We start from the raw sequence: 72,089 nt of genomic DNA, 5'->3' as shown, positions 1-72,089 counted from the left end.
ATATTTTTAGATTCAAAATCCCTAATCCTCCTAATCTCTTTGGAATGGTGGGTTTTTCCAATTTGATGAGGTGGAATTTGTAACTTTTACCAAAGCTTGCCCATTTGATATTTTACATAATCCCTTTTATTTTTCTTATAATCATGGTAGGGAGACAGAAAATATGTCCCCAATTGTTATGCAACCAGCTCACAAAATAGAATAAGGAAATATCAACGACTTCAAAAGTAGCCTCTTTGAGGGGGAAACCTCCTTTACATTACACAAATGAACAATTCTTGGATCATAAAAATGACAAGACCTGCTTTCTATATATAGGAGTATAAGGGGTCAAAATATAATCAAATCCTACATAACAGTAATATTGTAAGTGCACAACAATAAAAATAGTGGGTTTCTATGGGGCACACTAATAACAATATGGGGACTACATGGGCACAACGATACAATAAGGGGTTGCACTAATAACAATAAGGGGCTACACTAGTAGTATAGGGATGTAACATGCACCTCTCCTTCAAAAATGTATTGTCCTCAATGCTTGTGTAGTTATGGATGCTTCTAAATAAAATTCTCATCCTCCCATGTGGAATATTCAGTGGGTAGTTTGTTCCACTTGATGAGATGGTCTGAAATTGATCGATTTCATAGTCGTCGGTTCTTATTTCCATGAATCCTTTAGGTTCCAATATGATTTTTCCTTCCTTTTCAAGTTCCAACAATATTGTTTGAACTGGGAGCTTGTAACCTATAACCTTCTTTAAGCATGAAACATGGAAAACTATGTGCACTCAAGAAGATGCAGGAAGCTCCAATTTTTATGCCATAGTACCAATCTTTTGCAACACCTTGTGAGGACCATAGTACATTGGTGATAATTTATTATCCTTCTTAGCTTGCTTGAGGGACATTTGTTTGTATGGTTGTAGCCATAAAAATACCCACTCGCCTACATGAAAACTTCTTTCATTGTGATGTTGATCTTCCTGTTGTTTCATTTGATTCTGTGCCAAAGTGAGGTTATCCTTTAAAAGTTGGAGAACTTGTTGTTAATGTTCGATGTGATCTTCCACTGCTTGAACCAAGAATTTTATCTTAAATATGATGTGATGGATGGTGGATGATATCCATAAAGTGCCATAAATGGGGTCATTTTTGTTGTAGTATGGAAGGAAGTGTTATACCACCATTCAGCCAAAGGTAACCACTTGAACCATTATGTTTATTTATCAGATACAAAGCAAGGAAGATATCCTTCAAAACATGTGTTCACTATCTTCAATGGTCCATTAGATTGAGGATGATAAGATGAGCTATGAGCTAATTGAGTACCCAAACAAGAAAATAATTTTGTGAAAACATTTCAAGTTAAAATGGTATCTTTGTCACTTACAACAATCTTTTGGTTTCCATGTATATTTTTTATTGTTTCCATAAATGCAATAGAAATTTTACTAGTCTTTAAATGGATAAGATAATGCAAAAAATATCCATACTTGGTAAGTCTATCAAATACCACCATGATGACACTCTTTCCTTCGGACTTGGATAAACCTATGATAAAATCCATTGAAACCTCCTCCTAATGTTGAATTAAAATGGCTAAATGTTGTAATAGACCTGGGGTCTTCATTGTCTCAACTTTATTTTGTTGGAAAACCAAACATTCTGCCACAAACATTTTAACATAATATTTAAGATCTTCCCAAAAAAATTCCTTCTTGACCCTATGGTAAGTTTTTAAAAGTCCTGAGTTCCCTCCTAAGGGAGATGTGTGCAATTCCAACGGAATATTTTGTTTGATTTGGGAATTATTAAAAATATATAAGCGATTTTTGTACCATAATGAATCATTTTTCCAGCATCCACACTTCATCATTTTTCCATTCATCCCTTGCTTCATTTATCTAATATGGTTGGATAATATAGATGGCACAAAGAAATCCTTCCACATCCTCATCATTTCTTGAGAGTGCGTCAACAACAACATTTTGCTTCCCTTTTTTGTGGATGCTTTAAAATTCATAACCCAAAATCTCTGTGACCCATTTTTGTTTCTCTTCTAGAGATAATCATTGTTCCAAAACATATTTAAGACTATCATGATCTATTTTTACCTTGAAGTGTTGTCCCATTAGGTAAGGTCACCATTGCTTTAGTGCATGTAGTATTTCCAACATTTCCTTCTCATAAAAAGGTTTGTGTAAATAATTTCCTTTGATTTGACAACTTTCAAAAGAAATGGGTCTTCCTTCTTGCATTAAAACAACACAAATTCCATTCCTTGAGGAATAACATTCCACAATAAAGGTTTTTGTGAAGTCTAGCGTAGCTAAGACCAGTGCTTGGCATATTGCCTCTTTAAGATGTTAAAGGCCTTAGTTTCTCCTGGATTCCAAGAAAATACACCTTTATTCAATAATGATGTTAGAGGTGTCGATGTTCTCCCATAATTCTTATTAAACTTGTGATAATACCCTGTCAACCCAAGAAATCCTCGAAGATGCTTTATGCTTTTGGGGATTTTCCATTCCTTAATGGATTTAATTTTGTTAGGGTCTACCTTAACACCCTCATGAGATACAATATGACCCAAATATTCCACCTCCTGTACTCTAAAGAAACATTTGGTGGTTTTTTCATATAACTGTTTGTCCTCCAACAGTTTGAACAACCTGTCAACATGTTGAACATGATCCTTCCAAGACTTGATGTAGATTAGTATATCATCAAAAAATATTAACACAAATTTTCTAAGGAAGGATTTCAAAATGGAATTCATCAAATCTTGAAATGTTGAAGGTGCATTAGTAAGGCCAAAAGGCATGACCAAAAATTCATAATGACCCTCAAGAGTTATGAATGTTGTTTTCAGAATGTCTTCATTCTTCATTCTAGTTTAATGATATCTTGAATGAAGATCCAACTTGGTGAAGTAAATTTCTCCATGTAATTCATCTAACAATTCATCAATAATAGGAATGGGAAATTAATATTTAATACTGATATTATTGATCTCCCTATAATCCGGACACATGCGCTATTATCCATCTTTCTTGTGCACCAATACTACTAGAGTAGAGAAAGAACTTTGAGTAGGTTGAATTATACCACACATTCAATTTCACTCTTTTCGGCATACAGATATATGTAAGGCCTGATGTTTGGGGGAACACTTCCTTGAATCAAATTAATAGAATGGCCATGATCATGAATAGCTGAGAGACATTTGGGAGTCTCAAATACCTTGGAATGATTGTCTAGGACATTTTGGAGATATGGAGAAATAGATGATTTCGATGTTTGAACATCTAGTGATCATAATTATGCAATTACACCTCATTTTTATTTCTCAAGAAGATTTGTCATGCCATTAGAGTTGATTCTCTTTCCTGGTTTCCTTATGATACCCATTAAATCAACTTCCTTTCCTTCCCAAAAAAATGTCAAGAAAAGTTCTTGAAAATTAAAAGCTATCATCCCCAAAGATTGTAATCATTGGACTTCTAGTACAAAGTCAACACCACCCATTGGAATGGAAAGCATTGGACTATTCAATACATATTCCCCCATGGATAGATTGATATTATGAAACTTTCCAGAGAAATTTATAGTTCCTCTATTTGCGACCATTACTTGACACTCTGGTGTTGAATATAGGAAGAAATTCAATTCCTTGGTTATCTTATAATCAATAAAATTATGGGTACTACCCGAATCAATCAATACTATTACCCTTTTCTTCTTGATATGTCCTTTTACCTTGAGAGTTTGAGTAGTGGTAATTCCTGCCAATGCATTGCAAGATATGATCAAATTCATTTATTATTTCTCTAGGGTTGGTTCCTGGTGTATATCCTCCTTGTTTGATGTTTCTTGTTCCTTTTCTTCGTCCTCTTCACAATATATGTAGAATAATTTCATCTCAGCACACTTATGACCTTTAGTCTATTTTCTATCACAACTGTAACAAAGCCATTTTTAATTTTTTCCTCTAATCGTTGTGGTGTCAACCTTGTAGGTTGTGGAAGACTAGGAGCAACACATCCATCTTTATAGTTGTGAGTTTTAGACTTCCTTATTGCCATAATTTTTCTTTCAAGTTTTCTTATCACCCTAAATTCCTTCTCCTATGAATCAGGTTCCTAAAGGAAAACCTCATGTTGGATGTTATCTTTTAAATTCCATATAAAGACATCAATCATATGCTCCTCTGGAATATCGATTACCCTAATATTCAATTTTTGGAAGTCTTTAATGTGCTCTGCCATTGAACCGTTTTGTTTGAGATTTATCAATTGACTAAAGAAGATGTTTCTCTTTCTATATTCATAATGTGTTATCATTTTCTTTATAAATTTGACTAGGTGAAAATTGGTTTATGAAAACAAATCCATATATGCCATACAAATTGATGAGGTTCTAAATACAAAGATGCAATATGTTCTTTTTGTGAGGGTTGCACATCATGTAGATCTAAATATTGCTCCATCTGTAGTATCCAAGTTATTGGATCCTTACCATCAAACTTCCTCATATCTATCTTTGGAATGTGGTGGTTCTTAAACCCCACATTGGAGTGTTTAAAATTGTAATTGATATTCCTTTTGTCTTCATCATGATTTTCATGGATTGCCTTGTCGCCATTGGGACTCTTTTCTTCTAGAAACTTTGCCAAACCTTCCTTCAACCCCTCTATCTGGATATTCATCATTGATTCCATGCCTAATTTTAAATAACCATTCGAAACTCCCATGTCCCTTTTTATATCATCTACCTTATGTTCCATGCCATTCTTCAAACCATCCATCTTAGATTCTGTTAATTTTTGTGAGAGAGAAATTTGTTGCACTTGGTCATGTAATTTTGATATATCGTGTGGCATTTCTTCCTATCCTTCATGTGTCATAGTAGAGATTTCGTGTTGCTTACTAGGTGTTTCAATTTTATTTCTCCGACTCATCAATTAATCATATTTATGCTCCACTAGTACTTTTGATTCACTTCAAACTACTTTTTCAAACAAAACTTATGCAAATTTTAGAAAATAAACACCTTCTTCTTTCTTTGTATGAGATCGATATTGAATATGTTGTATCTCTGTAATTTTGGATCCCCAATGTGTGAAATTTCGTCTGGTGGTAGCCCTTTGAGTCCTCTTTACAACCCCACAAGTCTGATCGAGATTGGATTCTTCAAGAAAGAGTTTCCCAATCTATCACAATGACCTAATAATAGACTCGTTCAGTAGATCGACCTTTTATGAAGTGAAACATGTAAGTGTTTTGACCTTTAGCCATAAAAACGATACTCAAAATATTATAGTCCGCCCTATTTTTGTCACTTTTTAAGAAATTTAAATCTGATGCTCATAGAGAAAGTTATGATGATTTTCCCAAGGTCACCTATTTGAGTCTAAATTCTGGATCATGTGAAAACCATAACTTCATTGGATCATATCTCCAAAAATATAGCGAACCAAGATCTGAAAATCCAGCTTTCTAACCTTCGTAGAAATTTTTTTATAACGAAAATGTCACAATGACCTATTTACAGTAGCGAAACCCTAGAATCCAAAGCTCGAATATCAAATTTTATATAACCAACTCACAAAATCGAAGAAGAGATAGATCAACGACTTCAAAATTAGCCTCTTCAAGGGGGAGGTCCCCTTTACATTACACAAAATAAATAAATTTGGATCATACAAATGACAAGACCTCAGTTCTATATATAGGACTCTAAGGGGTCACAATATAATAAGAGCCTACATAACAATAATATTGCAAGGGAACAATAATAAAAATAGTGGGCTTCTATAGGGAAAAATAACAACAATATGGGGACTACATGGGCACAACAATAAAATAAGGGGGTTGCACTAATAACAATAAGGGGCTACACTAGTAGTATAGGGACCTAACAACAATATAACAACAATACAACACTAATTTCTGCAATACAAACTGCATGATTGTGAATCTGCCTCCGAGGGTCAGACACCAATGTTCCCATCTAGAAATAATTTAGTGGAAACTATCAGTGATCCATAACCAATCGTTGACCTTGTAATTATTTGGTTCAATGTTGAAACCCAAATATTTTAAACCGGAATAAATTTGTTGCATTTCCACTTCAAATAGATTTGATATATAATCAATATCCTCCTGCTACCCCTCCACAAATAATAAAAGGGATTTTCCTTTATTTATAATGAAACTTGATGCGATTCCATACCTAAAAATGATGTAATGGAGAGTAGTCCACTTTGTCCATGATGGCATTCTAAATAACAATATGTCATCCACCAAAAAGCTATGTGATTTCCTTATGCCATGACCCACAGTGATTCCTTGCAATCATTCCTCCAAACATGCAGCGTTGATTTTATTGCTGAGTCTATCCATGACGAGAATAAAAAGCAAAGGTGATAATGAGGATCCTTGACAGAGTCCCCTTCCAACACTAAAGAATTTTGTGGGATATCCATTAATAATAACTTCATATTGAACTGATGAAACACATGCCATAATCCATTCGATGTTTTGCACCTCGAGTCTGATCCTATGTAGAATGATGCAGAGGAAAGCCTAGTCTACACAATCATAAGATTTTTTAAGATCCACCTTCATGACAAGAACTTCCATTTTCTTAGTGTGAATTTAATGTAGGCATTCTTGTGTTATAACAACAACATCATGGATCAATCCGTCATGTCAAAAACCATATTGCTCTGAAGAAATGTAGGTGGATAGGGTAGACTTAATTATAAGTGCAATGATCTTAGAAATAAGTTTGTATACCACATTACACAATGCAATAGGTTTGTAGTCTGTGAAAGACCCCAATTCACTATGTTTTGGAATTAGACCTATGAAAGCGGAGTTGATAGCTCATGTGATGTGTCCCCCAATTTTAGTTTCTTCAACCATCTGCACTAAGTTTAGTCCAATTAGATCAAAAAAATGTATGTAAATTCGACTGTCCATCCATCTGGTCTAGGACATTTATCTTTCGCAAAAAAATTTAGAACTGTGTGCACTTCGTCCAGATTAATCGGCTTGTATAATTCTCCATTTTTTTCCTAGTCAAACATGGTGGGGTAGGATTCTGACCCCCAAATCTGGTCCTCAAGACTTGTTCCCCCAATGTGCTCTGTAGGCATCTCCAAAAAATGTTACTTCTGCCTTCTAAATCTCCGAGTATGAATGAACCATGTTACCAAGTGAATCTTTAATACTCCAGATGGTGTTGACATTCCTCCTATAATTTGCGTACTTGTTGTTATTGGGAAAACTAGTGTCCATTCGGAGCTGCTAGTCCCACTAAGATAGGTAGCTATCTTAGAAAAAAACAATTTAAAGTCACTTGTGCTTTCCTTTATGAGATATAGACGAGAGAGAAGCAGAGAGTACCAACCTCAGTGTTTTCCTAGTCTCTTTGCTTGTTTCCTCTCTCCTTTGATAGAGATTTCGCCACTACTTTTCTCACTTTTCCCGCTTCAAAGAACACCTATAGAGCCAAAGCAGAAAAATACCATCAAAGCATAGAGATCTATAACCATAAACAATATAGGGTCAGATATACATTAACCATACAAATGCATACACAAATACAAGATTTAGAGATATACAAGTATATGGAGGAAAACTCAAATAGCTTTATTGATAGAAGTAGTAGAAGAGAGGATTACAACCAAGCTTTCTAATCCAGCACCATCCTCCCAGAATGAAAGCCCTTTTCACCTCATGAAAAGCTAGATCACCGAACAATACAATGTTTCACAGAGAAACCAATAGCACTTCCCTACAAAATACCAAATTCCAGCATTTGGATCTCTAGGATGAGGGATCCATATATAGATATTTGTAGGTGGGTGAGTCAGCTTCTAGGATTTTGATTAGTTTCATTTCACTGATAGTTCTTGGTTCCACTTGGAGATTTCATGATATCTTACTCATCCCTGGGCGAATTCAGAGAGGCAAGTGTCACAGGGGAAGTTTCTAGAAGATTCCCCGGGTTTCCACTTAGCAAACTGCCTCTGCCATTCGTCTATTCTCACTCATCGCACCCTACAAAAGGGATTTTTAGTATGCATCGCACCCTTTGTGTGCTTCAAGTGAGATGCATCGCACCCTTAGCATGGAGCAGTCTGTATGGTCCAGTTTTGAGCAATTTTGAGCAATTTTTCATGGAGCACTTCTGGGAAATGATGTAATCAACTGACCTTGTTCCTTTAGGGTACGAAACAACACATTTAGGGGTTTAGAAGCCCTTGGTTTATGGACATATGTTATTGGGGTTGCAGTGCCCAAATATGTCTATAACAGTTTCCCCCTAAAGCATGAGGTCGTAAATATTCTCATGTTGGGTGAAATGCTTTATCATGAGGATCCGAGGTTTTTCGAACTGGAAGATGACTAGTAATAAGATACAATACAATACATTATCTTCATAATATTTTCATGATCTAGCTGAGGTAGAAATTCCCATGCTGAGCTTTATAAATTCATTTTCATGTACATAGGATAGACAACCGTCTGCGTGGCAGACTGATGATTCTGATAGAGCCATCATCCCTTGGCTTGGATGATTATCTGTGCAGCTATGATGTACATTTGATGTCTTTATTTTCCTGAATATATCGTAGCCCGGATGGATGAAACTAGATCCGGGGACTTCAAACTCGTACAATCTTCACCCGGAGTACAAGTCGATCCATGTGAAAAGATGTTCTAGTGCCGAACATGGAAAGACATTGCCTGATTACCAACCAATGATGTAAGCTATTAACAGGCATGAGAGGAATCACCAATAATGATAATGACCCTCAAGGTAATGCAGTACAATTCACTTGGAGTGAATACATGAGTCGATGTTGAACACCACGTAAAATATTTCGGTCAAAGGCCATTGATGTAAACCTGTTGCTAGAAGTGAGAAACTTGCCATTGAGGCATGCAAGCTTCAAAGTACTGAAAGGGTTGTTCCTAAGTCGACTTCTTGGATAATGAGCTGATGTCAACAAGAAGTGACCTGTCGTAGGAGTGTCTTAATGAATCCCACATCTACGACACAGAACGGAGCAAATGATTTTGTGGAGGTGAAAATGATTTGATGGTACAAGGTTCAAGGTGGCAGTCATGAAAAATGGAGAGCGAAGGTATTACAGAAGATGAGGTGTAAGCTGGGTTGGTGAATTCTCTGAGTGACTTCTCTTGAACATATTGGTGACACTGAAATGGATTGGTAGCGTTAACCCCAAAAATGGATGGTACGGAGGACCAATGGTGATATGACCGGTGAATGGAATAACCCAACCCGACTCAATCATGGTGATGGAGTGAAAGTGTCATGTTCAAGAGTGACCTGCTACCAATGAAGTTATTCAAGTTTTCTTCCCTTTTTCCCCAGTCATTGCTAACCAATACCTCTTTATTTTTGTCAAGCTTGAGGAGGATAACATATGCTTGCCCTTCAAGCAAACCTATCGCTATGTTTTAGCAAGCCTAGCGATAGTGAAACTCGCTCTTGTCTGTAATGGACAAGTTTGTCGCTATTGTTTTAACAGGCTTAACAACAAAAATAACTCAGTCCTTTTTAGTTTTATAGAGTCTGAAAAGAGACAGAAAGGAAACTCCAGTAATCCTTTTTCGTAGTATAATCCCTTAAGTCCGAAAAAGTATAAAATAATATGAAAGGGATGACTTTTCTGATCACTTTAATGAGTCGAAAAAGACAAGTGCTCGATCTTTTTGTGTAATGATCCCTAAGGTCCAAAAAGATTAAAATCTAGAGGAGGGATGGCACTTCCAATCACTTTAACGAGCTGGAGAGGCTAATTGCTCAGCAATCTTTTTATATTTTACGAGTCTAAAAAGAGCTTAAAAGAGACTCGTCTTTGAGGAACGAGTGATATTTTCGGGTAGCAGCTGGTTCCAGGTAAGGTTTGGAACTTTTCAATCACGGCAATGTAAAGAAGGTGGCTAACAGAATCACTCGTCACATCTGTTCCTCAAAAGGGTAAACAATCAAGTGGAGGCGTATGATCAACTAAAAAGTGAAGGTGATGGTAAGAACATGACCAAGGCTTAAAATCTGATATCAATGCTATCACAAAGGTTATTTACCGAAGGTGGGTTCATTTTTTAATGAGATTGAACTCTAGGGGAACATATGCTCATAGCTAGGTTTATTTTTTAATGAGCTTGAACTTTGAGTAAACGTACTCATGCCAGTCGTATAATAAGGATGTCTCTCATTAGTAGGTTCATTTCTGAGGGAGCTTTCCCCATGCACAACTTTGCTCTAGATCCTTTTGTATGCAAGCTAGGAACGACCGAGATACGAGGTTAAAGGGTTGAAAACCTACAAACTAATAAAATAAAAGTCGCTTTTCACTTGCATACAAAAGGTTTGCATGCCCTCAGGTATAAAGAAAAACAAAGTTTCTATGTTACCATATGGAAGTTCTTGCATTTAAGCAAGGTTTTTCCATCTGCATCTGCGGACAAAACACTTCCTTGGCTCTGTCCATCGAAATAGACAAAGGTGAATGGTGGGAGTTTCCACTCACATAACGTTTGAGGAGGGAATCCTTTTCCAGACTAATTCTATTTTCCTAAATGGACGGGTGTGTCAGACTAGTCATATATCCTACGTGGAAACCTACCTCATACTTGGGGTTTTCCTGCCGAAGCAGACCAGGGCGCATGCCCCCTGGGTTTAGTCACATTCACCGAATCACTCACGCTCATCAGGTGGACAAACTAGAGGTTAACGAGACATTCCTTGTGCAAAAAGACCAGTTAGGGATGGCATTTGACTAGTAGCCGTGTTTGAACTGGAGAATGAAAGCTGGTCTATGGGCTGGACCATTCTTCCTTCATACGAGAAACACATCACTCGAAAGAGTGAGGAAACAATAGCTCCCATGCTGTAAATGTAGTCACGCCCAAGGAGTAGATTGTAATCTAGAGGCCCTTGGACTATTATCACGTTCAAATAAACAATTTTCCTTCTCAAAGTTATAGGAAAATTTGGAAGGATCCCTAATGGTCAATTGGTTCCTTTGTTGAAGCCTGACAGATTTCGAATCTCAGGCAGAAACCATGGTGAACCAAGTGCTTTCCAAGCAGTTGAGGAAAGGATACTCACAGAAGCCCCTTCATCTATGATAGTATCAGTCATGATCATTCTGTAAGATTGTACTATGATCAGGAATGGCAAATTAGACGGTAGGCAGGGTCTCCCTAATGTAGGTTTTAACCCTGCATAGAAATTACATGCATACGAATTCTTAAACAAAGAAAATAAACAATGCGAGAGCATAACCCATAAAACACATATGCATAGAGATTTTTCCCTGGATCCCAAAATCGGGACTACCAGCTTGATTTTTCCTTATGTTCCCTTCAATGTTACAATACATATTTATACATGCCGAAGCATCCAATACCATGGACCGAAAAACCATCGTGTCCAATACCATGGACCGAAAACCATCGCGTCCAAAAGACATGTGCGAAAATCATGCACAAAACCATAGGTGGGTTCGCGCAACCTAACATATGGTCCAAAACCAAAAATTTTCCAGGGCGCTGCCCCGAACCCCATAAAGTGGGGTTACGGGTGCCCTTCAAACCCCCTATTAACTACGTGGAAAGAATGTAACACACCCCAACAGTCTCCCACTTGTTGTTTTCTTTCCACAAGGGGCCACAGGAGAGTTTAGTCATTTTTCCAGCCCTGAGATTCCCATTGCTTCTCTACACCAAGAGAACTTCTCAGAGCTCACAGATTTTGTCAATGCATCTGCAGTATTCTTCAAAGTGTCCACCTTTACCAGCAACACCTTTCTGTCTTCTATCATATCCCTCACAAAGTGATACTGAACATCAATGTGCTTTGTCTTTGAATGATAAGCAGGGTTCTTTGCCAAGAAAATTTCACTTTGGCTGTTAGAGTCTATTCTTATAGCTCCCAGTACTAACCCCATACTTGAACACAATCTCTGCAACCAAACTGCTTCCTTTCTTGCATGAGTGGCTGCCATGTATTCTGCCTCTGTAGTTGATAGTGCTACTACAGATTGTTTCTTACTCATCCAACTGACTTCACCTCCAAATAGGTTAAACACACACCCACTTGTAGATCTTCTCTGATCCAGATCTCCAGCCCAATCTGCATCAACAAAGCCATGAATATCCAACACTCTGTCCAATCTTGGTCTTCCTTGGTAGCACAAACCATAATCACTAGTGCCACGCAAATACCTGAAAACCCGCTTCACTGCTGTCCAGTGCTCCTTCCCAGGTTTTGACATAAACCTGCTCAATACTCCCACTGCATGTGCAATGTCTGGTCTAGTATAGACCATTGCATACATCAGGCTACCCATTGCACTTGCATATGGAACATGAGACATGTCCTCTTCCTCTTCTTGTGTCTTGGGGCACTGTTCAGCAGATAACCTCACACCTACAGGAATAGGAACATTCACCGGTTTACTATCCTGCATATTAAACCTCTTCAGTATTGTCTCGAAATACTTCCTCTGGTTTAACCAGAGCTTCCTCTTTGACCGATCTCTTTTAATTTCCATGCCCAAAATATAGTTTGCAGAACCAAGATCTTTCATGTCAAATTTGGAGGACAATTGGGTCTTCAAATCCTGGATAAATTCTTTGTCATTTCTAACCAGCAACATATCATCCACATAAAAGACCAGATAAATAACACGGTCACCAATTAATTTAAAATACACACAATGATCTGCTTTGCTTCTAGTGAAGCCAAGTCCCAGTATAAATGTATCAAATTTATGATACCACATCCTTGGTGACTGTTTTAACCCATACAGAGACTTCTTTAACTTGCATACCAGTTCTTTCTTACCCTTCACCGCAAAGCCTTCAGGTTGCTTCATGTAGATTTCCTCTTCCAAATCCTCGTGAAGAAATGTTGTCTTCACATCCATCCGTTCTACCTCAAAATCAAAAGCAGCAACAACAGATAAAAGTAATCTAATAGAAGTTACCTTGGCAACAGGAGAAAAAATATCACCAAAATCAATTCCCGGCACCTGGGAATAACCTTTTGCTACCAACCGAGCTTTGTATTTCTCCACCTTTCCTTCTACATTTGTCTTCTTCTTGAACACCCATTTGCTGCCAATGGGTTTCCTTCCAGCCGGCAACTCCACCAGATCCCAAGCCTCATTTTTGTGCAAAGATGCCATTTCATCGACCATGGCCTCTTTCCAGAGTTTTCCATCCTCTGAATCCACTGCTTTCTTCACAGTTCTGGGATCATCATCAGTAACAGACAAAGCAAAGTTTGAACTGAAAGCAGATGGACTATACCTTTCTGGCTGCCTTCTTTCTCGAACTGATCTTCTCACAGCCGGAGTTTGTGGCTCTTCATCTTCTGATTCCTCCTCTGTTGCAGAGTCTGATTCTTCCTCCTTTGGCTCAAACTCTATCTTCTCAGGTTCCTTTGGTTGGACCTCATGTTGAATAACATCTTTTACCTCTCTGAACAACACATCTCGGCTGTACGCAACCTTCCGTGTGACTGGGTTCCAAAGCTTATAACCCTTTAAACCATCCTTATATGCAATAAAGATGCACATTTCAGATTTACTATCCAACTTGGTTCGTTTCTCCTTTGGAACATGTACATATGCATCACATCCAAATACCCTTAGATGTGAAAGAGAGGGTTTCTTACCAGTCCATACTTCTTGTGGAGTCTTATCCTCCAACGCTGATGAAGGTGATCTGTTGATCAGGTAACATGCAATATCCATCGGCTCTGCCCGGAATTCCTCTCCTAACCCGGCACCACTGAGCATGCTTCTTGCCCTTTCCATCAACGTCTTGTTCATTCTTTCTGCGACTCCATTTTGCTGAGGTGTATATGGAGTAGTCTTCTGCCGTGCTATACCACACTTCTTACAAAATTCTTCAAATTCCTTGCTGCAAAATTCTCCACCATTATCTGTCCTCAGCACCTTTATCTTCTTCTCTGTCTAATTTCCACCAGAGCCTTAAATTCTTTAAACCTGTAAAAGACTTCAGATTTCTTCTTAAGGAAATATATCCATGTATTCCTTGAGAAGTCATCTATGAATGATACATAGTACACAGACTTACCCAGTGATGGAACCTTCACAGGTCCAAACACATCACTGTGCACAAGCTCTAATATATGTTTCGTCCTCTTACCACCAGAGGGGAAACTCACCCGATTCTACTTCCCATACACACAGTTTTCACAGAAATCAAAATCCAGAGAGCTATCATTCATACCTTCTACCATACCTTTACCATGAAGTATTCGAAGGCCCTTCTCTCCAATATGTCCAAGCCTTTGATGCCACAACATGGTCTTCTCTCCAGAGACCACTAGATTTTCTACTCCATTTTCAGGAACCATACAACTATTGCACGCATCAACAACAGTGCTACCTTGCAGCTTGTACAGAGTTCCAATCCGAACTCCCTGCATCAATATCAGTGCTCCTCAAACCATCTTGCAGGTATCTTTCTCGAACACCATCTTTACACCTACATCATCCATCTTGCTTACAGAAATCAGATTTCTGGCCAATGCAGGAATATGTAGAACACGTGGAAGTGTTCTAACCCTTCCACCTTGCAACTTCAACTTTACTTTTCCCCGACCAATGATTCTAGCCTTCCTATCATCTCCTAAGAAGACATCACCACCATCGTATTTCTCATACTCACAGAACCACTCTCTATGGGGAGTGAAGTGAAAGGATGTACCTGAGTCAATCAACCATGCCTCATGATCTACATGTGTACTTGAAGAAGCCAAGTACACATCCCCACCTTCATCTGAGGTGGTTTTCGCCTCTGTAGAAGGAGCATCATCAAATCCCTTTCCTTTATCAGGAGCTTTAGATTTACAATCCCTTCTGAGGTTCCCTTCCTTTCCACATTTCCAGCACACCACCTTTATAGGTTTTCCTGGAGATTTAGATCTCCCTCTAGATTTAGATCTCCCACTCGATGACTTATTTTTGTTTCTATTCTGGGACCGTCCTCGTACAGACAAGGCATCACCATTATGGTTGTCCATATTTTTCCGTCTCATCTCCTCCGTCAGCAAGGCTGAGACTATTTCATCAAACTGCAAAGCAGTTGCATTGCTACCTATTGCAATAACCAGACTATCCCACGAATCTGGTAGAGAACACAACAGACTGATGCACTTATCTTCATCTGAGATTTTAATATCAACAGATAATAACTGACTTACCACAGTTTTAAATGCATTCAGATGCTCTGTCACCGAGTCTCCATATTCCATCCTTAGGTTATATATCTTTTTCCGCAGGAACAGTTTATTCACCAGAGACTTAGATTGGTACAAAGTCCCTAACTTGGTCCACAAAGCCTTCGCCGTAGGTTCCCCTGATACATTCAGCAATACTGACTCTGAGACACACAATCGTATTGTGCTCTTTGCCTTCCGATCCAACTTCTTCCATTCTTCATCGGTCACTCCCGATGGTTGAGTACCTGGATCTACCGCGATCCACTGATCTTTATCCACCAACAGATCCTCCATCTTGAGTTTCCACAACTCAAAACTCTGACCATTGAAATTCTCAATCTCTATCTTTCCATTGCTCGCCATCTTCTTTCACCACCAAAATCGATCTCGCAGATCTCCCACTGAACAGGGTCTACCACAGGCCCGAGCGAAACCCCTTAGCAACAAAGGCGTCCCCTTGAAGCCAAAAGAGCTCTGATACCAAATGTAGATTTTAACCCTGTACAGAAATTACCTGCATACGAATTCTTAAACAAAGAAAATAAACAATGCGAGAGCATAACCCATAAAACACACATGCACAGAGATTTTTCCCTGGATCCCAAAACCGGGACTACCAGCTTGTTATTTCCTTATTTTCCTTTCAATGTTACAATACATATTTATACATGCCGAAGCATCCAATACCATGGACCGAAAAACCATCGCGTCCAATACCATGGACCGAAAACCATCGCGTCCAAAAAACATGTGTGAAAATCATGCAAAAAACCATAGGTGGGTTCGCCCAACCTAACATATGGTCCAAAACCAAAATTTTTCCGGGGCGCTGCCCTGGACCCCATAAAGTGGGGTTACGGGTGCCCTTCAAACCCCCTATTAACTACATGGAAAGAGTATAACACACCCCAACACCTAATAGATTCCAATCGAAGGAAACGACTAGATTGCTTGGAGGAGGGACCAAATAAACAGCCGGATGAATCTCTGATGAACTTCCTTCCTGTGGTAAAGGAACCGGTAGATTTCCCCCATGTTCATTAGATTCCGTGTTAACAAAAAGAATTTGAACGATGTCATTCTCATTCTCTTTGGTGACTGTATCATCTGATGGTGGACCTTCTGAAGACAAGACTGGGTCGACTGCCATCTCGACCTGCTGACTTTGGTCCGGTGTTGACTCCGAGGGTTTATCTTCAATGGTAGGTGCTTCGACTGACAAAAAAGGTGTGTCAGTCGGATTTTCAACTAGCGATGGACTCGGCAAGAGTTTCCTGTATCTAGGAGGAAGTTGCTGCAATGAAGCAGGATGGTTATCCAAGACTCTTTTAGCTTCTTCCAGGAGAGGAAAACGGTGGAGGGCATGATCATCTTCACACAGTCTACAAGGAAATTTAGATCTTCCTTTCTGTCCATTGACTTCGTTTTCACTAGTTGATGGTGTGCTCTCAACATGATCATTAGAGGTTGAAGATACCGGATTGTGCAAGTGGGGAGACCAGTCCCTTAAGATCTGTGGGATGCAAGGACAATCTCGATGATAGTGGTATCCTTTGCAAATGACACATGGAGATTTAGGTTTGGATGGTGTAGTGTATGGATTTTCGCCAGATGATGCATGTTTTCCTCCTTTTGCCGTTGGCTTCTTCTTCTTCTTCTCCTTCCCTTTCTTCTTCTTCTCAGTTACTTGGTTTTTAGCATTACTAGCTTCACCAAGCGAAGAGGAAGAAGGAGACGGAGAAGTAAACGAGGTAGAAGGTGGGGGAGCGACTTTAGTATCATCTGGTTGCTGATTTGATTGCTAAGGAATTGCGGTGTTTTGAATGACAAAGGTCGAGAAAAGCCATACTGGCAGGCCAATTGTGAGTCCTGGAAGGGAAAATGTAGCCATATGTGGAGCACCAACATCTCCCCAAGAAGAGAAAGGACTAGGATTCCCTCCAAGGGGAAATGCTTTATTGGTGGACTCCATTTTCTTAACCTAAGACCAACGAGGAAACAATGATGTTATTCCGATTAAAATAAATTTTATGACGATTTGAAACAACTTTCCTTTTCAATTTTAAGAGTCGAGAAAAAGCTAAAGATGACTCTAGTCGCCTTCAATTTTTAATGAGCCTGAAGTGACAAGTGCTCAGATGGACCTTTTATTTTAAGGAGTCTGAAAAGGAATGAAAGTGACTACTCTAGAAATCTAGACAGAGGGATTACCAAACCAATCACAAAACTACAAAATATTTTGTTACGTATGGCAGTCAATCTTCCCAAATGTTGTGTTCAGTGCATCGCGATCGATAAGGCGGTAGACACGGCTTCCTAAGGATAAAGGATATCAGCCTATTATGGTCTCCCAATATATACTCGATAGTACGTGGGAGCACAAGTCTGTACTGGAACTTGTCATATCAAAGAGGAGGAATCACCCAAACTACGATGAAAATGATAGTTACCAGGCTTTACGACGCTGAAATACGTCTCTAGCCTAGACTTCTAGATGTTGTGCGTTAGGTTCCAAAGTGTTTTTATGTTCATTGAGGTTTATTTTACAGTTGATATTTCTTAAGAAGTTTACCTTTAAGGTTCACCGTGTGATGTAGATATACAATTCCTAAATATGCAATCTAAGATGATAAATAGTCGTTTACTTTCTTTTAGCAATGAAAATCCTAGCTACCAAGGAAAGAGAAGTAAAATTCTTTCAACATAGAGCAAAGAGCACACACTAAGATGCACTGTCCTAAATCAATTTCCGCATGTAGTCTAAATGCAAATGCACATGCATGTATTTGTTTTTCAGTTTCCTTAATGTGTGAATGACAAAAAGAAAACTAAGTACAGATCTGAGTTACTTTTCTTCAAAGTGACACTTTAGCAATTTCTTTTCAAAAACGAAAGGAAGACTATGACAACACTTTCAATTTCAACTTGAAAACTACTTTCGACACTTCAAAAAATTGATAATTCAAATCAAATACAATAGAAAAAGTGTAATCGACTATCTAAAAGAGGAAGATTTTACGACACTCCTTTCTTTGACTGAAAACGACTGTTGCAACACTCTCAAATGAAAAGATGACAGTTCGATTAAGCTACCATTTGCAAAGGAGAATTGTAAATGATGAAGAATACATAAAAAAAATTCACAATTATTTATCAATGGAGGCTGAATAATGTAAAGGAAGAGAGTTTCAACAGTGATATACTGATCATAGACAACAAAACTACTTAATAGAGATGAAAACAATGAAAGAAAAACCAAAATATGGAGGCAGAAACAGTCTCACTCAATCATCGCACCTATAACATAGGGAAATAGGGATGCATCTCACCTGCAGCACACGGGAGGTGTGATGCATCCAGGTTTCTAATGAGAGACAGTGTTATAGACATTTTTGTGCCTAACAGCATGGAGCATGAAATGTCAATAATCTGAGGGATCCAAAGTCCCTAAACATGTTGTTCTTACCCTTAGAGGAACAAGGTCTGCAAACCACAGCACTGAGAATCAGTTCTCCACCCAAAAACACTCAAAAACAGGCTATTTCTGGATCATGTCAGCTGCTCCACTGAGCATCTGCGCTGAATGTCAACTGCTCCTCCTTGTACCTGTGCTGAAGGTCAAAACTAATGAAGGCTACCTGCGCTGGGCGAGATTGGCCAAGTGGCACAGTCATTCTGCAAGGTGTCAACTGCCCAGAAGCTTCCAAACTGACACTTGGGTCAAGGAATTCACCTAGTGATGAGTAAGAGAGTCTTGATATCCAAGTGGAAGCAAGATTCTCCAAGTGGACTCAAGAACTGAAGATTAACTAAAGTGGGAGAGGACACAAGTCAGCTTCAGGCCAGTCTCAAGATGACTCATCCTTTCTCCAAAACCCTATATATAGAGCTCTCTCATGAGGTCTAGGGAGGCTGGAATTTTGTGCAAGTAAGGAAGTGCTGTTGGTTTGTGTATAGAACTATTGGGTGTTTTGCTTGAAGGAGGTGAAGAGGAGATTTCTTTCAGCTGGGAGGTGTTGCTGGATTGGGCCCATTGTGGTTGTAACTCTCTCAGAACTTTACTTCTATTATCAATAAAGTATTTGAGGTTCTTCTATATGCATGTGTCTTTATGATGAATAGATGCTTGTATATTTGATTTATGCTAATCCTATAATCGATTATAGATGTATGCTTCTTGTAGTTTCCTTTTCTTGTGCTTTTACAGGATCTGTGTGTAGCTGGGCCGGTGAAAGGGCAAGGAGCTAGGAGCAAGCGGCAAGGAGTGAAGACTGGATCGACTATTAGCGCAAGATAACGGTTAGTAGATCATCCTTTTCTTCCCTCTCTCATCTCATAAAGAAGAAACTTTGAATAGCTTTGCATTCAGTTGTTGCTGGAGTACTATCACCTTCAGAGTGGGATAGAGGCATTCTGCATTAGATACTTTTCCCCCCAACAAATTGGCGACTCCACTAGGGAGCGTATCTTGTTGGTTTGTTTTGTTTCTTGCTATTCATTTCATAAACAAAGGGAGTACCGAATCGAACTGTGTTTGAGTCCATAAAACACAAAGTAGAGGGCAGCTACTCTAGCTCAGTTTCTGGGCAAGTTTATGATTTGAAGAGCTGATCCACAAGGACTCTAATAAGCTCTTAGTGATAGCTTTTCATCCTCCTTTACATCCCTTAGTGTGTCCTTGACTGATAGCTTTTGATTTGAGCAAAAACTGTGAATTTTTTAGCAATCTGTGACCCAGAAACTAAGACGGACGAAAGTCTCGTTCTTCATTGCAGGCTGTACAAAGGCAGTCTGTATTTCAGCGCAGTTCCCGAAGGGGCTACCTGCGCTGGACCAGTCTTGGCTTGAGTTACTGAGGTTTCCTGCTGTGTCTTGCCTTGTTTTCACTATTGTTTTTGCTGTTTGTTGCCAGTCAGTAGGCCTATCTGAAATCATCTTCCTTTGTCATTATTCCGCCTCAGTTGTATAAAGAAACTGTATTTGTTCTTTTGTATTTCTTGTGTCATTTACAGTTTCCCATAACGAAAGTGAACCAGTCTTGCATTGACCTCTTAGATCTAGACCTGTGATTAAGTGTCGTTTTGATCTTAAGAGTTAGTTTATTTGCTGTTCGTAGCTGATTGAGTTTGTCGCTTTCGTTATATGGTTTGAATTTATATATTTCTAAGTGTCGAAAAAAGTGAATCGTAAGGTGTCTTTCGATTTTGGACAAACTTGTTTGCTTTTGCTTGAAACTGAATTCGAAATTATACAACAACTTTCTTTCTGTATTTCATCAAACATTAAGGAAGAGAAAAGAAATACTTGCATTTTTGCATTTTGCATTAAGTTTGTATGTTGATTTAGGGAAAAAGTGCATTAGTGAGTGCTCTTTGATCTGTGTGAAAAGGATTTTGTCTCTCTTTCCCTCAGTAGTTAAGATTTTCATAAGTCGAAAAGATTGGAAAAGCTTGCTTCTCATCTTAGACTGCATTTAGGAATTTGTATCAATACATCTCGTGGTGAACCTTGAAAGGAAAACTTTAAAAAAGATCAACTTAAAATATATTGAATGAACCTAACAACGCTTTGAAACATAACGCAAACATCTAGAGGTCTAAGCTAGAGACGTGTTCCGGCATCGTTAAACATAGTGACTGTCGATCTCGACGAAGGTGGGTGATTCCTCCTGAGAGTCGGTGGCACTAATACGGACTTGTGCTCCCACGTACCGTCGCGTATATATTGGGAGACCCCTATAGGATCAAAGCCTTTATCCATAGGAAACCGTGTCGACCGCCCTACTGATCGCAATGCAGTGAACACAGCATTCACGAAGATCGACCACTCGTACCGTAAAACGTATTCTGTGGTTTTGCGAAAGGTTTGGCACACCCTCTGCCTAGATCTCCAGAGTAGTTTCTTTTGGCCTTTTTCAAACTCTATAACTGAAAAAGTCCAACCGAGCATTTGTCACTTCGGGCTCGTTAATACATCGAAGGAGACTAGAGTCATCTTTAGCTTTTTCTCGACTCTTAAAAAGTGAAAAAGCAAGTTGTGTCTAAAAGCGTCTAATAAAATTCATTCAATTCGGAAACACAAATTTCCCCTTTTAATATTTTGGTTGATCGAGTAATCCGCAATCGTGGAAGAAAGTCAATTGAAAATCCGTCGTTCGCGGAGGCTTGCGAGTCAACCGTCTTTGTCCCCGGAATCGAAAACAGTACGGGCAAAGCGAACTCGTTTAACCGGTTCTAAATCTCCTTTGAAAGTTAGAACAAGTGTTCCTACTACATCCGAGGTTCCGGTTACTCCTAACATTTCTGGAAACCCTGCCTCTATAGAAGAAGTTCAACAGCCACAGAAGGACAGTAATATTGATCCTAGTCTGGGGGCAAACACTTGTGTAACTGAACCAGTTCCATCGGTAACCGGTCCAGAGAGTTTTGCTCCTCAAACAACTGTCGCTGTCGAAGCAACCACTTCTTCGGCACCAGAAATATTTTACGGACCTGACGGTCTTCCTCTTCCACCGGGTTTGATTGCGATAGAGGAAATTGCAGAGGATCCGCAAGCAAGTACTCCAACTCATTTTGGAGTCGGGGTCACTCTATTTCCTTCATCAGAAGTTAGTCCACCACAAGTGGAAGTTCCTGTAGAATCGCTAGGCAATCTATTGGATAGACTTAAAATGTCTGAACAACCGTCATCATCTAGGACTGTGTCAAATGACACAGCGACAGCAGAATCCCCTGCCGTCACTCCAACGATGTTTGCCGGCATACCAGCTGTCCCAACTAGCTCTCAACAGCTAGAAGGAGTCCACCAAGGGACTATGTCGACAGTATGGTCTGTTCCAGTTTGTTCATCCGGAGTAATACCCGGTAATTCTTATGTTGAAACTCGACAGATTGATCCTCATGGAGGTCAGTTTGGGCCATCTAGTCCTCAAGGACTAACAATCCCTCTGAGTTCCGGATTGCTACCATATGGGGGGCAGTATGCCCTTTCATTACCTCCTCCGGGAGGATATCCATATGGCAGTTCTCAACAGTATTCAGGTTATACTGGAATTGCATCAAGTAGTTGGGTACCTATGCTACCTCAGCAACCAAGGATTGTATATTCTATGCAACAGTGTGTACCTGTGACGAATATCCCAACCACACCGGCTATTGTAACTGTGTCTCAAGTTCAAGCGATACCTGTTACATGTCAACCTCAGATTTCTCAGGTTGTAATGCAACAGTCACTTGACCATGGGTCACAACCACAATCGCCAACTGGTGGGGCGACACAGGTACAAATGGGTACAATTACCCCACACCTTGGTCCAATGGTTAGCATGGCGCAACAGAACATGGCGTCACAACCATGGCTTGTACAATACCAACAACCGCAGTTCCAGCAAGTATACCAAGGTTCTGAGCATCAGATCTTTGCGAATAGTGGACAACCGTATATCCAAAACGGTCAAAACCAACCACTTTACAGTGGTCAAGTCCATCAACCGTATCAATCATACCAACATCAATTACATTATGCTGGTATGCAAAGACCCACTGCTCAAGCGATTCCATCGTACCCTGGTTACGCTTCGCCTAACCTGAATCAACAGTTACCATTCGTGGCGACTTTAGCGTTACCTGATTTACATCGGTTAACGAATGATCCGATTGCTTATGCCCCTTGGTGGCCAGCGATTCCTCATAAACTTCCATCTGACATTCCTAAATTCAATGGAAATCCAGGTGAAGACCCGTCGAATCACGTGATGACCTTTCATCTGTGGTGTTCATCGAACACCCTTAACGATGATTCGATAAGACTTCGCCTTTTTCAGAGGACATTGACAGGTCCAGCGGCTAAATGGTATATTGAATTGCCAAGAGCCTCTTTCGACAACTTTAGTTCCCTAGCCACGACTTTCTTAACCCATTTTCAATTACCGATAAGGTATGAAACGGGAACAGAAATATTAACCAACTTTAAACAGACGACTGCCACCCACATATCTGATCATATACATGAGTGGCGACGTCGTCGTAGGATGGTAAAAACGTACGTTCCCGATCAGCTATTAGCTGAATGGTTTATCAAGTCATTACTTCCTGCCATCACGGAAGATGTGGCAAAGGGGGAGTCGTAACGGAAGAGCAGGTTATCGCTCGTGCGCAATATCTGGACTTGGTCTATACTCAGTCCGGCACGCTCTACGACAAAATACCTGACGCCCCTAGACCGGAATTCTTAATTCCTCCTCCTCCTAAATCAAACAATGACTCTCACGCCGGTGATGGCGTGATTGGCAAGCACAAAATTTATAGTCAAAATGCAAATGAAGAACTTCTTGCCTCAGAAGTAAATGCCATGTCAACCGACAAGGGCAAACAACTGAAGCAACCAGGGGGCAAGAAGAAAAATAACGGGAGAAAAAGGAAACCCCCAGCAGGGTGTCATATATGCGATGAGGATCATTGGACGAAAGATTGTCCACATATAGATGAAGTTAAGAAACTCTTTAAGAGTTCAAAAACCCCAGCAGTATTGACTGATCCGTTTCCTAATCCAGGTCAAAATCTGGTTGCTAATCAAAATGCTTCCCGATCCCAAGTGCTTATGTTGTCTACCTCAAAGCAGCAAACTAATGCTTTGACAAGGAATAAGGATTACAAGAATCCAAAGCTGTCAAACAACAAGGCTAATGAACAACCTAGTAGTTCGACAACAACTTTGACCGAAGTTGTGCCACCCATCGTCCCTGAGCCAATAATAAAGTCGCAAAAGGGAGCAGTACACAAATTGACATTTAATCCTTGTGCGAAAATAGCACAGATAGAGGACCTGACCCAATCGCCGTCCGTTATGTCGACACTTGAGGTACCGCAAAATTGCCCCTCCCAAGAGCAAGCTTTATTATCAGCAATAGGTGGGATTGGCCCAATGGATTCCAATCTTGTGGCCTTTGATCATAAAGGATATGACCCTCAATTACCAGCTCAACTAGCTTTCCTTATTCAAGTGAAAGCCCTCAACAAAACTGTTCACCGAACAATTATTGATGAGGGGGCATCTACATGTCTTATGTCAACAAGTTGCTGGAAAAATTTAGGCTCACCACCCTTGTCAAAAACGTCAACGATGTTAAAAGCATTTGATGGACGATCATACACTCCATACGGGATTTTAAGTAACTTACAAGTTGAACTGGGGGGCAAAACAGTAGAAGTTGATGTTGAAGTAATCGATGGAAACCTCGATTACAACATCCTACTAGGAAGGCCCTGGATATATGCCATGGCCGCAGTCGTGTCGACCTACTTCAGGAAGATTGCATTTCCCTTTCGAGGGATTACAGTCGTCGACCAACAAACTTTCCTCCCCGACAATTCACAAGTTACGGGAAGCATTCCAATGATCCATGGAAGCGATCATTCGCTTCAAAATATTGGAGTAGGTCTCCTAAAAGACCCTGCCTTAATGGGTACTTTTGCCCTACCGCCTGCAAGAAATCTGGCGGAAGTGGCCACAGTGGAAACCTACAATATGAAATCTTCTATATCTAATGGATTCGGAAGATTCCTAAACATTTTGTCAGCATGGATCATCGCCCTAATGGAAATACTGTAAATACAGTGGGCTCCGAGGACGGTTCTTATCTCGTGTCAACCTCGTTAAAGAATGAAACAAGGAGTCAGGAGGACAGTTCTTTTACTATGTCAACCTCATTAAAAAATGAAACAATCCCCTTTCCAAATCTCAAAGGTAAACCTTCATTCCAACCACCAAGTTGAATGCAATGAAGCTTGGGTGGCATGCACCTCGATTTACGTTATTATGTTGGGGGCATGCAGACTTATCATTGAGCAGTGTTTTGGCGCATTCAAGCTCGTTAAAAAATGAACCCATCTCGGTAAATAACCATTAAGTATGTAACCTGATCAACCATAAAAGCCTTGGTCGTGTTTTGCACCTGCCACCTCCACTTTCAGTTGGTCGATCGTTCACCTCCATATGATTGTTTACCCATTTTGAGGAACAGCTGCGAAGAGTGATTTCACCTAGCCATCCTTGTGACACTGCCGTGATTGGAAAATTCCAACCTGTACCTGGAATCAGCTGCTATCCCTGTTCATCACTCATTCCTCGGAAGGTGAGTCTTCTTTAAGCTCTTTTCAACTGACTCGTAAAATATGAAAAGATTGCCGAGTTTCGGCCTTCCAGCTCGTTAAACGACTGGGAGAGCTATCCCTCCTCTAGATTTTAATCGTTTTGGACCTGAGGGATTATTGCACAAAAATATCGAGCGCTTGTTTTGTTCGGCTCGTTAAAACTATCGAAAACTCATCCGTTCTGTATTGTTTTATACTTTTTCGGACTTAAGGGATTAGATGACGAAAAAGGAATTTTGGAGTTAACTTTCTGTACCTTTTCAGACTCTCTAAAAATGAAAAGGACCGAGTTTTCCTTGTCGTTAGACTCGTTAAAATGATTAAATAGCGACAAACTTGTCTTTAGACGAGAACGAGTTTCCCTATCGCTAGGCTTGTTAAAACATAGCGATGGGCTTGCCCGAAGGGCAGGTTATAGAACAAGCATATGTTATCCTCCTCAAGCTTGACAAAAATAAAGAGGTACTGGTCAGAAATGACTGGGGAAAAATTGGGAGAACCTCAAAGCTTTAATGGTAGCAAGTTGCTCTTGAACATGACACTTTGTCCTCCGTATCACATCGGGTTGGGTTGTTTCATTCACCGGTCTCATCACCATGGTCCTCGCCAAACCATCCACATTTGGGGTAATGCTATCGATCCATCACATCGGTGTCGTTATATGTTCAAGAGATGTGTTCAGAAAGAGTCAACCGTGTCCCATCCACTGCCATACATTATCCTTCATCCACCCATGATCGCCACCCTGAATCATATCTCACAGTTTGTTTTCACCTCCACTAAAGTCATTAGCTCTGTTCCGTGTCACTGATGTGGGATTCATTAAGGCCCTCCTTTGACGGTTCGCTTCTTGTCAACTTCAGCTCATTATCCAAGAAGTTGATCTAGGAACACCCCCCGAGTACTTTGAAGCTTGCATGCCTCAATGGCAAGTTTCTCACTTCCGGCGACAGGTATACATCAATGACCTTCGACCAAAAGATTTTGCATGGTGTTCGACACCAAGTCCTTTATTCACACCACGTGAATTGTACTGTAGTACCTTGAGGGTCATTGTCATTATTGGTTTACATTATTGACCAGTAATCAAGCGATGTCTTTCCATGTTCGACTTCAGCGAAATTCTCACATGGATCGACTTGTACATAGAGTGAAGATCGAACGAGATTGAAGACCCCGAATCTAGTTTCATCCATCTGGGCTGCGATATATATTCAGGAAATATAAAGACATTTGATATGTACATCATTGCAGCAGATGATCATCCTACTCAAAGGATGATAATTTCAGCAGAGAATTATTAGTCCATAATCAGACGGTCGTCTGTTATGTGTACCAAAATGAATTTATAAAGCTGAGCATGGGAATGCCCGCCTCAGCTAGATCATGAAAGCAGAATGAAAAATAATGTATTGTATTGTATTTTATTGCAGGGCACCTCTCAGCGATTGAATGAACTTCGGATCCTCCTAATAAAGCATTTCACCCGATAAACGACCTCATACTTTAGGGGGCAGCTGTTATAGACATTTTTGTGCCTAACAGCATGGAGCATGAAATGTCAATAATCTGAGGGATCCAAAGTCCCTAAACATGTTGTTCTTACCCTTAGAGGAACAAGGTCTGCAAACCACAGCACTGAGAATCAGTTCTCCACCCAAAAACACTCAAAAACAGGCTATTTCTGGATCATGTCAGCTGCTCCACTGAGCATCTGCGCTGAATGTCAACTGCTCCTCCTTGTACCTGCGCTGAAGGTCAAAACTAATGAAGGCTACCTGCGCTGGGCGAGATTGGCCAAGTGGCACAGTCATTCTGCAAGGTGTCAACTGCCCAGGAAGCTTCCAAACTGACACTTGGGTCAAGGAATTCGCCTAGTGATGAGTAAGAGAGTCTTGATCTCCAAGTGGAAGCAAGATTCTCCAAGTGGACTCAAGAACTGAAGATTAACTAAAGTGGGAGAGGACACAAGTCAGCTTCAGGCCAGTCTCAAGATGACTCATCCTTTCTCCAAAACCCTATATATAGAGCTCTCTCATGAGGTCTAGGGAGGCTGGAATTTTGTGCAAGTAAGGAAGTGTTGTTGGTTTGTGTATAGAACTATTGGGTGTTTTGCTTGAAGGAGGTGAAGAGGAGATTTCTTTCAGCTGGGAGGTGTTGCTGGATTGGGCCCATTGTGGTTGTAACTCTCTCAGAACTTTACTTCTATTATCAATAAAGTATTTGAGGTTCTTCTATATGCATGTGTCTTTATGATGAATAGATGCTTGTATATTTGATTTATGCTAATCCTATAATCGATTATAGATGTATGCTTCTTGTAGTTTCCTTTTCTTGTGCTTTTACAGGATCTGTGTGTAGCTGGGCCAGTGAAAGGGCAAGGAGCTAGGAGCAAGCGGCAAGGAGTGAAGACTGGATCGACTATTAGCGCAAGATAACGGTTAGTAGATCATCCTTTTCTTCCCTCTCTCATCTCATAAAGAAGAAACTTTGAATAGCTTTGCATTCAGTTGTTGCTGGAGTACTATCACCTTCAGAGTGGGATAGAGGCATTCTGCATTAGATACTTTTCCCCCCAACAGACAGTGCGATGGTCCAGGGATGAGATTGAGCTTGATTTTCACTCACAGTTTGTAGCTAAGTTCAGGGATTTAGGCTGAGCTAATGATAGACAGTAAACACAAAGTATAAGGGCTGATCTAATGAGGTTATTTGAGCTACCACAAGGGCACTTAGGATGTTTGCAAGTAGATGTTCAGTTCATAAACCAACTCGGATATTAACTGAAGCAGCGTTGATCTACTTTGCAGTTGCATAGCAAAAGCAGTTTGAAGGCTAGCTAGCTTAACTTTAGGCTCCATTTGTAGTTTATAAAGCAAACAACAGTAACTAACAATCAAACTATTCATTCCCCAACAGAGTCGCCATTTTGTTATCGGGAAAACTAGTGTCCATTCAGAGCTGCTAGTCCCACTAAGACGGGTAGATATCTTAGAAACAAACAATTTAAAGTCACTTGTGTTTTCCTTTATGAGAGATAGATGAGAGAGAAGCAGAGAGTACCAACCTCAGTCTTTTGCTAGTTTCCTTGCCTGTTTCCTCTCTCCTTTGATAGAGCCTTCGCCACTCCTTTTCTCACTTGTCCCACTTCAAAGAAAACCTATAGAGCCAAAGCAACAAAATACCATCAAAGCATAGAGATCTAAAACCATAAACAATATAGGATCAGATGTACATTAACCATACAAATTCATACACAAATACAAGATTCAAAGATATACAAGTATATGGAGGAAAACTCAAATAGCTTTATTGATAGAAGTAGTAGAAGAGAGGATTACAAACAAGTTGTCTGATCCAGCGCCATCCTCCCAGCATGAAAGCCCTCTTCACCTCATGAAAAGCTAGATCACCAAATAATACAATGTTTCACAAAGAAACCAACAACACTTCCTTATAAAATACCAAATTCCAACCTTTGGATCTCCAGGATGAGGGATCCATATATAGATATTTGTAGGTGGGTGAGTCAACTTCTGGGATTTTTATTAGTTTCATTTCACTGATAGTTCTTGGTTCCACTTGGAGATTTCATGATCTCTTACTCATGCCTGGGTGAATTCAGAGAGGCAAGTGTCATAGGGGAAGTTTCTAGAAGATTCCTTGGGTTTCCACTTAGCAAACTTCCTCTACCATTTGTCTACTCTCGCTCATCGCACCCTACAAAAGGGATTTTCAGTATGCATCGCACCCTTTGTGTGTTGCAAGTGAGATGCATCGTACCCTTAGCATGGAGCAGTCTCTATGGTCTAGTTTTGACGAGTTATGAGTAGTTTTTCAGGGAGAACTTCTGGGAAATGATGTAATCAGTTGACCTTGTTCCTTTAGGGTACGAAACAAAACTTTTAGGGGTTTAGAAGCCCTTGGTTTATGGACATATGTGATTGGGGTTGCAGTGCCCAAATATGTCTATAACACCTGTGGAAAAATTTGGTATTCCTATCCCCCTCGTTTAGCCACAGTGCCCTACTTTTCATTTGCTAAGTGACCTCCTGAATATGTAGGGTCCTTTGTTTCTTTTCCTTAACTCCTCCATGTTCTTGATGAGATCTGGTAAAGGTTTCCCTGCATCCAAGATCTGACCGAGATTTTGCATCTCCTTATTTATGTCCGCTAATTCCTTAATCATGTCCAATTTATTCTTATTCTCCCACTTTCTGACTTCCGATTTCAAGGAATGTAGTTTCCCATGTATGGCCTACATGGGAGATTAGTCCACTTCCCTGTAGTGTGTCCAGAAATCCTGAATCAAGGTGTTAAAGTATGTATCCTCCAACCGAATTCGATTGAACTTGAATGGCATGCCCAAATGCATATCCCCTCTCCTCCATAGTAATGTGATGGGTAGGTGATCAGATATAAAAGTGTTCAGGACATCCGATTGTAGGAATCCCATTCTCTCAATCATATTTTTGTGGCCAAAGTACCGATGAAGTTTCTTGAAAATATGGTGGGAACCTTCCAGGTGGGCATAGTAGTTTGGGGTCAAATGTCCATCAGATTGTTATCATTGAAGATCGACTGAAGCCTCTTCGCAAGGGGATCCTTCCTGCGAACTGATCCCAAACATTCATCCAGTGTAAAAGTGGCATTAAAATCTCTCGCCACAATGAGGGATCCAATTTTGAGAATATGAGATGACTCCAATCAGTCCCAAAAGGTCACTCTATCCTGATATGTAGCATATAGATTAAGTATACGAAATCTACGAGCCAGTCCCCTGAGACGTCTAGTGATAAATATACCTGCAAAACATCTAAAAGCTCGGAAAGCCACGGTCCATCTTGGATTCCATAGTGACGCCAAACCCCCAAAAAGTCCCAGGGAGTCCACAACCACCATATGTCAATCCAGGAAATTTTTTTCTGAAGTATTCAAGCACCTAGTGAGAATTTTTCATGGATTCGTGTATAAGGATGATGTGGGGAAGGAAAAATGAGAAAAGTTCTCTATAGGAGAATAATTTTTGTGAGTCCTTTAGACCTCGAATATTAAGGGAAAGGAAGAGAGTCGTGTCCCATGGAGGCTAAGTGAATTTTCTCTAAGGGCTCGAGGTTCAAATGAGGTGCCAATAGGGATATCAATAAGGGAGGAAGAATTAGCAAAAGAGATGGACTTTATTTTAGGCCGATGTCAAAAATGTCTACTTCCTCACTTCTTCGATGATGAAAGGTGATACTAAGAGCCAAGTTGGGGCTGATAGTCGGAGAGGTCCAAGGACGTTCTTGGTGGATGGATAGGTTTTTCAGGTCGAGATTGGGGTTCAAAAGTAGAAATTCAATGTCGCTAACCACTGAGTTCATGGGGAATGATATAGGAAGTCTAGGGGAGGGTGGGGAGCTGTGGGGAGACAAAAAGGGAGGATGTGTGGGATTCACCGGAGTCCACATAAGGGAGGAATGTGAATTGAATTCCAATTTCTCAAGAGTCATCAAGGAGGTGGAGGGCGGGGGAGGTGATGTCCTGAGAATCGATGGAGGGGAAGTGTGAGGGGATATTTGGGGGGGGGGGGGGGGGGGGGGGGTCGGGTTCAGGCAGCAGAGGTGAGGTAAAAAAATGCTATATACCCGAGTCAGTCAAATCAATAGGGGAGGTGAGGGGGGAGGATGGTATAGCGATAGGGGAAGTGGAAGATGGATACTCCTTAAACATCAAACCAGGAGATGAGGGGAGGGTGCAAGGTGAGGTAACTGATTGTTGTTGGCGAGTTTTCTGAAATTTTTGACTGGGTCTATCGATCCCTCGGCCATGTTGTTTATCAGCGTCCCTTCCAGCACCATCATAAACACCAGAAACTCCGCCCACAATACCCTTGTCCTTATGTCGTTAAGGGAATTTTTTCATAATATGACCTGTGTGATGGAAAATAAGACATCTAAATGGAATAATCCCAAAATCCAGTCTCTGATGAATGTGGATTTTATCCCAAACCAAGTCTATATGCGTAGGAAAGCATCCAAATAATTTGCATTCTATCAAAATCCAAGAAACCCTTTTGTCTCTAGCCCCTAAACACTTCAGATCCACATAAATGAATTCAACAACTGCATTTCCAATGTGTGTAAACACGCTTATGGTCGAAAACTCAATGGGGAGCCCCGATAGCTTCACCAAAATTAATTTGTTGCGAGGGGTATCTCTGAGGAGGTTAAAACCAATATACCAAGGGTGAAGAGATAAAAATTTCACCCTCGAACCCACGACAGTCTATGGATTTTTTCATGTCCTCCCAATGTAAGAAGTGGAATTTGTACCAAGAATTCATGAGGTGGTTGACCATAGGAGTGTATCCAAGGAGCGATTTCCATTGTGTCGATACCCATGTTGACATCTCCTCTTCCTGTAAATCCGAGAAACACCAACGACCCACCAGTGCTCGTTTCTATAGGTTGATCACACGATTGAGAAGAACGTCCTATCCAGAATTCAACAACTTTGTTTGTGGAGAAGTCTTGGTTGTCTGACGTGAGTTTCTAGTCTAGGAGCTTAGTGATGTTGTGGCGCTTCACAAAGTGAGGAGGTTCAACATGTGTGACAAGTCGAATATCCCCCTCAGGTAAATGTTCATGAATGTTCAACATGTGAGACAAGTCAAATATCCCCCTCAGGTAAATGTTGATGAATGTTCTTTGCATCGGTTAGTAATGATGCTACACAGAACTCAAAGGATATGTTGGTGTCTAGGTGGGGAGTGGGTTGGGAAGTCCGCTGAGCTGGTCGCGGGGTTGGAGAAGGACTGATTAGATGTTCCAGTTCAATATCCAGGGTGGCTCTGATGTAAGATTCATGTTCCAAGGTGTCTGATTTGAAAATATCTGATAGGTCCACAGCCCCCTGGATGGAAACATGGGAGCCGGGGTGACTGATCTAGCACGAAGCAACAGAGTAGGTAAGCAAGGTACGAGTAGGTAAGAAAGGTACTGGTGTCAGGGGTAGGTAGGATAAATATATGGAGGAGATCCCAAGCCTAATCAGGTGGTCAATGGAGTGGACACATATAAGATTAAAGAAATACCTCGGGAAGCAGTCCATGAGGACCCTTGTCCCATCAAGAGCGAAGGTGGTCAGCACATAAAGCCCACGGCACATATACCCTGTGTCACCCCGCTGCCAATCGAGTTCCCAATTTGGAAAATTTAATGTAGATATATGGAAAGATCCCAAAATACAAACCTCAGGCCAACTGGAAATCCCGACAAACATGATGGAATGAAAATAGTCGTTGGGTAATTAAAACCTCAAGTGGCGAAATTATAAGGGCTTGTAAAAACATCCATTAACCTCATAGACAAGCAAACTCTGAAAATTTGAATTTCTTGGAAAACATAGATATGTGAGATATTCCAGTAAGATCCACCGGAAATATTTCACCACCCCCACAGAACCTAATACAATCAGACAAGAAAAAAATGCAATGCAACTGTGCAAAATAGCAGATGTATCATCCATCACAACAACAATAGCAACAACAGCCCAGACATGTCCACCATCGATTGCAACATCTAAAACCAAAGTTTTTGCAACGCCATGAGATGGTGAAAGAGCCAATCCACTTCCTCCATAGAGATGTGTAGTTAGTGGTACCTAAACAAGACCTTTGGTCTTGATGCGAAGAAAGATAGACAATCTTAAGAATGTGAATCCATAAAGGCATATGGTCATGAGCAAAGTAAGTGCAATTGGTCACATATGATACAATATAAGATATAAATAGCAATGAGGAAAATGATAATAATATATAGAATTTGAGATATGAGGATATTAAACATGTCTTGGAAGTACTATGGTTATAGGGTCACAAATGGAGCTGCAAGAGGGGGAAAAAAAGGATGAAACAATATTCTAGATGTGTCCAAATGACAAAGCCGAGAAATGAACCTTATATGATAAACACTGTAAACCTGAATATTTCCAATATGCAGAAACTCCTCCTGTCATACACAAAATCTTCCACCAACGTATGTGAGCACTTATAGCTACAAACAAACGACCCATTTACTAAAAAGGAAGTTCAGATAAATAAGCACTTAAAATATCAATACGCAAAATATCCATCTTCTATTCATTAAAATAAGATTACATACATACAAAGTGTTGTCTCAAGATAAGGAGACTATTTTGGACACACAATTTGTTGGTTGAGGAAATCTCTCAACCACACACCAAACTAGGAACAAGTAGATATAGCCAACTCCTATAGAATAGGAACTGACTCCTTACATAAAAAGAATCACAACTAGAGACAAGTAGGAATTAGATATTCCAACACTCCCCCTTAATGAGTACTTGTCTCGATATCAGTTTGCAAAGTCTATTTGTGGTCAAATATACCAAAAAGAATATGTTGATGTCCATATAAAGGAGCAACCATCCACCGGAATGCATGGGTACTAACCGCTGCAACCACCAGTCTTGTAGGATGTCCTTCACATACATGATTCTTCCAACCATTATAACTGCACACCTGAACCTGTAAATCCCCCTCCATCATTGTTAACCCAAGTTTTGTCGAATTACCCATAACCATGCACTGGGTTTTATCGTATCACCCTCAACCATGCCTCCAAGGGCTCTCAACCAGCACGGCTCAACTCAGCGACGAAGGCTCAACATAGCCATGAAGGCTCAACAATGCCACCAAGGCACTCAATTCAGCGACAAAGGCTGTTTATGTCAAAATGATACCATGTTAAAATGAGATACCACTAGGGCACTCCAGCCACCATGGGCCAAGGGCTTTGTCAGCGAACCCTAAACCATGTTTACAAGAATCTCTGTCCCACTTCACTGTTACACGTGGTTTCTGGCATACCACAAACCGACAGTGCAAATACAAAGTGGTTTTTAGATTACCACGAACTATATGGAGATACACATGCCTTACAAGGCTTACATTTCATACTCCAACTCTCGAGTTACCAGGTACATACACTACAACGACCACTACAAAACCATCCTAAACTTGCTTACAATTAAAAAGTGTGACTCATAATACAACATACTAGTGAGTCTATTCCACAACACACTCAAACTCATCAAAACTAGATTGTCCATCATCCTCCAATCTTTGATTATGCTCGTGCACGTCATCTTTTGATCACATCCTAGGCATCTTTGTCTTTATCAATTAAATATTAGAACGCCAAGTACCTGTCATTTGTTAAAATAGCCAATTCTAACAAAATAACTTCATATTGAGGTGGCTAATCTCAATATATATATATCAATTTAAATTCCAAAAAATACTTCAACGAAAAAACCATTTACCCAAATATGCACAAACAACCATGCTTCTTCCTTCAAATCAAACTCAAAGTTGTTCTCCTCCTTGAATGAAGAATGCAGCTGCTCATTTCTTTCCTCAGCAACAGATGCAGAGTCATATGTAGTGCAAGGACGGTACACTCATAGATCACAGTCCTATCCATGCCATCGCCCACCAACATGAGATTAGTCTTATTGGTATGAATCCTAACAATCTCATTGTAGACACCGACCTTGATACGTATCACGAATCTCTGATGAGAATGAACCGGTGCACGGTCCATCGCATGTTGAATGCTCCTAGTGGGTCCATCATTGGAAACAGTAATGTTGGGAATCAATTCCTCTAGGTTTAATGAATCCCAAATTTTATTATAATAATGGGAATAATCTGCAGTGCTAGATGAGTTGGATGATGATCTCTCTGTTTTGGGAGGCGTCCTTATGACCGTATTCTTCCCGTAAGTATCCAGAGCATCGACCATGCTAAGAGCAGTACTAGTCTTGTTCAGAAATGTAACCAGTTCCTGCATGGCACTTCCCACCTCCTGGGTGGTATTCACATATTTGAGAGCCGAAAAACAGTCATACTGATGAGTCAGCGCTGCACTAATCCAGGCCTTGATGTCTTTAATATTCCTCGAATTCAGCTCCTCATTCCTGCTCTTCGCAGTTTGCTCTATGGCAGTCACCAAGAACTCCAGTCAGCCGGTAGCGACATTCGTTAAGTTCGCGTCCGACGATTTAGAGAGCAGCTCACTTGAGGTAATATAACTTTGCACAGTTGCTTGCTGTGACAGAACTATGTGTTGCCACTCCATGCACTTGGCAAAGGTAAACCTGAGCACCGGGAGGACGGCAACCTTTGCCCGGAATTGAAAGAACACTAATTGAGCCATCAAAATCTAACCCCTCAGCCTCGTCTTGGAAAAAGCCACAAATTGTCTGCTCCAGATCGGGCAACGGAATTGTAAGCCCAAGTTCTCCAGGTCATGGCCAAGGTTGTCAACAAAGATCTTCTGTCACCGCAATCGGCCATCACTGGCCCTCACACACCCAAAACTGCACACACAAAATCACATACACAGTAAACACCAAACTCTTTACTTTCCTTAGCCCACGAGGGCCAGGCCCCGAGGGGCTTTGATACCAACTTAAAATATCAATATGGACAATCTGTTGGTTAAGGAAATCTGTGAGTAGAAATTAAAGAAATTTGAAATGTGTGGGTAGAAATTATGTGGTGCATCATTCCCGTATAACCATTGCCCAGAGTTTAGATTTACCGGTCTGTGTAGGGTCGAGACGCTGCAAGTACTGGAAAAATCCTCATGCAGTTCGTAATTTCGAAAATATGGCACATATCAATAGAATGTACATTAATTTTCTTTTCAACTTTTCGCACATTAATAAAAAGATATTACTTTAAAATTTGTTGGGTATTTTTGATGGGAAAATACCAAAAACCAAAAACACAGAACACAGAGACAATGCTCTGTTTCAAACACAGGATCTTTGCACAGGGAAGCTTAAAAAAAATATTTGCAGCAGACAGAGATTTCACACACAAATAAAGGATTTGTATTCAAAATAAACTGATACAAAATTCTTCCTTTTACACTCAGAGAGATTCACCAAGAGGTTGCTTCAAATGCAGTTCCACAAGCAATAACATACAAACTGTTACAAATTTGCATAAACAGAGAACATTTCTGCATTGTTGTGCATTCCTCTCACATTGCTATACTACGCTGCTGCGTATTTTTTTCGAACATAACTCGCGCTGCTGCATTCTATTTTCTTCGCACTGTTGTGCATTACAATACAACATAAAACGAATACAGGAACATTACATATATATGTTAACAACAAAAAACAAAAGAACTTACTTCACATTTTTTTTACTTCCCATGCTTCCGTAAAAGGAATTAAATGTTTTTACCAGCATTTACGTGTGCCCATACTCCCGCGGAAAACAAAATTAAAAACTTCACCAAAACTTACCAACCACAGTAAATTGCATTTACTGTTTTACTGACACTTACTGGCGGTAAAGTAAAACTTTTACTTCACGTAAAATTTCATTTAATGCTGGCCCATACTTCACCCATTGACTTCATTTAAATCGCATTGCAGAATCCCATTTGGTCGGAACACAAAATTTGGGACACACATATATGATGCGATCTGCGATATGCGATCGTATCGCATCGCACCATCGCAAAAAACACAAGTTGTAACCAAAGGCAATGAGGCTGAGAATGCGATTTGTGATCTGGGATCTCATCGCATCGCAAAGGTAAAAAAATAGTTTATTGCAGTTGAAATTATATTTCAACAAAATTTGACATCAGCCATAGTCCATAGAAATCAACTCAAGCGATCCGTTTAAAACCATTTGCCAAATTTAGGTCTATATAAAAATTTCCACCTTGACAAAATTAAAAATTAATGAGACCAAACCCATCCACATCATTTCTCTTTTAAAAACTATTTATATCTTCAATAAATTTAACTCCTGATGTACATTAATAAAATTTCAACTTTAAAAGATATTACTTTTGGATTTGACATCTGCCATATAAAACCATCTGCTAAATTTACGTCTATATAAAAATGCCTTTAAATATATGGAAGAAGATTGTAATTTGAAATAAATTGCGTTATTAAAATCGCTCCATACATCTCGATACTGCATTATTTACTGATGTGCGTTGAAAAAACACGTCCATGATTATTTACTGATATTCGGAATGCAAAGGCAGATGGCTATTCAAAATATTCATGTCTCCACCATCTCACAGGAATCATTGTCCATTAGATCCTGAAACGATCCAGCACACTCTTCCCCTTTAATTCCTGGTTCCAGAAAGCACCCAAAAACTCTTCAAACTTGTATCCACTATAAACAGCCGGCTGCTGTTCATTCACCATGTTTGTTGCAGGGACAATAAAAGCATCGTCGGAAGGCAAATAGAAAGTGGCAACTGATATGCGTGCACTGTATATATTTGTTACTGCTCGATGCTCGGCGCTCCTAAATCTCCCATTGCTCACAACCTAATACATTCAAATCACACACAACACAAATTGAATGATACTATCAAATTCTTGCATAGAGAAAAAACTAGGTTATTAGATCTGCCCATTCTTTCTAACCTGCAGTTGATCTCCCAAATTGACCACAAACGCGTTTGTTATGGGTTCTACAGCAACCCACTTTCCATTCTTGATTACTTGCAGGCCACTGACATCGTTTTGCATTAACACGGTGAGGGCACTTGCATCTGAATGGTTTGCTAAACCAAGAGTAAGATCTGGGTTTGGGCATGAAGGATAGTAATTTAGAGTCATCACTTGGCTATGTTTGCCAAAAAGTCTGATTAAGTAATCGGAATCCAGCTCTAGAGCTTCTGAAATTGCAGCTAACAGCTTTAATATCAGCGCTCTCATCTCACCAGCGTACTTGCCCGCAATATCTCTGGAAGAAAAACTCAAGTCAAACCAGTTGCTCCTTAGCATAGTTCTGTCTTAGATATTTATAATTTATAATAGATAATTTTTTGCTGTTTACCTGTATCCTGCTGGTTTTTCAGGCCAAGAGCCGATGACTTCCTCAAGAGGATGACAAGGCTGCGTGAAATAGTCGATCCAGTGGCAAACCTTGTCTTTGCTGGGATTGAAGCTTGTAGAAAGACGAACTGGCTTCTTTATGTCCTCTGAGTACAGGCATGCTCGGTCTTCCACGGGCATTTCGTAGAACTCTTTGGCTATTCCCATCATGCTTTTCATGACATTCTCTGGCACGCCATGGTTCACTATCTGATATTTAACCAAAAATAAAGTCAATCGCATATGAAACTTGACCTAGTCACTGTATCAATACCACCACATTAACAGATATGTATAGACTTCATAGTCTGCATGTGTCACATAAAATCAATCAAGAGTCTAGGGAAGCGAAAATTGTTAGTTAGGGATTGAGGTGTGTACCTGAAAGAAACCATCATCTTCACACGCGCGTCGGATTTCGTGGACTAGTGTTGTTCTGTCAGGGCCATCCAGGTCTTTTAGGTCTATTACAGGAATGCTCTCACAGAAGGACATGTCGGACTTCTGTGGGCGTTCGTGGGGAGGGAGGACATATCTGTCCTGCACCTCAAGGTTGTTCACGCCATTGGATATGAGCTTCTGAATAATACTACTGAGCTGTTGGGTCTGGGCATCCATTGCAGAAGACATCTTCCTCCAATTTGAGTGATATTGGTATTGAATTGAGGAATTTATAGAGTTTAGATAGATTGGCTTTTGGATGAACTTTAGGTCACTTGAGGATTAAGATTCGTGCAAAACCCAAAAGGCTTTTGAAATTGGTTTTCAAAAGACGTCGCTTCACATCATTTTTTTTTTTAAAGATCGATGGACTTTACTGTGTGACGAAAGAGTTTTGTCCAAAGCCCAGCTGGCTTATGGAATTCTCATTGAATATTATGACATTGGTTTTGATGGAGGCCGTTTCACATCAATAACTTTCGAGGGGCCATTGTGAGAAGATATTAATTTATTATTTTACGATATTAAATCTATGAAGCGGTGATCCCATGGCTTCGTTAATCGTCCCTTCTACCCGACTTTAGATGGTAAAGAAATATTTTCCCCTCAAATTTATGATTTATTATTATTATTATCTGTATTCAAATGAAGATTGTCTCTCAGACTATTCAATACTAATAAATATGGAATAATTCGTTTTTTATTTTCATATATTTTTATAAAATATTATTTTTTTATTATTTAAATAAATAATGCAATGGGTCTTCTATCACTATTTTAAATTATAGTGGAACAAATATGGCAAGAATATGGTGTTCTTTTAAACATTATTGTTTGCGTGAAGCAAATCAAATCATCCATAAAATGAAAACAAAACACCATGTCACATAATATATAATTAAAAATCAATTATCACACATTCAAGTTTTAAAATTTTTATTTCTAAATCATCTATACCCTACTATTATGCCATATATACTAATTCATAAACCCATATCACATAATCTATAATAAAAAATCAATTATCACATATTCAAGTTTTTAAATTTTTATTTCTAAATCATTTGTACCTGCTATTATGCCATAGATACTACTTCATACATTTTAATAATATATTCTGAAATTTCAGGCTTCCTCGTATCTTCCCTTCCCTTAAAATTAAAGAAAGTATTTGCTAACATTTTTTTTTTCCTACTACGTTTCTTCCTTTCCATCTACTACATTTCCCGTTTTTCATTAGTTGGATTTCTTTCTCATTATACTTTCCTTTTTCATCCATTAGCTTGATCAGTTTCACATGAAGTCTCACCTTTATAAATTCTAGAAAGGTTAACTCTTAAACCCTTTAAAACCATTGATTTGCAAAAAGTTAAAGTATTGCTTGATTTGCAAAAAGTTAAAATATTGCTAATAAACCATTGATTTGCAAAAAGTTAAAATATTGCTAATAAACCGACTTTTTTTTGCTATTGCCGGTGACATTCTAGAAGAATTGAGAGGGAGCTCTTAAAACTCCTTTGAAGAATTGGATTTGCCTTAGAAACATTGGAGGTGGTATAAATCTTTTTCATGCTTTAGGAAAAATATTTACATAATCAATGTAGTATATTTTTCTACTTATTAAACTTTTATCGCTAAAATCATTTTAATTTTATAATAATAATTTATTTTTTTAATTATAAATCAAGTAAAGTATAAAATTTCCTTTTTATAAATAAATAAATATAAAATCATCAAATTATATTATATTATGAATAAATAAATATAAAATCATTAAATCATATGAGGCAATGTCTTTAGATATGTGTTTAAGTTTCTGATTGACTATTAATTTATAAATATTAAAAGATAAAATTTATATATTTAAAAATGTGCCGAAAATAATTTAATTTTATGTAATAAAATAAATAAATAATGTTTATATTTCAAAAATATTTTATCGTATTTAATTTTTTTTTAAATTCTAGAATTTAATATTACACTTTTATATTAAAATTTGGAGGTGATTGAACTTGAGTAATATTGATTTGGTAAAAAAAATTAGTTAGTTTTTTAAAATAAGTGATATTTTACCAAAAATTTGGAGGTTATTGAATCTGAGTAATATTGATTTGGTAAAAAAATTAGTTAGTTTTTTAAAATAAGTGATATTTATTTGGTAAAATAAATTAGTTAGTTATTGAATATGAGTTGGTAAAACAAATTAATTAGTTATTGAATATGAGTTATATTTATTTTATTAAACAAATTAGTTAGTGAGATAAGTGTTTTTCTAAGTATTTATACATTTTTAATGAAATATTAGATATATAATATTGTGAAACTTAACCAATAAGTTAATTTTTAAGTTTTCTTTTATATATTTATAATTTTAATGGGTTTAATTTGTATAATTTTAAATCATAATTGTTAATAATAATTATCATTATTAATGTTAATGAGATTCATTTAAATTTATTAAAATTTAAGAAAAGTGAGATATTATTTTTCTTGGAGGCTTTATTTCTATTAAGGAATAATTGTAAAAAAAATTCATAAAATAAATAGTTGTAACAAGTTAAAAGGTTAAGGAGGTTGTATTATGATAGATATTTTGAAGTTATAATAAATCTATAACAAATTCATTAATATGCTAACAAAAGCACCTTTAATATGTTTTTTTTTCTTTAAATTTATCAAATATAATATTTGACTTATAATTGATAAAAATATGTTGAATGAACTGTCATGTAACTTAATGAAACACAAGCCAATATCATAATATACATAGTTATTTAAGGTCCAATTTATTGTGCCTTACAATACTGAGATGTTGTGCGAACCAGCTATGTCGGGTGAAATTTCCATGTCGGTTGGGATTGCTCTTTTGTTGATCAAGACTATTATGCTGGTCATTGGTATGGAAGCTTGTGTTTTCCAAACCAATCCTTTCTAACTTTCCTTACAAACCATGCTAGTCCCGCTAGCTATCGAAGTCACTGCTACTCTCAGTGCTCTCAAATCTATAATCCTTAGTGGCCTACTTTGACCATTGTTGATAATCTCCTCCTTTGAAATTATAGGTCATTGGACCACCTTCTGCAAGGTGCAACACATTTACGATCCTCGACTTTTGTCATTTATTGTATTTTAGCACATACAAAATTTCACCCTTAGTTTCTTCGTGCTCGAGTGTGAAGCATATCTGAGTAGTTTCATGAATCTAGCCCTATATTCCTGTGCTAATCTACCTCCTTGTCTTAAGGCATTGGACTCATTTAACTTATTTTCAATGAATTCTTCTAATAGATAATTCTCATTGAAATTTTCTTCAAACAATTCCAAAGATAGCTTTGAGATGTACATACCCAACTATGATAGAAGAGTATTCCACCACAATAGCAACCTCTCGTACAATTGGAGCACACCCATCCTAATCTTAAGGTTGGATATGTAGTCTATTAGGGAGAAACACATTGCAATATTTTCTAGCCATACTCCGCTAATAACAAAATATAAATATTGGCACGCTAATAAAAAATATAAATATTAGCACTAGGACAGTCGTCCAATATTAAAGTGTATAAGATTTTTTTTTCTCTTATACTAGCCCTCTATAACTAATATTTATTTATCTATCTATCTATCTATCTAATCCACTTGTCTTTCCATACAATGTTAAAAATTTCTAAAATCCAAATTTTTTCATTATACATGCTCTCATGTGTGAAGTTTAGTCATACGGTCAAATTATTTCATTTTCATATTTTATTGAAATAACTAATTTCATATATTCATATTTCCTATAATTTCTCTTAATTATCCTTTTTATCTCTTTTACTATTGCTAAATTAGTGCTTGTTATTTGATATAACTTCAATTATCTAACTAGGTTTCATAACAAGACTTTAATTTTCTCATTTCCTTCTCTTACTCCAAATTTTAATTGAGCTTCCTTTTCTATTTTTCTTGCACTTTAAAAATTTCTCATAGCATATATGTTTTCACTCAAATAAATATCTTATACTATTTTTATACATATTATTCATCCTAAATATTATGATTTTAATATAAATTCTTTGTTTCAAATAAATATTTTCCTCTCACTTAAAGTGATATTCTCTTAAGATTTATTATATGTTTGATATAAATATTTAATATTTATATTAACCATTCCTTTGATTTATTTTAGATTTACTCTATCAAAGTAATATTATAGTTTTATTCTTCATCCTTAAACAATTTTTCATAACTTTTTTTGTATTTCACAAAAGAGCTCACTTTCACCTATATACATATCATATTTAAATTTTTATTTCTTTAAAAATTCAATTTAAGTCCATTTTATTTTTTTATCTCAGGATACCAAGGGTTTCAAGCTAATTATTACCTTAATTAACTTGCATTCTTCCAATAGTGCCATATTTATTTTCCTTCAAGTACATCTATTTAAATTAGGGGAACATTAACACAATTTTGGAAATAGTAGCTACTTCAAGGTTGTCTTTGTTGAGTGATTAGTGGTTAGTGAGGATTAACGCCTTCACCTTAATGCATGCTTCTTATTTTTACCTCATCATTGACTGACTCTATAAGAAAACCTTCACATCATCATGCAACTTCAAGGTAAAACTACCTTGCACTTTTCAACTAAAACCATGGCTGATGTGCTAGCACATGGAATCAGGGATGTTGTCACACCCATCTAAGACAAAATTAGAAAATAATTTGTACATTCACTTTACCTACATATGAGTTGTTCGACAACTACAAAACCTACACCTACATCTACTATTCAAGAGACCAATATTTCATAAACATATTTTTCAATAAAAATTCAGATTCAATTAATATTACTCTTAGTTCCATACGAAAGTACTTTAATGAATTTTGTGTCAAAGTATCATCATAGTCCCTTGCCACACCCACAAAATTATTAGGAATATATGATTATAAATGAATAATCATCATATAATTTGGACATGACAAATTATTTTAACATCAAAATAAATATCATATTCTAATAACATACTTGTTAAGTAATATATATCCTATTCATTAATAATATGAATATTGGATGTCATTATCACATAGTGCAAAATATGAATATTGGATGTCATTATTAAATAGTGCAGATGTGTAATTTAATAAATGTCTACGATTGTTAGGCCCCTATAATATTAGTGATTCCCCCATTACTATTGTCATTGTATCCTTATTGTAAGTATTGTGCCCCTATTGTCCTCATATTGTTATTAGTATGCCCCATAGAAACCCACTATTGTTATTTTTGTGCCCTTATGTTATTACTGTTATGTCGGCTTGATTATATTGTGACCTCTTAGGCTTATATATATAGAAGGGAGGTTTAGTCATTTGTATCATCCAAGAATTATTCATTTGTGTAATGTAAAGGAGGTTTCCCCCTCGAAGAGGCTGAATTCTAAGGCGTTGATATATCTTTTCTATATTTTTGTGAGCTGGTTTCCTAACATTTGGTATCAGAGCTTTAGATTCTAGGGTTTCGCTACTCGAAATAGGCCATCGTGGAATTTTTTATATAACTTTTTTTTCTGTGACGTTTCAGAAGTTACAAAAAAAACACATTTGAGCATAAATCGTTCTAAACTTCGGGTCTGAATTTTAGACCTTGACTCACTATATTTGTGGAGATATCATCTGAGGAAGTTAGGATTTTTGCAGACTCCCAAATTACATTCCAAATAGGTGACCTGGGGAAAATCATCATAACTTTTGTTTTGAGCATCAGATTGAAATTTCGTAAGAAGTTTCAGAAAGAGGACGCCTGTATTTTTATGTGTATCAGTTTCCAGCCAGTGTCCGTATGATTACCTAATATTCGGGGAATCAAAAATTGAGATAAGGATGCCCGGGCATGAAGGATAATAATTTAGAGTATTCACTTGGCTATGTTTGCCAAAAATTTTGATTAAGTAATTGGAATCCAGCTCTAGAGATTCTAAAATAGTAGCCAACAACATTAATATCAGTGCTCTCATCTCACCAACGTACTTGCCCGCAATATCTCTAGAATAAAAACTCAAGTCAAACCAATTACTCCTTTGCATAGTTCTATCTTAGATATTTATAATAGATAATTTTTTGCTGCTTACGTGTAACCTGCTGGTTTTTCAGGACAAGAGCGGATGACTTCCTCCAGAGGATGACAAGGCTACATGAAAGAGTCGATCTAGTGGAAAACCTTGTCTTTGTTCTGATTGAAGCTTATCGAAAGACAAATTGGCTTCTTTATGTCCTCTGAGTAGAGGCATGCTCGGTCTTCCATGGGCATTTTGTAGAACTCTTTGGCTACCCCCATCATGCTTTTCATGACATTCTCTGGCATGCCATGGTTCACTATCTGATATTTACCAAAAATATAGTCAATCACATATGAAACTTGACCTAGTCACTGTATTAATACCACGATATTAATAGATATGCGTAGACTTAATAGTCTGCAAGTGTCACAGAAAATCAACCGAGTCTAAGCATTTGAGGGAAGCAAGAATTGTTAGCTAGGAATTGACTTGTGAACCAGAAAGAAACCATCATCTTCACATGCGTGTCAGATTTCATTGGCTAGGGTTGTTCTGTTAAGGCCATCCAGGTCTTTTAGGTCTATTATAGGAATGCTCTCAGAGAAAGACATGTCAGACTTCTGTGGGCGTTCATGTTGAGGGAGGAAATATTTGTCCTGCACCTCAAGGTTGTTCACGCCATTAGATATGAGCTTCTCAATAATACCACTGAGTTGTTGGGTCTGGACATCCATTGAAGAAAAGATCTTCCTCCAATTTGTGTGATATGGGTATTGAATTGAGGAATTTATAGTGTTTACATAGATTTGATTTTGGATGAACTTTAGGCGATTTGAGGATTAACATTTATGCAAAATCCAAAAGGATTTTGAAATTGGTTTTCAAAAGACATCACTTCACATCATTTTTTTTTTTAAGGATCGATTGACTTTAGATTGTGTGACGATGGATTTTTGTCCAAATCCAAGCTAGCTTATGGAATTCTCATTGAATATTATGACATTGGTTTTGATGGAGGTTGTTTCACATCAATAACTTTCGAGGGGCAATTGTGAGAAGATATTAAAACTTTTTATCCCTATTAATTTTTTATTTTACGATATTAAATCTATGAAGAAGTGATCCCATGGCTTCATTCATCGTCCCTTCTACCCGACTTTATATGGTAAAGAAATATTTTTCCCTGCAATTTGTTTTTTTTTTATTATTATTATTATTATTATTAAAGAAGTCTGTATTTCAAATGAAGATTGCCTCTCAAATGATTCAATACCTTTTAGATGTAATAAATATTGAATAATTCATTTTTTATTTTTATATATTTTTATAAAATATTATATTTTTATTTTTCAATTATTTAAATAAATAATGCAACAAGCTCCTCCATTGCTATTTTAAATTGTAGTGGGACAAATATGTCAAGAATAATGTGTTCTTTTAAACATTATTTTTAGCTTGAAACAAACCAAACCATCTATAAAATGAAAAAAAAACACCATGTCACATAATCTATAATCAAATGAAAACAAAACACCATGTCACATGATCTATAATTAAAAATCAATTATGACACATTCAAGTTTTTAAATTTTTATTTATAAATCATCATTACCCTTCTATAATGTCATATATACTAGTTCATAAACCCATGTCACATAATCTATAATAAAAAATCAATTATCACACATTAAAATTTTTAAATTTTTATTTCTAAATCATCTTTACCCTACTATGACAATTTACCTACTATTACACCATATATACTAGTTCATAAACCCATGTCACATAATCTATAATAAAAAAATAATTATTAGACATTCAAGTTTTTAAATTTTTATTTCTAAATCATCTTTACCTTACTATTATGCCATAAATACTAATTCATACATTTTAATAGTATATTCTGAAATTTGATGCTTCCTAATATCTTCCTTAAAATTAAAAAAAAAAAATATTTACTAACATTTTTTTTCCTACTACATTTCTTCTTTTCCATCCACTACACTTCCCTTTTTCATTAGTTGGATTTCTTTCTCATTACACTTTCCTTTTTTCATCCACCACCTTGATCAGTTTCACATGAAGTGTCACCTTTATAAATTCTACTTTTGACTCCTAAAACCCTTTATAAATTCTACCATTAGACTCTTAAAATTCTTTAAAAAGGTTGTAAAACCATTGATTTGCAAAAAGTTAAAATAATTCTATTAAACCGACTTTTTTTTTCGAGAGAGACTTTCTAGAAGAATTGATCATGGAGAACTCCTTTGAAGAATTGGACTTGCCTAAGAAAAGTTGGAGGTGGTATAAAAAAAAATCTTGCTTTAGGAAAAATATTTACATAAATAATATAGTATATTTTCCTAATTATTAAATTTTTATTATTAAAATAATTTTAGTTTTATAATAATAATAATTTATTTTTTAATACATTAGGGGGGATCGGTCGACGGGAGAAGCGAGGCTCTGCAACTCGCATTAGGGTTTGAAAAATCACCTGCTACGGCAGGGCCACCTGACAGAGTTCACCAGAGGCAGAACGCGGCAGCGTAGCAGGCCACAGACCGTAGGTTTTTGGCCGGCGAGAACAATGAACCCCCCTCAGGGGGAAGGAGGGGCGCCTCCTCCAACAAACGACAACCAGCAAGGGAATATCGAGGGCTCAGATAGGGGAAAGGAGTACTATGATGAAAACACAGACAGAAGTCAGCAGACGCAAACTGAACAAGCACAGAAAGACAAGCCGAAAGTCAGCTCTTCCACATGCAAGCCAGTAGCCACGCATAGGCCAAAAGTAGAGCTACCAAGCCATCGCATCAATGCTAGAATTCAGTATATGAGAGATCATGCCCTCATAGGCAAATTCATTGGAATATGGCCAAACGAGAAAGCGTTGAGAGCCTGGATAAATGTTAAATGGCATCTAAAAGGACACGTAACCTTGCATCTAGGGCCTAAGGGGTTTTTCACTGCAGTCTTCAACTGTTTGGAAGACAGAAATAGAGTTTTAGATGGAGGGCCTTATTTCTTTAACTCTGCCGGGCTATTTCTCAAAGAATGGATCGAACGATTTAACCCTGATAAGGAAGACCTAAGTTGCGCACCGGTGTGGATCAGGCTGTACTCTCTACCACTGGAATACTGGGAAGAGGAGTCTCTCAAAGCGATCGGCAATGTTCTAGGCGACTTCGTCAAGGTAGCAGAAGAAACAAAGACGCATAGATACACCTCATATGCACGGATCTGCGTCTATATGGACCTTAAACAAGCTTTGCCTGATACGGTAAGTCTTTTTCATGAAGATGTGGAATGGATACAGTTAATTGATTATGAGCATGTTCCCTTTAGGTGCAGAAAATGTCATGACCTAGGACACCTCTACAGAGACTGCCCATTAAATAGCAAACCCTCGGTTCAAACTGACCAGGAAAACCCAACACCGGATGGCTTCACTAAGGTGCTAAATCGCAGAAGAGGAAATAAAAAATCAGTAGTATCTACAAAGATTCCTCCAATGGATCAATCAAAACCCTCTACAAGTAATAGCTTTGAAGCTCTAGCCAATGAAGACATGCAGGATCCAGACAATACACCCTCAAATAAAAAAGGAACTAGTCAGGAAAAGATTGAAGGATCCCAATCGAAAACAGGGGAAAAGGGTGTAGAGCAAGGGGGTAACAAGCTCAAGACTGCTTCAAACACCTGGAGTTTCCTTGAAATGGATATAGATGGTACAGATCCCAATACAGAAAAGGAGAAGGAAAGCGATGGAATCTATCAAGAACCTCAAATCATGGAGGAGGACACAGAATCAATAGACATTGTCGAGCTGGATATCCTGGGCTTAGAACAAGCATGTAAAACAGGAAATTTCGACAAAATACCTGATCGACAAGTGGATAACCTAGTGGCAGTCCTCAATAAAGCCCAAAAAAAATACTCATTAGGGGTCCAAACTGGCAGCCAATGGGATGGGAAATTCATCACCAAAGATATCAAAAAACGAGGAAGGAAAACTACTCTGGAGAGAACCATCAAGATCGGAGAAGTATTGGTAGAATCAGGCAGATATGCTAAGCTAACCAAGTATTTCAATATCAACCCCAAGCCTTCCCAATGAAGTTGATCTCATGGAATATTAGAGGGCTCAATAGCCCAAGGAAAGGAAGACTATTAAAAACATGTTAATGGAGGAAAAACCCACAATTCTCTTTTTGCAGGAAACAAAGTGTAATTCAACAGTCTTGGAAAAAATAGCAGCAAAGGCCTGGCCAGGAGGGTTAGTAACAGCTGTTAATGCTCAGGGAGCGTCAGGAGGACTTGCAGTACTCTGGGATGCAAGAATAATTCAACTAGTTAACATACATGCAAATAAAAACTTCATTCAAGCCATCTTTCATATAATTGGAACCAATATCTATGGTCATATAACGAATGTGTATTTTCCTCAAGAAACCCAGCACAAGGCTGAAATTCTGGATGCTTTGACGCAGCTCAATACAGAGAGGAAATACCCGTTATGGATATGTGGAGGAGACTACAACATGATCGCAACAATGAAGGAAAAAAAGGGAGGGCACTGCAGAATAAATAGGGATGGCTCTATATTAAGAGACTTCATTCAGAACAATCGGCTGATAGATCTTCCTTCAAATAACGACCTCTACACTTGGAACAACAAAAAGGTAGAACCAATGCAAATAGCCTCGCGTCTTGATCGATTTCTGATCTCTGATAATGCAGTTCATCTAGGAGGAGAATTTACAGCATCTATCCTTCCTTTTTCAGGCTCTGATCACTGGCCAATCGCCCTCCACTGGAATCGTCCTAGTTGCAATACAAGGCGACCCTTCCAGTTTGAAGCTTTTTGGCTAACTCATCCAGATTTCAATGAATTTGTCAGAGCATCTTGGCTAAAATTCAATCCAAAGGACAGCACAAAAATGTCCATATTCCAAAGGAAGCTGAAATACCTCAAGGGGGAAACTAAACGCTGGAATCAATCTATCTTCGGCAACATCTTCAAAGCTAAGGAAACCCTCAATCAAGAAATGAAAGTTATTCAGCAAAGAATGATCTCTGAAGGACGCTTTGAAGAGCTCGCCAATAAAGAGCAATCCATAGAAAATCAAATCCTTGAGAGAGATTTACAGGAGGAAACTCTCTGGAGGCAAAAATCAAGATTTAGATGGCTGAAGAAGGGTGAAAAGAATACGAAATTCTTTCACAAAACTATAGTGCAAATAAGAATGATCAATCAAATCTCTCATGTCAACAATGAGCAAGGAAGAAAAATTGAAACCCACGAAGGAATTGAACAGGAGTTCCTCAATTATTTCAAGAAGATGAATCAAGAACCTAACATAAATAGAACAGAGGCTATTGATAAAATCATCATACATATACCCAGATTAATTATTGAAGATCATAATACTCTCCTTCTCAAGCCCATAAGTCTGCAGGAAGTTGAGAATGTTGTGCATTAGCTAAAAGCATGGAAAGCGCCAGGACCAGACGGATTCACCTCAAACTTTTTCAGTATTTCTGGGATCTGGTTAAATGGGAAGTCTGGCAGGTCGTGGAAGAATCGCGCAGTCTAAGATGGATGTATCCAGGTCTGAACGCAACATTCATTGCATTAATCCCCAAAGCAGAGGAATCCAACACTCCGGATAAATACAGACTGATTGCTTTGTGCAACATTATATACAAGATTGTGTCCAAGGTTATAGCTTCCAGATTGAAGCTCATGCATCCCCTTATCATATCTCCAGAACAATCTGGATATGTGGAAGGAAGGCAGATAATGGATGGGATCATTTTAACCCATGAAATAATCCACTCTCTCAAGCATTCAAAAAAACCAGGTATGCTGTTCAAAATTGATTTATCTAAGGCTTTTGATAGTATTAGTTGGGAATATATGCAAAAAATCCTCAAGGCCTTTGGTTTCGCTCCCTCCTAGATCAGATGGATCAGTAATATTTTATCCTCCTCGTTCTTTTCTATTCTCATCAAAGGTATCCCATCGCCCACATTCCGTCCTTCTAGGGGGATCAGACAAGGGGATACTCTCTCGCCCTTTCTGTTTGTCATCTTAGCTGAAGGGTTAGGCCGCAACATCAAATCGGCTATCCTCTCTCATAACCTCAAAGGTCTAGCTTTCCACCAGGCTCCAGCCTTTTCGCACCAGCAATTCGTAGATGATAACATGTTATTTGGTCATCCATCTGTTCAAGAAGCTCGATCTTTCAAATCAATTCTTGCAAACTTCTCGGATGCCTCAGGAGCTCTCATTAACAAAGTTAAATCTCAGATATTCTTCTTCAATACGCCTCCCACCACCCAAAGAGCAATAGCCCGTATCCTAGTCTTCACCATCGCTTCCCTTCCTTCTGAATATTTGGGTGCTCCTTTAATTGCCTCGGCTCTCAACCATTCCTCTTGGAATAGCCTTTTAGAAAAACTTGAAGCCAGATTGTTCCTATGGACTCATAGAGCTCTTAATATGGCTAGTAGGCTAGTGCTAATTAAAGTTGTTCTACAGTCCATGCCTCTTTACCTTTTTTCCATATTGGCGGCACCTAAGTGGGTTCTCAGAGCTATTAAATAGCTTCAGCGTAATTTCTTATGGGGTAATTTGGGGCCAAATCGAAAGTGGGCACTAGTCAAATGGGAGAAAGCATGTCTACCAAAAAAAGCAGGAGGCATTGGGCTAAGAGACCAAAAACATAGCAACATGGTAATGGGGGCCAAAATCTGGTGGAAATGGCTCTCAAATCCTAGCACACCTTGGGCCTCCCTATGGACAGCGAAATATGCAACCAATACGCCCATAGAGGAGAGAATTAGAATGTCAAAGGTCAGTAAAGGACCGGTTATTTGGAACTCAACCATTCAACATCGAGATATAATACAAAAGCACAGTTTTTGGGATGTGAAGGATGGCCACACAACAAGGTTTTGGGAAGACTCATGGCAGCAGCTTCCAAACCTCAGAGACACTACTCCGGGACTCTCAGAGCAAGATATAAATCAGTATGATAAGGTGAGCCAATTTTGGAACTCACACACTGCCCAAGAACACAGAAAGTGGAAAGAGGCTAGTCATATAATACCTCACAGCCCGGAGAAAAATCAAATTTCTCTTTCCTCAGAACTTCAAAAAAGAAAAATTCTAACTTCGGCAGGCATGAATATTCTCAGATGGGGATACGAGGAAAAGGGTACCTTCACAACCAAAGAAGCTTACAAAATCATCATCAAAGACAGGGTAATCAGAGACAATTTATGGGATAAGATATGGAACTCCTCTATATGGCCGAAGGTTTCTACCTTTCTGTGGCTTCTATCTCACAACAGGATTCTCACATGGGACAACCTCAGGAAAAGGAACTTCTCTGGGCCATCCATTTGTCCCAACTGCAAACAGGAAGAGGAAACATCATTACATCTTATGCAAACCTATCAGCTTGGAAGGAAATTGTGGGAAGAGGTCACATTCCGTTGTCAAAAGGAAGGCAGAGTGAATGGGGACATTAAAGGCACCCTTCGCACCTGGAGTCAAGAGCCATATCAAAGCAAACTTTTAAACACACTATGGCAACTCATACCGGGACTACTAATGTGGAATATTTGGAAGGAGAGAAATAAAAGGATTTTTAAAGATCAATCACAGTCGATTGAGCAGATATGGACCGGGTTGCACCACAACATCAAAGAAAATTTGTCTATCAAAAGCTGGTCCAAAGAGGATTTCCCATCACTCCCGCAGGAACAAGCTATATGAGACCACTGGCAGATTCAATTAAAGCATCCGATCTCTTCTAATGATAACTCCTCAAAGCATCTAGATTCTCCAGCAAGATGGACGCCACCGCCAATCAATGTGTTTCAACTTAACTTTGACGGTGCTTCGAAAGGGAATCCTGGGAAACGGGATTTGGTGGAGCCATCAGAAACTACCAGGGTACTCCCCTTACAACTTTTTTTGGCTCAATTGGCTGGAATACTAACAATGCAGCGGAACTGGAAGGATTATGGAGAGGGCTTAATTTAGCACAAGATCGAGGGTTCCTTCCTCTTATAGTGGAAGGGGACTCCCAGATTATAATTACCATGGCCTCAAAACATCTGCAGGGATCCCCGGTTCATAAGGTCAGCAACAGCTGGAGAATGGCTACTCAACTTGAGCTTCTTAATCAATGGCTTACTCATCTCCAAGCAATTTCCTTCAAACATATCAGAAGGGAAGGGAACAAACTGGCAGATTTTCTTGCTAATTTAGGAGTGGACAGTGGTAGGGAATTCTTTGAAGGCTCAATATCTAGCATAGCTTCTGAGAACCAACTCTCTACCTTCCACACCATAGTCACAAATGATATGCAGTCGAAGGAAGATTCACACCCGGATGCTGGTGCCTTAAACATGTGTTAATGCTCGGGCATGCAAATCCGGCAACTGCCAATCAACTGAGCAGGTTTCGGCGATTCGAGGTAAGTCATTAATAAGCATTAATGGATTATCGGGCTCGAGGTACGCAGGCGAAAGATTTCAGGATGGCGCGCATTCTCCACGGCACATTTGCTCCGGTCTCTTCAGGTATTGACATAGTCGCTCTGGGTTCTTCAGGTAGTGTTCTCCTCTGGTGGTTATGTCCTCAGAGCCTCTGCGCAGCCCAGAGAATTTGGAAGCCACCATGGCTTCATAATTGCTCCCATTTGGCCAGCTTCAGGTATATGGTTCTGTTTCTTTCAGCCGGCGTCTGGTGCATGAAGTTAGTCTTCTCCATATGCGTCTGGTGTTTTAAGTCAGTTTTCCTGCCCATCTCTGTAAGGTGTTTCGATTTTGTCTTTGCTGAAGGTGTCTGGTTCGGGTACTGGGTTTATTCCATCGTTGTCGGGTTTTTTCTTGTGGTCGATTCTATATACTATGTGCTCTGCTTTTGGGTCTTCAGTTCAGAGGCCAGGTATTCAACGTGGTTTCTTTTAGTTAGTGGCGAGTCACTTCTCTCTCACCCTCAGTCCTCCCACACCTTTAATACGTTGTTCTATTCTGTAATGGCCCGTCGTCGTGGCATCCCCAGGCGTGGTAGCAACTCGGGATCCCGTGGAGGTTCTCGGGGTCATGGTGGCTCTATGCCTCGACGTATAACTCCATTCAGCCTCTCCATCCTCACCGCCCTCTGACTATTCTAGACCCTCCCTAAACAGCTCTTTTCACACAACCCGGTTCAAGTTCAAAAGCAGGCTTAACAAACCTCTTATCTCAGCTACAATAACTGTTATCTTCTCGGAGGAAGAAGATGATCTTACAAGTTCAACTGAAACCTCCAAGGAACAGTCTCATTCTCAAAACTCCAGTGATTCTCAGGGTAGCTTGGCTGGTGTTGTCCTCAATGACTCCGCTGCGCTGCACGAAGAGGGCCAACAGGAAGACTCTCGCCCTCAGCCAGAATCTCCTCAAGAGCAAATTATAGCTTGTGAGCCGGCGCGAATCTCTGGCAGTGTTCTACACCTTGTGCTTCCTCCAGAACATAACATGATGGAAGTTGAAGATAATGTTATGGTAACCTGGGTAAGCTCCCCCAACCAGGCAAATGAGAATGCTACAGATTCGCCACAACAGGCCTAATTACTTTTGGCTTCAGCGACAGGACAGCAAGTCATCTTATGATTTCTGGGTTTTGTGTGTAATTCTCAATGTGCATGGCTTCTGCTATTATCAGCATGAAATTTTACATTCTCCAGGTCAGAATTTTGGCTTTCCATTTTTTTGTAATAGTGGCAAAGGACAGCATTTTGTAAAAGGGCAGCCCACTCTGAAGAGTCGATCTTATCTAGCTCTGTTTAGTCTTGGGTCTATGATTTTCATTTTTGTAAACAGAAGGCAATGTGCTACTTGCAACAGTTTTTTTGACAGAGGGCAGGCTACAGCCCCCTCAGAGGTTCAAACCTCTTTGTAAATATTTTTCTCTTTTAATCTTAATAGAATAGTCTTTATACAGAAGAAAAAAAAAAAAAAAAATTTAAATTACAAAGTTATCAAAGGAAAGGTATGAAAAATCATTAAATCATATTAGACCATGTGTTTAGAGATGTTTTTAGGTTTTTGATTGAATAATATTTGTATATTTAAAAATGTGCGTAAAGTAATTTAATTTGATTTTATGTAATAAAATAAATAAAAAATATATATATTTCAAAAACGTTTATCATATTTGAATTTTTTAAAAATTCTATAATATACTACTGCATTTTTATGTTAAGTTTGGAAGGTTATTGAACTTGAACAATATTTATTTTTGCAAAACAAATTAGTTAGTTATTTAACATGAGTGATATTTATTTGGTAAAACAAATTAGTTAGTTATTGAATATGAGTTGGTAGAATAAATTATTTAGTTATTGAATATGATTAATATCTATTTCATTAAATAAATTAGTTAGTGAGATAAGTGTTGTTCTAAGTATTTAAAAAAATTTAATGAAATATTAAATATATAATGTTGTGAAATTTAACAAATAAAATAACTTTTAAGTTTTCTTTTCTATATTTATAATTTTAATGGTTTTAATTTGTATAATTTAAAATCATAATTGTTAATAATAATGATTATTATTAATATTAATGAGATCAATTTAAATTTAGCAAGATTCAAGAAAAGTAAGATATTATTTTTTTTAGGTTATTATTTCTATTAAGGAATAATTGTAAAAAATATTCATAAATTAAAATAGTCGCAACAAGTTAAACGGTTAAGGAGATTGTATTATAATAGATATTTTGAAGTTATAATAAACCTATAACAAATTCATTAATATGCTAACAAAAATACATTTAATATGTTTTTTCTCTATATTTATCAAATATAACAATTGACTTATATTTGATAAAAATATCTTGAATGAACTCTCCTGTAACTTAATGAAACACAATCCAATATCATAATATACATAGTAATTTAAGGTCTAATTTATTGTGCCATACAATACTGAGATGTTGTTCAAACCTATTATGTCAGGTGAAATTTCCATGTTAGTTGGGATTGCTCTATTGTTGATCACGACTATTATGTTGGTGGTTGGTATGGCAACCTTCGTTTTCCAAACAAATCCTTTCTAAATTTCCTCACAAACCTTGCTAGTCTCACTAGCTGTTGAAGTCACTGCTACTCTCAGTGCTCTCAAATCTATAATCCTTAGTGGTCCAGTCTTACCATTGTTGATGATCTCCTCCTTTGAAATTATACAGCGTTGGACCACCCTATTCAAGGTGCAACACATTAGGATCATCAAATTTTGTCATTTATTGTAGTTTAGCACATACAAAAAAATTTACCTTTAGTTTCTTTGTGCTCAAGTGTGAAACATATCTCAGTAGTTTCATGAATCTAGCCTTGTACTCTTGTACTAATCTAACTTCTTGTCTTAAGGCATTGGACTCATTTAACTTATTTTCAATGAATTATTCTAATAGATAATGCTTGTTGAAATTTTCTTCAAGCAATTCCAAAGAGAACATTGAGACGTACATACCCAACTATGATAGGAGAGTATTCCACCACAATAGCACCCTCCCATATAGTTAGAACACAACCATCCTAATATTAAGGTTGGATATGTAGTCTATTAGGGAGAAACACATTGCAATATTTTCTAGCCATACTCCGACCACTTTCTCAAACTCTCAAAAGCTCACACTAATAACAAAATATAGATATTAATAGTAGGACACCCGTCCAATATTAAAGTATATAAGGTTTTTTTTCTCTTACACTAGCCCTCTATATATATATATATATATATATATATATATATATATATATATATATATATATGCGCCACTTGTCTTTATATGCAATGTTAAAAAATTCTAAAATTCTAATTTTTTCATTATCCATACTCATGTGTCAAGTTTACTCATACAGTCAAATAATTTCATTTTCATATTTTATTGAAATAACTAATTTCATGTATTCATATTTCCTATAATTCTCATAGTTTTACTTTTTATCTCTTTTACTATGCCTAAATTATGACTTGTTATTTGATATAACCTCAATTAACTAACTAGATTTCATCACAAGACTTTAATTTTCTCATTTCCTTCTCTTACTCCAAATTTTAATTGAGCTTCCTTTTCTATTTTTCCCGCACTTCAAAGATTTCTCATAAAATAAATGTTTCCACTTAAATAAATATATTAGATTATATTTATGCACATTATTTCACTAAGATATTATGACTTTAATATATTTTTTCTTTCAAATAAAATATTTTCCTTACTTAAAGTGATATTGTGTTAAGATTTATTTATGTTTGATATAAATATTTAATATTTATATTAATCATTCCTTTGATTTATTTTAGGTTTACTGTGCAAAAGTACTATTATAGTTTTATTCCTCATCTTTAAACACATTTTTATAACTTTTGTATTTGGTAGAAGAGTTCACTTTCACCTATATACATATCATATTTACATTTTTACTTCTTTAAAAATTCAATTTAAGTCCATTTTATTTTTTTTATCTCAGGATGCCAAGGGTTTCAAGCTAATTATTACTTTCGAAAATTAACTTGCATAATTCCAATAGTTCCATAATTCTATTCCTTCCAGTACTACTAATTAAATTAGGGGAACATCGACGCAATGTTGGAAATAATATCTACTCCAAAGTTGTCTTTGTTGAGTGATTAGTGGTTAATGAGGATTAACGCCTTTAGTCTATAAGAGAACCTTCACATCATCGTGCAACTTCAAGGTAAAATTTCCTTGCACTTTTCAACTAAATCCATGACTGGTGTGCTAGCATGTGGAATTAGGGATGTTGTCACACCCATCTAAGAAAAAATTTGAAATATTTTTTACATTCCCTTTACCTACATGTGAGTTGTTCGACGACCACAAACCCTATACGTACCTCTGCTATTCAAGAGACAAATGATTTATAAACATATTTTTCAATAATTATTCAGATTCAATTAACATTACTCTTAGTTCCACACGAAAGTACTTTAATGAATTTTGTGTCCAAACATCATCATAGTCCTTTGCCCCACACAGAAAATTATTAGTAATATCTAATTATAAATGACTAATCATCATATAATTTAGACAAGACAAATTCTTTTAATATCAAAATAAATATCATATTGTTAAGTAATATATATTCTATTTATGAATAATATGAATATTGGATGTCATTATCAGATAGTGCAAAATATGAATATTGGATGTCATTATCGCATAGTGAAAATTTTTAATTTCATAGATGCGTAGGATGTCCTCAAACAATAATAAATATGTCAAAGTGGCTGCCACAAAAGTCAAAATAAAAATGGACACTAAATGCACTCCCTCTAAAACTAAAATTCATCCTGAAGTTTCACAATAATTAAAGAAAATGTTGATGCGTGTCCTTTTCATCCTCTTAGGTCAATAAGATAAAACTATTACTATTCTATTATACCTTTACTTAATTGATATTAAATCAATGCCTAAGTTATCGACTATGTTGGTCCAAGATGCAGATGAATTTTTCCATGACATCCCCTTCATGTAATACTTGTAGAAGAATTATATTAATATTATGTGATGAATTTGAAATGTAATTAAGTAAACTAGAAAAGTTGAAAACATTATGCATGTGTTCTAAAGATGTTGGTAATGTAAGATGATAAACTATTGGTCCCACTTTCTCTATGACCTCGAAAGGTTCAATAAATCATAGTGACAACTTCATTCACTTTTCAAACTTGACTAAACTCTTTTGTATTTTAACTCATAAAAGTACTCATCTCCATTTTTGTAATTTAGATAAACTCTATGAGAATTGAGATCATTTTTCTATCCATCCATATCATGGTTCACCAAAATTTTGTATCAAAATTTGAAAACGTGGTACTGCATTTTATTTTTATCTTTTAGTAAATACTTGGATATATGTATTATAATTTTAGGACATTATAAATTTTTTATTTAATTGTTTGCACTATGTGATGTGACGTTTGATATGAATAATATTGATCATAAAAATACATGTTACTTGATAGGTATATTATTAGATGATGATGTTTATAATTTGCATGATTTTTATTTTACTTGTTGGATTTACCCATGGAGGATTTGAACTTTAAATATTATGGTTTACAAAATACTTCATAACAAGATGATGTCAGGTGGAAAGAGTCGATTGTGCAGACACAACCAACCTCCCTAGGAGCCTAAGACTCTCTAGTGACAAACAAGACAAACAAGAGCAATCCTTCTCTAAACATGAATTTACTATACGGGAAATCAAGTGTTTAGATCCTACCTGTAATCCAACGCTGTTGTAGCAGTCCAGCTCCGCTGATCCGGATGAGCTCCTCCTTCACTTTGAAACCTGCATACACTAACAATCAAACGATTAAATAACACTTGATAATCTCATAGAATAAAACATATTTAACACATAGACCAAGGAGTACATGAAATAACTCATAAATAACAAGTTATTGAGAAGAATGGACTCATTTGCATTAATAGGTAACAAAAGGAACAAATACAACCTGAGCCTTGGTGTTGTGCAAGTCCTCCCAGGGTCCATCAAGAGTTCTCCTTTACTTTGACAAAGCTCACCCACTTCCAAATAGAACAAGCAAAGATGGCAATCTCTCCTCACAAGCTTCTAAATGGGAGTCCTAATTCCTGCATCATTTACCCTTAGAAATGTATAGCTTTCAACCTCTTCTCCTTCTGGCCCAATGCATGTATTTATAGCGCTCAAGAGGAAGTTAATCAGGTCCACCATCAATGGGATAATCCCCTCTTTGGATGGGATAGCTCCCTTATTGATGGGATAAGTTCCTCTTTGGTAGGAGTGCATGAACCATCTGGAGGCGCTCAATACACGTCGAACAACCTTCTAGAATGCTCTAGAAATGACCACAAGTAACTTTTTAAAGATGAAACTTGCGCATTTTAACCTTTACAGGGGGACGCACCTGCCTCTTTACATATAGAGCGTCCAAAGACGCAGCTTTTGTGAACATTGGGTGCGTACCCGCAAGTAAGGTTGAGAGAACCTGCGTACCCAGAGATAAATACATTTGTAAAGACTTTCTCTCTTTTTGGAGTTTGACATGGAGAGCAGAGGCATAAGACTTGCCTAAGAGGATAGCATGACAGTTGATAGAGCCATACTAACTGTAAATAGTCATGGTGACATTTTTTAGTGTAACAGATTGCCCCCTAAAGTGCGAAGCCTGTAATAGATTAGGGTTTTGTATTATCTAGGGAGGGTGAAGCGCTTTATCATTTCAAGGATTATCTCGTGGAGAGCCTGGTCAAAACCTGCAATTTTCAACACAGAATACATGTATAAGATTATATCATCACTGAGGTAGGCATTCCCATACTCAGATTAAAACTTTAACTAACAGACTAACTACTCTGATACAGGAATGATCTTGCAGTACATCATAATCATAGAATTTTGTAGACACAGTATGGGCGCAGCCATCTGTTTGTGATTAGTCTACTTAGATAATGAATACAAAACTCCTCGCAGCCTGGATGGTAGAAACTAGATCCAGGGTCTTCATTTCTACTTCTCGAATTGGTACGATTCTAGCCATGCGAATAAATGAGTTGATGTCGAACATGGTAGAAACCACTTGATTACCAGTTGATGATGTAAACTGTTAACAAGCGTGAGAGAGACCACCAGTAATGTCAATGGTTCTCAAAGTACCCAGTACAATCCATGAGATGTGAATGAATGAGTTGATGTCGAACATTTCACGGAATCCTTTGATCGAAAGTCAATGATGTAAACTGACGTCAAAGGCGAGAAACCTGCCATTGATGCATGCAGACTTCGAGGTACTGACGATCTCTAGATAATGTGCTGATGTCGATAGAAAGCGACTCGTTGCAGGCAAGCCTGCAACACGAAATCATTGTTCAAGTTGAAGAAATGTTGTTGTAAGGACTGACTCAGGGATGGTCAAACGGATGACAAGTATTTTGCAGATGAAAGTTTTACTTGCAGACCTCTTGAACACATAACGACACGACAGATGGCTTGGTGATGAATAATTCAAAGTTAATCCCCGAAACCTGGTTAAAGTCTTTCAAAGTGGTTTGATCAACTGTGAGGTAAGGATTTCCCAACCCAGGTGAATGAAAAAGTGTCGTGTTCAAGAGTGGTAATAAAGTTTCTTCTGAGACAAAAGGTAACAAATAGGCTCATTCTTCTCTCTTTTCCCCCACCATTTCTGGCAAGTACCTCTTTATTTTTAACAAGCTTGAGGAGGATAACATATGCTTGATTATAAGCTCATCCTTCGGATGAGTCCAACCTAGTTTTGATTCGAACCCTAGGAAGGAGTGGTTCGTTCCTGTTTTTAATTGAACAGGTCCTTTACTGTGAAATGTTTAACGAGCCCAGTATAGGAGAAACTCGGCGTTTTTCAATTTTAGAGAGTCTGAAAAACTTAAGAAGACTCCAAGTTGAACTTTTTCGTAGATTTGTGTCCCTCAAGCCCGAAAAAGTATAAAATAATGCATGGGGGAACCGCTTGATCTTGCGACCAAGGAGTACTTTCATAATTAGTGTCACTGACCTGAAAAGTAAAAAGCGATCAAGGACACGTCGTTTTATTTCCGTATCGAGTTTGAAACGACAAAAACCCGGCAATCTTTTCCTGATTTTACGGTCAGAAAAGAGCTATAAGGGGACCGTCTTTTAATTCCGTTTTAACGAGTGTAAAAGAAACGCTCGGCAATCTTTTCATTTTTTAGGAGTCAGAAAAGAGCTTAAAAGATGACTCTAAGGTTTCACTTTTTCGTAAGTTTTAACGAGTTCGAAAAAGGGATAAAAATGTACTCATATGGCCGAATTTCAATTTAATTTACGAGCAGGAAAAGACGGAAAGAACTCGGCATTTTCATTTGTTTTACGAGAATGAAAGATAGCAAAATAATCTCGAGATTTTCATGAGTTTAACGAGTCTTGAAAATAACTGAAATTGACTCAAGATAGGTTTCATTTTTACAAAAGCTTGAAACAGAGAAAAACTATGCTTATAGTAGTTTCATTTTTTTCACAAGCTTGAAACAGAGAGAAAACTGTGCTTGGCATGGCCCCAGCTTCATTTCATTCAACCAGTTGGATGAAATGAAGGTTCGTGAACGAGATCATTTGAAAGACTCAACCTAAAACTGTAAGAAAATTTATGCAAAACACTGAAATAACTAACCTAAATATAAAAATTAACATTTACAAGATTGAGTCAAACTCTCGACTCAAGTAGAGGAGGATTTGTTTCATTTTTTAACGAGCTTGACATAGGAAAAGAACTATGCTCGGATTCGGTTTCATGTTTACGCAAGCTTGAAACGAAAAACTATGCTTGTTATAAGTTCACATGCCCCCAGCATAATGACGCAAATCAAGGTACATGCCCCCCAAGCTTCATTGCATTCAATGAGGTGGATGGAATGAAGCTTTACTTTCAGGATTTTGGAAAGACTTGTGGGAGTTGTTTCATTTTTTAGTGAGGTTGACACAGGAAAAGAACTATCCTCAAAACCCTTGTTTCATTTTTTAAACGAGCTTGACACAAGATAAGGAACTATGCTTGTGATTATTATCTACAATCTACCTAACAAAAAACTCTACTCTAAAAACCTTGATTCATTTTTTAACGAGCTTGACACAAGACAAGGAACTATGCTCTAAAATCCTTGATTCATTTTTTAATGAGCTTGACACAAGACAAGGAACTATGCTCATGACTACTCTCTACAATCTACCAACTTAACCTACCCTTGTTTCATTTTTTAAAGAGCTTGACACAAGACAAGGAACTATGCTCAAGACTCCTTGTTTCATTGTTTAACGAGCTTGACACAAGACAAGGAACTATGCTCCAAAAGTTCGCATGCCCCCAGTTTAATGATGCAAAGCGAGGTACAAGCCCCCCAAGCTTCATTTCATTCAACCAGATGGATGGAATGAAGGTTTACTTTCAATATTTAACTTGAAAAGGGAGTTGTTTCATTTTTAAGGAGGTTGACACAAGAAAAGAACTATCCTCATACCTGATTCATTTTTTAACGAGGTTGACTCAGTAACAGGAACTATCCTCAAAATCCTACTTTCTACAATCTACCTACATATCCTAAAATCTACCTGATTCATTTTTTAATGAGGTTGACTCAGTAAAAGAACTATCCTCATGATAGCCTGTTTCATTTTTTAACGAGGTTGATACAGGAAAAAACTATCCTCGTACACACTGATTCAGTTTTTAACGAGGTTGACACAGTAAAAGTAACTTTCCTCGCGATCACTGATCATGGCTTCCAACTGGAAGAAAGACATGTCAATGGACACACCTTGATCATGGCTTCTAAAAGGTCTTCATCAGAAGGAAGAATAGCTCTTTGGAAGGAACACATGTCAAGGGACTCAAAAGGGATAAGAACATCGTGTTCAAGTAATCCCATAGAGTTTTCCATGTCAATTACCGGATCTAAATCAACAGTGAGAGGCTCACTTACATCGGTAACTGAAAACATGGGACCAGTTGCCACATAATTAACCCGTGGCAGGGTAGATACCACTTTAGAATCAGGAACATTTAGGGGTGTCATAGTATTGGTAGTTGAGACAAGACTAGGGAACAAAAGCTGGTCTACAGTCACAATACTGCCATTGTGAGGGAAAGACATCACGCGAAAGAGTGTCGATACGACAGCTTTCATTGCATAAACATAGTCTCGCCCAAGGAGTAAATTGAAATCCAAGGGACCTCGAACTACCGTAAGATCAATACAGACAGTTTTGCCTTCCAAGGTAATAGAAAACTTAGGAAGGATCCCTGAAGGTTCACTAATGGTTCTGTTAAAAGCTTTCAGATTCTGTGTAATAGACGTAAGCTGAGGGGAACCCAAAGATTTCCAAACAGTAGAGGATAAAATACTAACAGAAGCACCTTCATCTACCTGTGTACGATGTATGTCCCTACTACCAGCCTTGACAATGATTTGGAAAGGGATGGAGGAAGGAAGACGAGGTTCTGTTAGTCTATTCCAATCAAAGGAAAAGACCTCAGTACTTGGAGGGGGTTCTGTAGAAATAGGTGAAATGTCCCCCGGCATAGAAGAATCTGATGTAACAAGAAGAACCTGAGCGGTATGAAGTTCACTCTCTAAATGGAAAGTGGGATCGACCGAATGTGAAATTGAATCGACCACTTGATCAACTAATGGATCATCAACCTGAGTGACATGAGCTTCACTCTCCAATGGAAGAGCGTGATTGACTGTACTTGAATTTAGATCAATCACTCCGTCAGTTGACAGTAGGTTGGGAGAAAGTTTACGGTAACCAGTTGGAAATTCTTGTTGTGGAACAGTAATTTTTTCCAACAATGTTGAGGCTTCATCCATGTGAGGGAAAATGTGAGTTTGATGACTCCCTTTGCATAACTTACAAGGAAACCTAACTTTACCCTTTTTCCGAGGAACCTGACTATCACTGGTTGATGGATTGACGGAAAGTTGATGAGATTTTTCCGACCATACTTCCAAGACCTTTGGAATACCAGGACAATTGACAAGGAAGTGGTCACCCTTACAAAGCTTGCAAGGGTATTTGGGTTTACGATGCATGTCGGAATTTTCCTCAACACAACTAACACTTACAACCATGGGTGGTTGGTTGACTTCTTTCTCATCTTTCTTCTTCTTCTTCCTTTACCTTCTTCGCCTAATTTTTCTTCCTCCATTTCTTCCTCTTCGCCTGGCAAAAGCCTTGATGCTAGTAACCAGGAGGCGCATTTTAACCTTTTTAGGGGGACGCACCTGCACCTTTACATACAGAGCATCCAAAGACGCAGTTTTTGTGAACATTGGGTGCGTCCCCGCAGGTAAGGTTGAGAGAACCTGCGTCCCCAGAGATAAATACATTTAGAAAGACTTTCTCTCTTTTTTGGAGTTTGACATGGAAATCAAAGGCATAAGACTTGCCTAAGAGGGTAGCATGACTGTTGATAGAGTCATCCTAACTGTAAATGGACATGGTGACAAAGATGGCAATCTCTCCTCACAAGCTTCGTTCCTGTTGGTAATTGAACAGGTCCTTTACTGTGAAATGTTTAACGAGCCCAGTATAGGAGAAACTCGGCGTTTTTCAATTTTACAGAGTCTGAAAAACTTAAGAAGACTCCAAGTTGAACTTTTTCATAGATTTGTGTCCCTCAAGCCCAAAAAAGTATAAAATAATACCTGGGGGAACCGCTTGATCTTGCGACCAAGGAGTACTTTCATAATTAGTGTCACTGACCTGAAAAGTAAAAAGCGATCAAGGACACATCGTTTTATTTCCGTAGAGAACCATTGACATTACTGGTGGTCTCTCTCACGCTTGTTAATAGTTTACATCATCGACTGGTAATCAAGTGGTTTCTACCATGTTCGACATCAAATCATTTATTCGCATGGTAGAGACCATAGGTGTGAATTGTGAATTTTAATTGTTAGGTGTGAATTGTGAATTTTAATTTTAGTTTTAAAATTGTTAATAAAATTCACTGAAGTTGAATATAATGGCAAATGTCCCGGAATTTATCAACCTAGGAACCCCTCCTAACGAGAATCCTAGTACTTTTCCTTACTTTGGAAATGTTGGTCCTCCTTATATGGCTACTTTGTCATTACCTGGATTTACAATAGGTTTACCGATATGGTTATTTTCAACTTCGTTGGCCCAAAATACTCCAATTGTTCCATCTCAACCGGATGCTTCACCTCAACAGAGTTCACCATCTCAACATCACCAACCTTCTGTCGACCCTTTACCTTCTTCGCCTAATTTTTCTTCCTCCATTTCTTCCTCTTCGCCTGGCAAAAGCCTTGATGCTAGTAACCAGGAGGCTAAGAAGAAGAAGAAAGGGAAGAAGAAGAAGAAGAAGAAGAAGCAAGATAAGAAAGAAGTCAACCAACCACCCATGGTTGTAAGTGTTAGTTGTGTTGAGGAAAATTCTGACATGCATCGTAAACCCAAATACCCTTGCAAGCTTTGTACGGGTGACCACTTCCTTGTCAATTGTCCTGGTATTCCAAAGGTCTTGGAAGTATGCTCGGAAAAATCTCATCAACTTTCCATCGATCCATCAACCAGTGATAGTCAGGTTCCTGGGAAAAAGGGTAAAGTTAGGTTTCCTTGTAAGTTATGCAAAGGGAGTCATCAAACTCACATTTTCCCTCACATGGATGAAGCCTCAACATTGTTGGAAAAATTTACTGTTCCACAACAAGAATTTCCAACTGCTTACCGTAAACTTTCTCCCAACCTACCGACAACTGACGGAGTGATTGATCTAAATTCAAGTACATTCAATCACGCTCTTCCATTGGAGAGTGAAACTCATGTCACTTAGGTTGATGATCCATTAGTTGATCAAGTGGTCGATTCAATTTCACATTCGGTCGATCCCACTTTCTCTTTAGAGAGTGAACTTCATACCGCTCAGGTTCTTCTTGTTACATCAGATTCTTCTATGCCCGGGGGCATTTCACCTGTTTCTACAGAACCCCCTCCAAGCACTGAGGTCTTTTCCTTTGATTGTAATAGACTGACAGAACCTCGTCTTCCTTCCTCCATCCCTTTCCAAATCATTGTCAAGGCTGGTGGTAGGGACATACATCGTACTCAGGTAGATGAAGGTGCTTCTGTTAGTATTTTATCCTCAACTGTTTGGAAAGCTTTGGGTTCCCCTCAGCTTGCGCCTATTACGCAGAATCTGAAAGCTTTTAACAGAACCATTAGTGAACCTTTAGGGATCCTTCCTAAGTTTTCTATTACCTTGGAAGTTAAAACTGTCTGTATTGATCTTATGGTAGTTCGAGGTCCCTTGGATTTCAATTTACTCCTTGGGCGAGACTATGTTTATGCAATGAAAGCTGTCGTATCGACACTCTTTCGCGTGATGTCTTTCCCTCACAATGGCAGTATTGTGACTGTAGACCAACTTTCGTTCCCTAGTCTTGTTTCAACTACCAATAATATGACAGCCCTAAATGTTCCTGTTTCTAAAGTGGTATCTACCCTGCCACGGGTTAATTATGTGGCAACTGGTCCCATGTTTTTAGTTACCGATGTAAGTGAGCCTCTCACTGTTTGCTCACCTTCCTTTGATTTAGATCCGGTAATTGACATGGAAAACTCTATGGGATTACTTGAACACGATGTTCTTATCCCTTTTGAGTCCCTTGACATGTGTTCCTTCCAGAGAAGTATTCTTCCTTCTGATGAAGACCTTTTGGAAGCCATGATCAAGGTGTGTCCATTGACATGTCTTTCTTCCAGTTGGAAGCCATGATCAGTGATCGCGAGGAAAGTTCCTTTTACTGTGTCAACCTCGTTAAAAAATGAATCAGTGTGTACGAGGATAGTTTTTTCCTGTATCAACCTCATTAAAAAATGAAACAGTTTATCATGAGGATAGTTCTTTTACTGAGTCAACCTCATTAAAAAATGAATCAGGTAGATTTTAGGATATGTAGGTAGATTGTAGAAAGTAGGATTTTGAGGATAGTTCTTGTTACTGAGTCAACCTCGTTAAAAAATGAATCAGGTATGAGGATAGTTCTTTTCTTGTGTCAACCTCCCCTTTTCAAGTTAAATATTGAAAGTAAACCTTCATTCCATCCATCTGGTTGAATGAAATGAAGCTTGGGGGGCATGTACCTCTCTTTGCATCATTAAACTGGGGGCATGCGAACTTTTGGAGCATAGTTCCTTGTCTTGTGTCAAGCTCGTTAAACAATGAAACAAGGAGTCTTGAGCATAGTTCCTTGTCTTGTGTCAAGCTCTTTAAAAAATGAAACAAGGGTAGGTTAAGTAGGTAGATTGTAGAGAGTAGTCATGAGCATAGTTCCTTGTCTTGTGTCAAGCTCATTAAAAAATGAATCAAGGATTTTAGAGCATAGTTCCTTGTCTTGTGTCAAGCTCGTTAAAAAATGAATCAAGGTTTTTAGAGTAGAGTTTTTTGTTAGGTAGATTGTAGATAGTAATCACGAGCATAGTTCCTTATCTTGTGTCAAGCTCGTTTAAAAAATGAAACAAGGGTTTTGAGGATAGTTCTTTTCCTGTGTCAACCTCACTAAAAAATGAAACAACTCCCACAAGTCTTTCCAAAATCCTGAAAGTAAAGCTTCATTCCATCCACCTCATTGAGTGCAATGAAGCTTGGGGGGCATGTACCTTGATTTGCGTCATTATGCTGGGGGCATGTGAACTTATAACAAGCATAGTTTTTCATTTCAAGCTTGCGTAAACATGAAACCGAATCCGAGCATAGTTCTTTTCCTGTGTCAAGCTCGTTAAAAAATGAAACAAATCCTCCTCTACTTGAGTCGAGAGTTTGACTCAATCTTGTAAATGTTAAGTTTTATATTTAGGTTAGTTATTTCAGTGTTTTGCATAAATTTTCTTACAGTTTTAGGTTGAGTCTTTCAAATGATCTCGTTCACGAACCTTCATTTCATCCAACTGGTTGAATGAAATGAAGCTGGGGGGCATGCCAAGCACAGTTTTCTCTCTGTTTCAAGCTTGTGAAAAAAATGAAACTACTATAAGCATAGTTTTTCTCTGTTTCAAGCTTTTGTAAAAATGAAACCTATCTTGAGTCAATTTCAGTTATTTTCAAGACTCGTTAAACTCATGAAAATCTCGAGATTATTTTGCTATCTTTCATTCTCGTAAAACAAATGAAAATGCCGAGTTCTTTCCGTCTTTTCCTGCTCGTAAATTAAATTGAAAGTGGGCCATATGAGTACATTTTTATCCCTTTTTCGAACTCATTAAAACTTATGAAAAAGTGAAAACTATGAGTACATTTTTATCCCTTTTTCGAACTCGTTAAAACTTACGAAAAAGTGAAACCTTAGAGTCATCTTTTAAGCTCTTTTCTGACTCCTAAAAAATGAAAAGATTGCCGAGCGTTTCTTTTACACTCGTTAAAACGGAATTAAAAGACGGTCCCCTTATAGCTCTTTTCTAACCGTAAAATCAGGAAAAGATTGCCGGGTTTTTGTCGTTTAAAACTCGATACGGAAATAAAACGACGTGTCCTTGATCACTTTTTACTTTTCAGGTCAGTGACACTAATTATGAAAGTACTCCTTGGTCGCAAGATCAAGCGGTTCCCCCAGGTATTATTTTATACTTTTTCGGGCTTGAGGGACACAAATCTACGAAAAAGTTCAACTTGGAGTCTTCTTAAGTTTTTCAGACTCTCTAAAATTGAAAAACGCCGAGTTTCTCCTATACTGGGCTCGTTAAACATTTCACAGTAAAGGACCTGTTCAATTACAAACAGGAACGAACCACTCCTTCCTAGGGTTCGAATCAAAACTAGGTTGGACTCATCCGAAGGATGAGCTTATAATCAAGCATATGTTATCCTCCTCAAGCTTGTTAAAAATAAAGAGGTACTTGCCAGAAATGGTGGGGGAAAAGAGAGAAGAATGAGCCTATTTGTTACCTTTTGTCTCAGAAGAAACTTTATTACCACTCTTGAACATGACACCTTTTCATTCACCTGGTTTGGGAAATCCTTACCTCGCAGTTGATCAAACCACTTTGAAAGTCTTTAACCGGGTTCCGAGGATTAACTTTGAATTATTCATCACCAAGCCATCTGTCGTGTCGTTATGTGTTCAAGAGGTCTGCAAGTAAAACTTTCATCTGCAAAATACTTGTCATCCGTTTGACCATCCCTGAGTCAGTCCTTACAGCAACATTTCTTCAACTTGAACAATGATTTCGTGTTGCAGGCTTGCCTGCAACGAGTCGCTTTCTATCGACATCAGCACATTATCTAGAGAGATGACTTAGAGATCGTCAGTACCTTGAGGTCTGCATGCATCAATGGCAGGTTTCTCGCCTTTGACGTCAGTTTACATCATTGACTTTCGATCAAAGGATTCGGTGAAATGTTCGACATCAACTCATTCATTCACATCTCATGGATTGTACTGGGTACTTTGAGAACCATTGACATTACTGGTGGTCTCTCTCACGCTTGTTAACAATTTACATCATCGACTGGTAATCAAGTGGTTTCTACCATGTTCGACATCAACTCATTTATTCGCATGGCTAGAATCGTACCAATTCGAGAAGTAGAAATGAAGACCCTGGATCTAGTTTCTACCATCCAGGCTGCGAGGAGTTTTGTATTCATTATCTAAGTAGACTAATCACAAACAGATGGCTGCGCCCATACTATGTCTACAAAAGTCTATGATTATGATGTACTGCAAGATCATTCATGTATCAGAGTAGTTAGTCTGTTAGTTAAAGTTTTAATCTGAGTATGGGAATGCCTACCTCAATGATGATATAATCTTATACATGTATTTTGTGTTGAAAATTGCAGTTTCTGACCAGGCTCTCCACGAGATAATCCTTGAAATGATAAAGCGCTTCACCCTTCCTAGATAATACAAAACCCTAATCTATTTCAGGCTTCACACTTTAGGGGGAAATCTGTTACACTAAAAAATGTCACCATGACCATTTACAGTTAGGATGACTCTATCAACAGTCATGCTACCCTCTTAGGCAAGTCTTATGCCTCTGCTTTCCATGTCAAACTCCAAAAAAGAGAGAAAGTCTTTCTAAATGTATTTATCTCTGGGGACGCAGGTTCTCTCAACCTTACCTGCGGGGACGCACCCAATGTTCACAAAAACTGCGTCTTTGGAAGCTCTGTATGTAAAGGTGCAGGTGCGTCCCCCTGAAAAGGTTAAAATGCGCAAGTTTCATCTTTAAAAAGTCACTTGTGGTTATTTCTAGAGCATTCTAGAAGGTTGTTCGACGTGTATTGAGCGCCTCCAGATGGTTCATGCACTCCTACCAAAGAGGAACTTATCCCATCAATAGGGGAGCTATCCCATCCAAAGAGGGGATTATCCCATTGATGGTGGACCTGATTAACTTCCTCTTGAGCACTATAAGTACAGGCATTGGGCCAGAAGGAGGGGAGGTTGAAAGCTATACATTTCTAAGGGTAAATGCTGCAGGAATTAGGACTCCCATTTAGAAGCTTGTGAGGAGAGATTGCCATCTTTGCTTGTTCTATTTGGAAGTGGGTGAGCTTTGTCAAAGTAAAGGAGAACTCTTGATGGACCCTGGGAGGGACTTGCACAACACCAAGGCTCAGGTTGTATTTGTTCCTTTTGTTACCTATTAATGCAAATGAGTCCATTCTTCTCAATAACTTGTTATTTATGGGTTATTTCATGTACTCCTTGGTCTATGTGTTAAATATGTTTTACTCTATGAGATTATCAAGTGCTATTTAATCGTTTGATTGTTAGTGTATTAAGGTTTCAAAGTGAAGGAGGAGCTCATCCGAATCAGCGGAGCTGGACTGCTACAACAACGTTGGATTACAGGTAGGATCTAAACACTTGATTTCCCATATAGTAAATGCATGTTTAGAGAAGGATTGCTCTTGTTTGTCTTGTTTGTCACTAGAGAGTCTTAGGCTCCTAGGGAGGTTGGTTGTGTCCGCACAATCGACTCTTTCCACCTGACAGTCGCCAATTTGTCAGGCGGAAAGAGTCGATTGTGCGGACACAACCAACCTCCCTAGGAGCCTAAGACTCTCTATTGACAAACAAGACAAACAAGAGCAATCCTTCTCTAAACATGCATTTACTATACGGGAAATCAAGTGTTTAGATCCTACCTGTAATCCAACGCTGTTGTAGCAGTCCAGCTCCACTGATCCGGATGAGCTCCTCCTTCACATTGAAACCTGCATACACTAACAATCAAACGATTAAATAGCACTTGATAATCTCATAGAGTAAAACATATTTAACACGTAGACCAAGGAGTACATGAAATAACTCATAAATAACAAGTTATTGAGAAGAATGGAATCATTTGCATTAATAGGTAACAAAAGGAACAAATACAACCTGAGCCTTGGTGTTGTGCAAGTCCCTCCCAGGGTCCATCAAGAGTTCTCCTTTACTTTGACAAAGCTCACCCACTTCCAAATAGAACAAGCAAAGATGGCAATCTCTCCTCACAAGCTTCTAAATGGGAGTCCTAATTCCTGCAGCATTTACCCTTAGAAATGTATAGCTTTCAACCTCCCCTCCTTCTGGCCCAATGCATGTACTTATAGTGCTCAAG

At 38.2% G+C, this 72,089-nt stretch overlaps 2 protein-coding genes across 2 annotated transcripts; one reads left to right on the top strand and one right to left on the bottom strand.

Annotated features, from left to right (window-relative positions):
* Positions 1-37,429: 37,429 nt before the first annotated feature.
* LOC149150204 (protein DMR6-LIKE OXYGENASE 1-like) lies at positions 37,430-39,023 on the bottom strand. The gene is made up of 4 exons (XM_089445255.1): positions 38,775-39,023; positions 38,356-38,603; positions 37,941-38,262; positions 37,430-37,841 (listed from the first exon to the last, which is right to left on the bottom strand). The coding sequence occupies exons 1-4, from the start codon at positions 39,021-39,023 to the stop codon at positions 37,599-37,601; spliced, it is 1,062 nt and encodes a 353-aa protein (XP_089301381.1). The 3' UTR covers positions 37,430-37,598.
* Positions 39,024-49,056: 10,033 nt separating this feature from the next.
* LOC149150203 (uncharacterized) lies at positions 49,057-50,361 on the top strand. The gene has a single exon (XM_089442731.1). The coding sequence runs from the start codon at positions 49,057-49,059 to the stop codon at positions 50,359-50,361; it is 1,305 nt and encodes a 434-aa protein (XP_089298857.1).
* Positions 50,362-72,089: the final 21,728 nt, after the last annotated feature.

Source organism: Pinus tabuliformis, chromosome 9 (assembly GCF_031772625.1).
Source record: "Pinus tabuliformis cultivar Carrire ecotype Pingquan chromosome 9, CPIR1, whole genome shotgun sequence".
In the NCBI taxonomy this organism is placed as follows: Eukaryota; Viridiplantae; Streptophyta; class Pinopsida; order Pinales; family Pinaceae; genus Pinus; species Pinus tabuliformis.
Note: the sequence above shows the minus strand (reverse complement) of the source record. Positions and strands in the feature narration are given on the sequence as shown.

Excerpts from the sequence above, each read along its gene's own strand:
- LOC149150204 (XM_089445255.1), bottom strand. The coding sequence starts at position 39,023 with ATGTCTTCTGCAATGGATGCCCAGACCCAACAGCTCAGTAGTATTATT. Across the intron at positions 38,604-38,774 it reads AAGATGATGGTTTCTTTCAG|ATAGTGAACCATGGCGTGCC; the intron begins GTACACACCTCA and ends GTTAAATATCAG. Across the intron at positions 38,263-38,355 it reads GAAAAACCAGCAGGATACAG|AGATATTGCGGGCAAGTACG; the intron begins GTAAACAGCAAA and ends TTTTTCTTCCAG.
- LOC149150203 (XM_089442731.1), top strand. The coding sequence starts at position 49,057 with ATGTTAATGGAGGAAAAACCCACAATTCTCTTTTTGCAGGAAACAAAG.